Source organism: Amblyomma maculatum, chromosome 9 (genome assembly GCF_055883805.1).
Source record: "Amblyomma maculatum isolate TAMU_Amacu chromosome 9, ASM5588380v1, whole genome shotgun sequence".
NCBI classification, from domain to species: Eukaryota; Metazoa; Arthropoda; class Arachnida; order Ixodida; family Ixodidae; genus Amblyomma; species Amblyomma maculatum.
In genome coordinates this window covers 126,040,466-126,112,554 of record NC_139352.1, presented here as the reverse complement: position 1 = coordinate 126,112,554, position 72,089 = coordinate 126,040,466, and the positions used below count along the sequence as shown (strand labels likewise).

The 72,089-nt window shown below is 45.0% G+C and overlaps 2 protein-coding genes and 2 long non-coding RNA genes across 5 annotated transcripts; 3 read left to right on the top strand and 1 right to left on the bottom strand.

The window, feature by feature from the left end:
- Positions 1-33,580: 33,580 nt before the first annotated feature.
- On the top strand, positions 33,581-36,647 carry LOC146180337 (uncharacterized). 2 transcript variants are annotated; one of them, XR_014700970.1, is made up of 3 exons: positions 33,581-33,805; positions 33,887-33,966; positions 36,491-36,647. It is a non-coding gene; the product is annotated as an uncharacterized LOC146180337 (long non-coding RNA). The 2 variants fall into 2 exon arrangements; XR_014700971.1 differs by having other exon boundaries at positions 33,887-33,970.
- A 17,006-nt stretch (positions 36,648-53,653) lies between these two features.
- Positions 53,654-55,690, top strand: LOC146180336 (uncharacterized). Its single transcript, XR_014700988.1, has 3 exons — positions 53,654-53,740; positions 54,989-55,060; positions 55,574-55,690. It is a non-coding gene; the product is annotated as an uncharacterized LOC146180336 (long non-coding RNA).
- A 9,215-nt stretch (positions 55,691-64,905) lies between these two features.
- Positions 64,906-65,885, top strand: LOC146180335 (uncharacterized). The gene is made up of 3 exons (XM_084580370.1): positions 64,906-65,093; positions 65,150-65,298; positions 65,549-65,885. Exons 1-3 carry the CDS (start codon positions 64,906-64,908, stop codon positions 65,770-65,772), a joined length of 561 nt encoding a protein of 186 aa, XP_084436496.1. The 3' UTR covers positions 65,773-65,885.
- A 3,457-nt stretch (positions 65,886-69,342) lies between these two features.
- Positions 69,343-70,196, bottom strand: LOC146180334 (uncharacterized). Its single transcript, XM_084580369.1, has 3 exons — positions 70,024-70,196; positions 69,561-69,767; positions 69,343-69,499 (listed from the first exon to the last, which is right to left on the bottom strand). The coding sequence occupies exons 1-3, from the start codon at positions 70,194-70,196 to the stop codon at positions 69,343-69,345; spliced, it is 537 nt and encodes a 178-aa protein (XP_084436495.1).
- Between the last annotated feature and the right edge of the window lie 1,893 nt (positions 70,197-72,089).

The window sequence follows — 72,089 nt, the reverse complement described above, 5'->3', positions numbered from 1 at the left end:
CGCTGACAAGAGACAACAAATGCTGTTCCTTTTCTTTTTTTTTTTTCATTTCTCAATGCACCGGGTGTTGCAGCTAAAAATGACCTCCTGCAAAACTTTACGATGTTTCAGTTGTATATTTGAATAGGTTTATCAAAAGAAATCTTGCAAGTTCTGGCGACCCATTCCTTTATTGATGACAGAGTTATTATATATGTACCTATAGATTTCTTCGATTTCGCTGATTGCCATGAATAATATTATAAATATTATAGGAGTGCGCATTTATGCTGAGCTTGGATACTGCCTTGATATATAATCGTACCCATTTGTTGTTTCGTAGTACGCGCGGTGTTTGTACTGAGGCTGAGATAAGAAGGCGTTCCAACTCCGAACTGCTGCGAGAAGCCGCGACACTAAATGTGGAACATAAGAGACGGGGATTTTTTTTTTTATCAGGGGTGCTGAAGTAACAGTACATTTCTCAAGTAGTAGATTTGGAATTTCACTCCCTTCCATTCTGGAGCTACGCAAACGATACTTCGTTGCAAACAGTTAAGCGGGTAGCTTATCTCGCAAACCTAAGCCGATCAAAACGCAGAACAGGTGCTTGGCAAGCTTAAATCATATAAAGTATGTGGCTCATAATTTGAGCTAAGATCCATTATATAGACACAACCAGAAACAAAAATAAGTACGGCGTAGCAAACAAGGTTCGGGACAGTAAAGATTCGGACGGGCGGAAAATCTATTGGCTAGGCAGGCGAAGAAGTCAAAATGACTTCCGCACAGGTGAAGGAAAAGAAAGAAGTAATGGGTGAGGTGAGGAAAGGAGCAGAGGAGAAAACGGAGCAAAGAAAAGAGAGAAAAAAAAAGCAAACAGTAGGTGAATGGCGCGGCAAGAAAACGTCATGAATGGGAGGAGGTATAAGGAAAGAAACAAAGAAAAAGCATACCAATGGGGAAAAAAAATTCTAGAAAAGGCCGCAGTCTACCTGCCAGACAGAGAACCCCTTTTATGAAAGTTGTAACGAAACTGCTTATCAAGAGTAATATAAATAGAGTGTGCATTTACACTACGTTTTAGTACTCGCTGCTTATATTCGTACCCATTTGCTTCCGTGCTGTACGCGCGGCGCTTTGCAGTAAACTGTGGAGTTGCGTACAGGTACTGAAACTAAGAAGGCAATGCCTTTTAGCCCCAAAGCACAAAAGGCTAACAAAAATTGCCGATTTTATTTAATTTTGCAATATGCAGGACGGCACAGCTAACCTGGACTTCCGACAGATTTGAGTGAAATATTATTTCAGTCGGTGCCATTCTAACTTGATATTTAATGCTTGTATCAAAACCATATTGCCATGCTGTCGCGAACAATTCTTTTATTGATAGAATAGTTCATTATGCTTTCTGTGATTGTGCTGACTGAGAAGAATAATTTCGCTGATTGTGAAGAATAGTGTTATTGGAGTAAGCATAATTTTATGCGGTTTAATACACGGTTGCTATAATTATACTTCTTTAGTTTGGCGCAGTACGCGTGGTGTTTGTACCGTTACCGAAGCTGAGATGAAAACGCTTTCTAGCTCCAAACTGCTGCGAGAGCACGTGAGACAGCACGCTTTTTTTTTCCGTACAGACGTGGAGCACACGACTTCCACCGCTGCAGAGAAGGCAACCGCCCTCCGCATTTTTTTTTTTTTTGCAGGAGAGAAAAAAAACCGCTCTGACGTAGAGTCGCGTGTGAGCGGCGAGGCCCCGCCCAAACAAATTTGACGGCGTCCGGCGCCCCTTTCTGTTTGAACATCGCGCCGCTCCATCCGTCGTGCGGTGTCCCCCGCCGATGCCGCTGCGATGGAGAGGAGCACCGGCTGTGAGAATGAGGCCTTAGACGTCGCTCCATATTCACAGAATGAGATTTGTTCAGAACGGCGCTAAACAACTTCCTGCTCACAGCTACGGATCCACAGGAAGGTTCGCGCACAGCACTATAAGCACATTTCACTGGGTAGAGGAAAACAGACCACCTCCAGATCTGCACCTTTTTCGGCTATAGGCGGTTCGTCGCAGGGCGGAACTGGCCCTGATTAGAGAACCACTCTCTTTTAAACGCCGAGACACACTATACCGTCTAACCACAGCGGCACGCCGACATGAGGAGCGCCCTTCTCTTCAGTGAAAGCAGGACTGGTGCGCATCTCTAAGCTCAACATCTACGCAATCAACATGGCGCACCTTCCGCTTCATGGAATTTAGCAGGCGTTCAAAGGACTCTACAGGCAACGCCTCTCTAGCAACTAGAGATACGCGAAGCCAGTTTTCCTCAGTGGTGCCCAGAAATGTATTTCCGGATTTCGACGACATTCCATCTCCGTTCGACAGCCCGAATAATCTCCCGTCTGAAACGGGCTCACGTGCTAGCAGATAGGACCTCGAATATATTGAAAAACATTTCACAATTAACGAGTTTATGTTAGCTGTTGACCAAATGAAAACTCCCAAAGCTTCGGGGCAGGATAGATTGACATACAAAGTGTTTAAAAATATTGCTTAGTCAGCTTCAGAGTGCCTCTACGAGGCCTTGAACACAATTTGGACCTCTGGAGATGTCCCTATTCCTTGGTTAAATGCTGAGGTGGTTCCAATACCTAAGACAGAGAAGCTCTTACGGCCAAACTGTGCAAGCTACAAGAACGCATGTTATATATGCGCCTGTCATGGTGGCTTGAATGGTTACCACACAGCTAAGATTGGCTTTCGCCCTCACCTGGGCATGGTTTTATCACCTTTCAAGTATGTTGATATTAGGAGGAAAATCTTACAAAATCCGCACCATTGTAACAATACACGCCCACGAGGGGGCATGTATGTCAGTCGCTCAGTGATCCTAGCAATTCTACGCTGGCCTCGTTTCCCACCCAGAGTATGTAAATTTGTCAGATCATTCTTAGAAGATTGTTCCCCCTCCATACGCATCAGTAGAGAACGTGTTGACATTTCAGGGTAAAGAGGGGTGTGCCTCAAGGATCCGTGCTGGCACCAATCCTATAACGTGGCGCTTATACCTTTGCCCTGGCAACTGGCAAACATTGCAGACATATTTTATCTGATGTATGCAGATGACGTAACGGTATTGGCACTGCATACAGACCTAAGCTGCCATGAATTAGGCCTTCAGACGGCTCTTGACAAGGCATCTAAGTGGCGCATGAAGATTCGCCTGGTAAACTATGCAGAAAACACAAACTTTATGTCCATCACAAACCGATAGGATAGAGACAGACATTTACAAGCACCAATACGCTGTCGTTGAACGCGCATCTACTCACGACCACTCTCCCGATTCGAGTCCTTGGTGTCGAACTGGATAGGTTTTTGTCCTGAAGCGGCCAGTGTTGGATCAACCGGACTGAAGGCCGCCAATACCCTGCATCTATTTTGGCGCATTGCCCAGAAAACAGCCGGCGCTTGCTGCAGCATGGCTCGAACGTCAGTGTGTTCTGTATTACAACCTCGGCTTGTCTATCAAGCACAATTTCAACCTATCACAATAATAGATAGGGAGTCCACGCAAGAGTATGAGCCTAACGGCCTGTAGCTAGTACCCGAGACAAACATTTTTTTGCCCTATGCGTGTGCAATGGGCTCCCCACAGTAGGCACCGTCTGACAAAAAATGATGATGCGTGCTGTTCCCAGAGGGTAGCATACCAACTGCCTATGTTGGAGTTATCTCCAGGCGATGACATAGTGTCTGCAAAATAATTTCTCCGCCACTACACGCGTGCTTTTATTCCACCATGGGGATCAATCCTTCCTGGCGGTCTAACTCATCGTTAGGAGGGGGCGCTGAGGAGAATCAGCGTGGTCGCTGCGTTAAGGTCTGCTGTGAAATCGTGTTTGCTCATGGAGGCTGCTCTTGTGAACTGCCCTTTCTGCCCAGCTCCCACTACTGATGCGGCAATGAATTATTTCCTTCCAACCTGTCGTTGTCTTCGCGTGGCCCGCAAGGTACACCTTCGAGGTCACGCTTACCACCCTGCCTGGCCGCCTGATACAAGGGTAGGTACACATGGGTCCTACCACTGAGTGTTGTTGGCATTCATTGATGCCACAGGCCTGCATGGATATATTTAGACCCTTATGCCGAATGACATATTTGTACCTTAAAAAAATATTTGTACATAAACATTTGTCTTGCGAGTTGCTTTGGGACGAATAAAACACACTTCTGCTCCGTCATACAGCGACATTGCTGCATATCCAATCTAACACCTAATAGCAAAGGTGTGCACGAAGTAGAACTGGCTAATGGCCTAAATTGCCTATGTACGTAAATTACGTAAATCTCAAAATTTATATCAGCATATTCTACGACAAGTGGTAAATCCTTTTTTTCCGAGCCGGTCACAGTACAATGAGACATTTCAACATTCATGAATTTAAAAACGCAAGCAATAGGGATAGTGATGAAATTGGAATAACGCTAGTGAAATGTATTTAGAATGTCACAGAAGTTCTTATGTATATTTTAAATGTCTGAATTGTTCAGGTTTAGGAAGAACATGTCTGCCGATTTCGGTCTTCTTCACCGAGGAATAAATTTTAACGCAGTTTCAAATTATGGTCAGCCAATTCGTTTACTTTCCCAAAGCTATCGCCTTGATGAACCATAACGTTCTGATGTAAAAATTGGGTTTTTAAATCATATAAGTGTACTGTTCTCAGATATTGCAGTTATAATAATTATATCAATGCCAATCTGTTGAGATGAATTAATCTCTTACCGTATACATTATCATACATGGTACTGTAAATTTGGTTAGTGCTATGCTGTTCTGAACTGCAAAAAAGGAAATTTTTCTTATTACCAGTGTGTGCTGTCTGCAATCCATGTGCGCAGTAACTGGATCTTAGACATGGGTTAATTACTTGTATTGAAAATGTGCAAGGAGCTAGCATTTTTAGTTTACAGAAACCCGATAGTTAGAGGAAACGTCCTCATTCTGACTGGCAGCTACATTTAGAAAAATTATAAGAATATTATTGATATCTATTTTCTCTCGTTGCATAGCCTGCATAATATTCCTTTACACTACAATGTAATAAGGATATTTACTCGTATCTCTAGTACAATACACCATTTAGCTAGGATTATTGTTTGCCACTTTAAGGTGTTTCATAATTTCTCTACAAAAAATACGCTAAAAAACTCGCTTGATTTTACATACATCTGGTAGTTCAGATTGCTGTACCTTCCTTATTAGTTGATTCTAATAAAGCAGTGTTAATATATTGTATTGCAGATCAGAAAGTGTCCCTGTCGGGGTGGCGTAGCGGTTAGGGCGCGCAGCTACTGTCCCCATGGATGCGGATCTCATCCTTGCCTTGGCGGCCGCTTTTCTGTGCCAGAAAAAAGCTATAAGCCTATGTGCTGTGTGACGTAAGTACAGGTCAAAAAACACCAGGTGGCCAAATTTTCGGAGCCGTACATTTTGGCGCCTCATAGCCTGAGTCGCGTTGGGACGTTAAATAACATAAACTAAACCAGATGTGATCCCAAAGTGAGCCCCCGTGCTCATTCGACAGCCGCGGATAGGTACAGTGACAGTGTAGTACAGTTCACTATACAGTGCCCTGAATGCCAAACAAAACGGCATTTTCTAGTCAATAGGAAGAAGAAGAAAAAGTGCGACATTTGAACTTTCGCGCAGCAAAAAAATCGATCATTGAAAACAGAATTAGAAAATGACATATATTTACGAGTCTATAACAAGACCGCATTCAGTTGGAGAAAACGTGGGAGGAAGTCAGCCGCTTAAATTAACTAAAAATAAGTGAATTCCTCAAGGCAAACCTCACTGTGGTAACATATGGCAGCGCTGCGGAGGTTTGAAGGCAACTCAGCCAGACTATTGATCTTTTTACGAACAGTGACACAAATGGACTATCCACGCCCTTCTTTACTGGGGCATTATAGTTTGGCTTGGTCGAGCAAAGATATATAATGTGCCAAGACACTCATATATCTTCAAGTGTTATATTGTGAAAGCATTGCAGGAATTACTGCAGTTGTAAATGGGCTGAAAGTGCTACAGAAAGAATTTCTTTAGATCCGGTTGATATTGTTACGACGGGGGTAAGACGGAGCGCTGAACAAGACGATAGGGCAGGGAGCTCAGCTGGTCAACGGCAGCGGGTCCGGCACGAGAGCTTTTTCCAAGTTTCTTTCCTTCACTTGTGTTGTAAGCTTCGTCTTCTTCTGTACTGTTACATTTTCCCCCTGGAAGCCCCCCGGGCGATGTAGTATATTCGTTTCCACGAGAGTGACACGGCTTCATTCGGGCGACATGGCCAAATTTTGTTCTGACTGAGCGACGACAACTAGCTCTCATACGTGCTTTTTGGTAGTTCACTTCACTGACGCGCTCAAGCACAACGTAAGGACCAACATTTTCTGCGCTAAACCACGCTTTCTGAGGGGTCGCCAAAGCCGCACTAAGTCCCCAGGGGCGTAAGACACATGGTTATGCGGGCTGTTGTACCGAGCTTTTGAACGCTCTTGCGAAGCGAGAATTCGCAAACAGGCGAGACGGCGAGCTTCTTCGGCTCGACAAAGAGTGTCCGCGATGCACGGTTCGTCATGGACGGAGTAAGGAAGAATGGTGTCTAGACAATACCGAGGAGGACGGGCATATAGCAGGATGAATGGGCTGTAGCCAGTCGTCTCATGTGTTGCACTGTTTAATGCAAACGTCATAAACGGCCGTATAGTATCCCAATTCTTGTGGTCAGATGCGATGTACATAGATTGCATGTTTGTGAGTGTGCGGTTTGTGCGCTCCGTCAAGCCGTTGGTTTGAGGATGATATGGTGTGAAATGCCGAAAATGCGACGCACACAAACGGAGAAGCTCTTCTACATCTGCCATAAACTGGCGACCTCAATCACTATGATCACTCGCAGAGGTCCAGGCGGAGGATGACAGAACGAAGCAAGAACAGGGACACGTGGTGAGCGGTGGCTGAAGGAAGAGCTGCCGTTTCGCAGTAGCGGGTGAGATAGTCGGCACTAACCACGATCCAACGATTTCCGTCGGATGACTTCGGGAAGGGACCCATAAGGTCGATTCCAATTTTCTCAAATGCGCCACGTGGTGGAGCCACAGGATGCAGCAGGCCCTGTGGCGTGGACGTAGGACGTTTGTGTCGTTGGCACTCAGTGCAGCTCACCACATATTGCTCAGTCATCTGGCGTATCTGCGGCCAATAAAACCGGTCGCGGGCACGGTGGAGGGTTCGTGCAGAGCCCAGGTGATCGGAAGTGGGGGTCGTCGAGCATGGCACGCAGGATGCACGAGCGGTACCTCTCAAGAACCACAAGTAGAATATATATATATATATATATATATATATATATATATATATATATATATATATATATATATATATATATATATATATATAGTAGAGGGTCCCGTATTGATGTTCGGGGCTGCTCGGTAGTCTGCTGCATTCTTGTTGAAAAGGGTGGGAGACCAGCGAGGCGACGGCTCCGACGAAGCTCCAGCAGTTGTGGATGCTTCTTGAGGGTAGTCGTACCCAGCACCTGACCACCAATTTGTTACGACGGAGGTAAGACGTCGGAGCGCTGAACAACAAGACGATAGGGCAGAGAGCTCAGCTGGTCAAAGGCAGCGCGTCCGGCACGAGAGTGTTTTTCTAAGTCTTTTTCCTTCACTTGTGTTGTAAGCTTCGTCTTCTTCTGTACTGTTGCAATATTGATCTCTTAAAAATTGTGTGCTCGGGTAAGCGAATATCGTTTTTGTTCAGTGAGAGCCACTTATGGAGTAATAATATTGCCACCTGACGGTTCGAGGTAGCGCTTGAACGACGAAGTTGAAGACTCTCGCGCGCTTCGGCTAGCTAGGACTGTGGACTCTTGAGCTTGTGTCTTCGTGTTACAGTTTCCCGGGAACCTCTGTCTTGACTGTGTGTATCTGCCCCTGTTGCCGATACCCATAAATCCCTGTCTTCGTGACAGTTTTGGTGGAGGTGCTGGGTAATTGTCCTCTCAATGTCGCACACCCTCCGCGAACCAACGACACCGAGCTTTTGCCTGTGGACACGCCAGTTCATCGCGTCAGCCGGAGGAACCTGGGCCTTCCTCCCGAACACGGGCCTTTGGAGTCCACTTCAACAACGAGCCTCCGGCCAGCCACGCAAAGCACTACGTCGGTTATGCAAGGTACTCCTGTTTACTTTCAAAACCCCCGAGTGCCGAAATCGTTCCATGGCACTGCGCATGAAGACGTTGAGGATTGACTAACTCAGTTCGAACGAGTCGCATCCTTTAATCAGTGGGACGAAAACTTAAAGCTATGGAATGCCATTTTCGGCCTGGAAGACCATGCTTTGACATGGTATGAGAACCGAGAAGGCACAATAACATCATGGCCTCAGTTCCGCCGTCTTAACGTAGAGGCGTATGTCAGCCTGGATAGGCGCGAACGAGCAGAACGTGCACTACAATCTCGGAAACAGATGCCAAATTAGTCCGTCATGATTTATGTTGAGGACATGACGAAACTATTTCGACGTGCGGATCCCAACATGTCTGAACAGAGAAAGCTGCCCCACCTGATGCATGGGGTAAAGAACAGCTTTTTGCTGGTCTTGTACGTAGCCCACCAACTACAGTTACCTCATTTTTAACAGAAGCGGTCACCATGGAAAATATCCTACACCAGCGCCGCTCGGCGGTCTACGACAGCCCAATCCTCGCTACGACTGCTGCCGAGCCTCTTACAGCTGCTGTAAGCAATACTCAACCCCTACGAGATCTTATTCGTGCAATTGTACGCGAGGAACTGCAGAAGGTTTGTGGCACGTTCCAACCCAGGGGTGATTCTCTCGCACATATGATCCGCGAAGAGATTCAGCAAGTCACGCAGCCATCTCTGCATGTTGCTGAAGCTCAATGTACCCCTACGCCTGATTATTCTCGTCCGACTTACGCTGACATTCTCCGACGCCCAGTTCCCGTCCAAGCTCCGTTGTCTACGTTACCACTAACCCAGTGCATGCCCATCCAGCAGCCAACGCAATACATTCCTGTACAGCAGCCAACGCGGTACGTGCGGCCACCGCCGTCAAACATTGAACGAACGGACGTCTGGCGGGCCCCTCGGAGCCGCCGCCTTTGCTACCACTGTGGGGAACCTGGTCACATTTTCCTGTGGTGCCCTTATCGGGAACTCGGACCGGAAGGTTTATACACCAACGCACCTAGACGCACGTTCGGACAACTACCTCGTGACATTGGAGACAACCTCGCACAAGAGAGCCTCCGGATGGCGCGCCGATAATCCAGGTCTCATCCCCACGTCGGCAAACCCCTTCAACAACTGGTGACTTCCCGCGAGCACCGCCTAGTCGCTCGCCAAGCCCCCACCGGGAAAACTGAGTAGAGCGACCTCCGGGGGCAGGGCCGCTAAATGTCAGCTCAAAGAAGTCCCCCGAATGAGAACAGATATGGATTTTGGAGCAGAAACGACAGCATTTGGTTCACGAGACCGGCTATCGCTGGACATCCCTGTGTGCTTCGATGGTCATAATGCCAGCGCTTTAGTGGATACCGGAGAAGACTTTTCGATTTTGAGTGGGAAGCTGGCAGCGAACCATAGGAAGGTTATGACACCATGGTGTAGCACGCAAATACGCACGGCTGGGGGCATGTAATTACTCCTATTGGACAGTGCACGGCTAGAATCCAGATTCGTACGTCAACGTTCGTTGTCAGCTGCGTCGTTCTCCGGGAATGTTCTCGTGATTTGATTCTCGGTGTGGATTTCCTGCGGGAATATGGCGCCATCATTGATCTCCGACAGCGAACGGTCTCGTTCTCAACGGAGAAAGCGGCTGCCAGCCCCACCGATGGCCAATGTACGTGCGCCCTACGGGTTTCAGCCGAAAGTGTTTCAGTGCCTCCCCGCTCCAGCGTGTTTGTGAGTGTTGTGTGCGACGGGCTTCGTGACGGGCCGATAATAGCTGAAGGTAACCATTCGCTTTTATTTTCTCATGGCATCTGTGCAGCTCGAAGCCTAATTATTCTCAGCAATGGTCACTCTGAGCTTCTCGTCACGAACTTCACGAATGAATCGCGCCACCTCTATCGCTCTACTCCCATCGCTTTCGGCGAACTGTTAAAGGAAGTTTCTGAATGTTTTGCGTCTGACATCATTGATACTCCCAGTGTTCTAGACCACATCGATGTTAGCAGTGACCTTTGTGTCTGTCAACAAGGCGACCTGCGTGCCTTACTGCTGGAGTACGCCCCGTGCTTTGCCTCATCATCGAAAGTCCCGCAAACTTCTATCACCAAGCATCGCATCTTAACGTCTGACGATGCCCGACCTATTCGACAGCAGCCGTACCGTATTTCGGCCAAAGAACGTGAGGCAATTCGGACACAAGTCCCGGAAATGCTTAATGATGATGTTATTCAGCCGTCTAAAAGTCCGTGGTCATCGCCAGTCGTGTTGGTTAAGAAAAAGGATGGCACGCTGCGTTTTTGCGTTGATTACAGGAAACTGAATGACATCACAAAAAAAGATGTATATCCGTTGCCCCGTATCGACGATTCACTCGATCGACTTCGCAACGCCAAGTTCTTTTCCTCCATTGATTTAAAAAGTGGTTATTGGCAGATAGAAGTGGATGAGCGCGATCGGGAAAAGACTGCCTTTGTGACACCCGATGGCTTATATTAATTTAAAGTATTGCCTTTCGGTCTGTGTTCAGCGCCAGCGACGTTCCAGAGAATGCTGGACACCGTCCCTTACAAAAATGCATGTAGGGTTTCTATAGAAATTCGAAAGCGTTGTGTCAATACACGCTGTTGAAAGTCTGTCGATAATCGGCAACATCTTGGATGATGCAGTGTTGACCTCTTGTTGAGCGCTTATGAAATAGTGGCCCATGTGTTTCTTAAGAACGCTTTTGGAATTCGCGCAACTGAAATTTTGTTGATTTCAGGCTCAAATGCTTCAGAAACTCTGCAAGTGACGTTTTTTGATTTTATGCTACCTTTCCACTCCTGAACAACAGAAAATGGTACACGACCATCGGTTTGCCAGGAGCAGACTCGGGGTGATCTTCATTAATGCAAAAGTAGTACAGTACATCTCCTAGCTGCGATAAGTCACCACATTCTATGTTCTGCCCGACCAATCAACAATCCTGTCTGATCAGTGCTGGTTAATGATAAGCATAGTGAGGCATAAAAGAACAAAACAGATCTTGATCTTTTAAGCCCCATTATACTTACTCACTCATTAACCTACACTGAACTGACTAAATTGTTGATTGGTCGAGCAGAACATAGAATGTGTTGACTGACCGCACCAAGGATATGTGCTGTGCTACTTTTGCATTAATGTAAACCACCTCGTGCCTGCTCCTGGCTAACCGTTGATCACGCAGCATTTTCTGTTAATCCGCAGCGGAAAGGGAACACAGAATAAAAAATGCGCGTTAATGAGAAAGAAAAAATATGCATCTTTGGTGAACCCATAACATGAGCTGGGTTGTTTATTTGCTTTATTTCAATTCATGTGCAAGGTATGACGCAAGGCTGTTCTTTGCGTAAAACGCTGATACGTCCGGGAACTCCTCGCATGTGATGCTGAAATAAACAATATAAATAATAATTAGGTTCCGGTATATACTAATCTAAAAATAGAGCAAAGGCATTTGTGCGCGGCTCCACGTCATAGCTCAGGAAATTTCTTGTCTAAAATGAGTTGTCACTGTCTTTCACTTCTTAGACGGCATTGACCGCTGCCTCCACAGCTCGGCAGCACTACCACATCGTTCATTTCTCCCTGATAAACAATATATGCTGCCGTCAAAGATCCCATTGTGAATATAAATAGCAAAGCGCAAGTCACAAGCATTACTACCCAGAAAACTTGAAGCAAAATTACCAACTATAGGCACTAAAATGAGTGGAAAGAAAAACAAACACTGCAAAAATGGTGGAGCTGCACAGATTCAATAATCCACAATGTGTGACAGAGGCATATTACGATCTCAAAAATGTGTCCGTCTCAGCGCGAGTAACGTATCGAAAGAGTACAGCACTGTGCCGAACAATCCGTCAAAAACGGTCACCGGTTAAAAAAAAGAAAGAAAATGTCGCCATTCCAGCTGGCGTTCCATCGGCCCCAGCGTCCGCGTAGAGACAAGCCTCGTTCTCTCTCTCTCTCTCCCCCTCCTTTTTTTTCCGATGAGGCTGGTTTGCCTGCTAGAAATATTTACATGCGTGCTTCACCTCGTAGCACACACTGTACAAGACTGGCACTAACACGAATAGGAAAAACTAAAACACTCACCAAAGTGCAGACGCTCTCTCCGCCCGCGCCGGCTTTTCGCCTAGAATCCAAAACGCCTGCGACTGTTGAACTTCTTAAACACGTCCTCCTTGCGCAGAAGCTGCCACCAAAGAGCGGATTCCTCCGTAGACTTAAATGCGTACGTTCGCGCTCCAATTTGAACAAAACGATCTTCGTGATAATAACCAGCGAAAAACCTACATACGGTGCTTCGCTAACAGTGCAAGATGCGACCACGGTGGCGGGAAAACGCCAACTGAACTGGCACATCGCCGCACTCAGCGTACCCGCGTCTGCGTGCAAAGAAAACGGGGCGCAGAAGAACAGCTTCGGTGAAAAGGGGAAGACGCCGCCCCCGCTGCGCGACTCCAGCTATGCAGCAGCCAAGGTCATATCCGTGAAGACAAACCACGGAGAAGGCAGAGAGCAGAGACCCAGAGGGAGCCCCCCAGCCGACAGGAAGTAACACTCGACCCTCCGGACATGCTGGCGCCGTTCGCGGCACGGGGGAAAGATGGGTGTGGACAGGAGCAAGGCAGTGGCCGAATGCTTCTTTGAAAAGACGAGTCGCCGATAGAATACGCGTGCAATCCTGTTTTTTTTTTTTTATTTCATACTCGAATGTTTTTGCTATGCGTGTTAACTCTATAGTATGCGTGGGATCAATCCGTCATTATTAGAACCCCTCAATGTTTAAAGTGACTTCATTTTAGCATGGTGTCCACTTTAAGAAAGGAAGGAAAAGAAAAAAATAACAGTAAAATTCTCCAAAGACATACAGCGGTGGAGGATTCCAATACAGACTGCACCTCATTGTACGGCAAAAGCTACGGGCAAAAATACCTAGGCTTGGGCAGAATGTCAGACCCTGAAGCATATATATAGTGAACTTTGCAACTGGTTTAAAAAATCTCTGTCCTGCCCTACATGGTAGGTTCAATCTAGGATCCTGTTTGTTAGTATGATGACTCACTCAACTTATTTTATGATAAATATAAAATATGTCCTACCACTAAAGTTACCTTCTGCGACATACAGAAGCTGATTCATTACGGATTCCGATTGACATTAAACGATGTATTTGCATTATTAGTGGAGGCTTTGCCATCATGAAGTTTTTAGGGCATATTTTCACTGTGTTGCGAAGCTTGAGCTAAGTGTGCACCGTTAATATGTACTTTTATATAACATGAACGAGCACGCAACTGCATGCTGCTCTTATATTTCCCTTTACAGAATGTGGCCAATAGTTGATTACAAGTGAGACCAAAAATTCATAACGAAATTGTCACATCATGTTCTTATCATTTGTGCCTAAAACTACTTAAAAACATGGGTCAGCATGAACAGTACACGCTAATTGTTCGTGAACGTTTAAAACTGACAACAAAAAACACATAGAAAAAATAGCACAAAAAGTCTATTGGGTAGAACACAATGAAAATTCTGTTGGCCCTGTAAAGATTGCACTCAGCTGAGGTTGAATGTCTATCGAAATTCAATAAATTCAAAAGGCAGTCAATAGTCCAACAATAGAGTTTCAAAACTCATTTTTGTAAGGGCTTGCTGGTCTTAAATGGCAAACCTGTTTGGTTTATTTGGACGACGTCATCGTGTTTTCAGAAACGTTTGACCGACATCTTAAGCGGCTGCGAACGGTATTGGACGCTCTTCGCTCGGCCGATTTGACACTCAAACCGGAAAAATGTCAATTTGGATATCAGCAGCTAAAATTTCTCGGTCATGTGGTTAGCGCTGACGGTGTCCGGCCTAATCCTGATAAAACAGCCGCTGTAGCCAATTTTCCCATCCCTACCAAGGCGGATGTAAAATGGTGGCGAAGGCTGGGCCCAAAAACGGTCTAGCGCGAGAGCAGCACAGCCACTTTGGGGGGGGGGGGGGGGGGGGCGATACACTTAGATAATGAAATTCAAAAGCACAAATAAAAACGCTATAAAACAACTTAAAGCAATAAATATTTTAATGCCACGTTTTATAAAATGGGTAAACTATTTCAGCAAAGCATTACGCCGCATTTTTAATTTTTTTGCAACGTTCTTGTTACGCCCCCTGTTGAGTGTGCGGTGCATTCTTTGCAGGCCTTGTTTCGGCACCCGGCCACAGTGGCCGCGGGAGCTCACGAAGCGGTTTCTTATCGCCAGTCTCGAAATGCCCCTTTTGCGAAGTTTTCGTCGTCCTTGCGCGTCGCTTCTCTGTCACCGTTTTGTAAAATTTGCACCCCGCCGCACCGCTGCGGCAGTTTTCTCGGTTTTGTCGTTTCCTTCGACGCGCGGCCAGTGCGGAGTTTTTTTCAGTCTTCGCACGCTTCGCGCTGTTCTTTTGAAGCGCTTAGCGCTTTATTTCAAAATGAGCTTGCGGCGTGTGAAGAAACGATGCGCCGTGGCACATTGCGACAGCATGGACAGTGCCGTCGGTGTCAAGCTACACCACTTCCCGCTGGACTTTCACAGGTGAGCTCTTGTCAGTGTCGTCTGCTACAAGGCGTCTGCTCTAGGTATGTTCCCAATGCTTTCGTTGGGCTGTTCGCTTCTGTTTCTGTAACCAGTTCGTGCGCACGTGGCTTCATTTTTTCGGGAATATTTATGTGCTACACTACAGGGCACACAATTTAAGTGCTGAGCTGTGCGAAAGAGGACCACCATTTATCTGATTTATGGTGAGTTTCATGCAGCCGGCTATCACCAGCGTTCACTTGATAACGGGCTCTCAGCAGCAACCACGCGCATACCACTGACCGGAAGGCCAATTTAAAACCAATTGTGCTGCCTGACAAGTCTGAGTACAACACTGTTTAGTTTTCCAACACCGCGAAGCCAATTTGACCCTCGCAACTGGTAGTATCGAAATTCAGCCACGTGTAAATGCGCGGCCTTGAGGGTGCTTTAACTGAATTCACTCAGCAGGAGATACTGCCTATCTTGTTATTGCTATTCTGCATATGCATGACCGTTAGGGTAACTTTAAACGCACCTCATACTCGTGAATCTTAACCATAGAAAAGTATAGCTACCCGCATGGCATGGGGACGAGCGTACGTAACCGCACTCTTGGGCGCTGAGAGCTTGGGGCGAGCATTTACTACCATAGTTCAGATATAATGGAAGTATATTGTACTGCAGTTAGCATTGACAGGAATAATGACGCATTGGCGTTTGGGGTATGCAGTATTCCTTACGGCGCAATTGTGAATAACGTGCACGTTGCATCACGTCCAGGTGCCGAGCGTGGGTGCAGTTCTACCACAACGTCAGCCTGGAGAAGAAGACACCATGGCAGCTGCGAGACTTGCGGGTTTGTTCCGAGAACTTCGAACCGTCTGCGTATCTGTCGTCATAAAGGCTGCGACAAGTGTTGATGCGCCTGCTTATGTCATGTCATGTTTGCCTCAATTGAAGCTGTCTTAGCACTGTCTTTTATGCTTTTCAATTTCCTACCTGGCAACGTTCGTGGAACTGCAGGGCTTTTTCTATCCGAACTGTGCCCATTGAGATGAATAGCCAGCTTAAAGAAACTACTGCTTGAGCTGCCTGTGACGCGTATTTTTTGTTGGTGTGCTTTATCACTGTATTTGTTTGGTTGCTGTAATAAACCATGAATATGAAAACCATACTTGCCGTACACTGTATTGCAAACTGTGCACTTGAGCCTGTGCTTTGTGCAGCATACCTTGTACTCAAAAGTACTAGCATCAGTATTTCCGTCAAGGTTTCCACTACGAATCATGCATGATTGCATTCTTAGCCAGCGAAGGTAAGCCAGCGTCTGAAAGTGTTGCTGCCTTCTTTGCCAGTAACTTTCATTGGGTTCCGAATTGCACATTAGCAAGGCCATAACTAGCAGGAACTCGAGCACATTTGACTGGCAAAGGTTGGTGCGCACTGAAAGGCAACCTTCATGAGATACCGGCTTGAAAATGCGGGTTCTATAAAAAGACCACTTTAAAATTCGCGCTAAAAACATACGTATGCGTGACGTCATTCAACGTCACTCGTACGTAGTTGCCCCCCCCAATATGGCGGTGCCCATGAGCCGCCAGTTTTTGGTCCAATGGGCGTCTATGGAGCCTTCGCTACCATGTATATCTACCTTGTCCCAGCCACGAAGAAAGCAGTCCGACGTTTCTTGGGCCTGTGCGCCTACTATCGCCGTTTCATTGCCGATTTTGCCAAGGTTGCAGAACCTTTGACGCGCCTGACACGTGATGACGTCCCGTATGTCTGGTCTTCCAAGCAGCAGGAGGCATTCACCGAGCTGCGCCAACGGCTGCACAACCCTCCCGTTCTTGCACACTTTGATGAGGACGCTGCCACCGAAATTCACACCGACGCCAGCAATGTCGGTCTGGGTGCTGTTCAGGTCCAGCACCAGCAAGGCGAGGAAAAAGTGATCGCTTATGCCAGCCTCACCCTTTCTCGGGCAGAATCAAACTATTCAACTTCTGAAAAGGAGTGTCTCGCCGTCGTTTGGGCCACAATGAAATTCCGACCTTACCTCTACGGCCGTAAATTTAAAGTTGTGACAGACCATCATGCTTTGTGTTGGCTAGCTAGTCTTCGAGATCCATCAGGACGTCTTGCACGGTGGAGCCTTCGTATGCAGGAGTTTGATTACTCTATCATTTATAAATCCGCACGTAAACATGAAGATGCTGACACACTCTCTCGATCACCCGTGGAGTTGGCTCATGACAGTACGGATGAAGACGCCCATTTTCTTGGCATTATCAGTTCCTCTGATTTAAAGGCCCGCAACGGGCTGATCCAGACCTCAAAACTGTGATCGATCATCTGGAGGGTTTCGATTCTACAGTATCTCGACTGTTTGCTAAGAGCTTGTCATCCTTCTGTACGCGCGACGGAATCCTCTACAAGAAAAGCGCCGGCAACAGTGACCGAGCCTATCTTCTAGGCATCCCTGTAGATCTCCGCGATGAAATCCTTCATGCTTGCCATGATGAACCCACCGCTGGACACTTGGGCTTTGCACGCACTCTTACCAGAGTGCGCCAAGCCTACTACTGGCCCAAACTTGCCGCCACCGTTCATCGATATGTTAGAGGTTGCCGCGAGTACCAGCGACGCAAGACACCGCCATTGAAGCCAGCGGGTTTCCTGCAGCCTATTCCCCCACTGCTAGTACCATTCGACCAAATTGGTACGGACTTTCTTGGCCCTTTTCCTCTATCGTCAGCTGGCAATAAGTGGATTATCATGGCTACAGATTATCTGACACGTTACGCGGAAACTATAGCGGTGCCACGTGCAACATCCTCTAAAGTGGCACAATTTTTCATGACGCAGATTGTCCTTCGCCATGGTGCCCCTTCATACGTCATCACTGATCGTGGCAAGGAATTTACAGCGCGTCGTCTTGAAGAAGTTTTCCAACTAAGCCTCGGTGTCAAGCTACACCGCTTCCCGCTGGACTTTCACAGGTGAGCTCTTGTCAGTGTCGTCTGCTACAAGGCGTCTGCTCTAGGTATGCTCCGAATGCTTTCGTTGGGCTGTTCTCTTCTGTTTCTGTAACCAGTTCGTGCGCACGTGGCTTCATTTTTGCGGGGATATTTATGTACTACACTACAGGGCACACACTTTAAGTGCTGAGCTGTGCGAAAGAGGCCCACCATTTGTCTGATTTATGGTGAGTTTCATGCAGCCGGCTATCACCAGCGTTAACTTGATACCGGGCTCTCAGGAGCAACCACGCGCATGCCACTGACCGGAAGGCCAATTTAAAACCAATTGTGCTGCCTGACAAGTCTGAACACAACACTGTTTAGTTTTCCAACACCGCAAAGCCAATTTGACCCTCGCAACTGGTAGTATCAAAATTCAGCCACGTGTATATGCGCGGCCTTGAGGGTGCTTTAACTGAATTCACCCAGCAGGAGTTACTGCCTGTCTTCTTATTGCTATTCTGCATATGCATGACCGTTAGGGTAACTTTAAACGCACTTCATTCTCGTCAATCTTAACCATAGAAAAGTATAGCTACCCGCATGCCATGAGGACGAGCGTACATAACCGCACTCTTAGGCGCTGAGAGCTTGGGGCGAGCATTTACTACCGTAGTTCAGATATAATGGAAATATAATTACTGCAGTTAGCATTGACAGGGATAATGACGCATTGGCGTTTGCAGTATGCAGTATTCCTTACGGCGCAATTGTGAATAACGTGCACGTTGCATCACGTCCAGGTGCCGAGCGTGGGTGCAGTTCTACCACAACGTCAGCCTGGAGAAGAAGACACCATGGCAGCTGCGAGACTTGCGGGTTTGTTCCGAGAACTTCGAACCGTCTGCGTATCTGTCGTCATAAAGGCTGCGACAAGTGTTGATGCGCCTGCTTATGTCATGTCATGTTTGCCTCAATTGAAGCTGTCTTAGCACTGTCTTTTATGCTTTTCAATTTCCTACCTGGCAACGTTCGTGGAACTGCAGGGCTTTTTCTATCCGAACTGTGCCCATTGAGATGAATAGCCAGCTTAAAGAAACTACTGCTTGAGCTGCCTGTGACGTGTATTTTTTGTTGGTGTGCTTTATCACTGTATTTGTTTGGTTGCTGTAATAAACCATGAATATCAAAACCATACTTGCCGTACACTGTATTGCAAACTGTGCACTTGAGCCTGTGCTTTGTGCATCATACCTTGTACTCAAAAGTACTAGCACCAGTATTTCCACCAAGATTTTCACTACGAATCATGCATGATTGCATTCTTAGCCAGCCAAGGTAAGCCAGCGTCTGAAAGTGTTGCTGCCTTTCTATGCTGCCTTCTTTGCCAGTAACTTTCATTGGGTTCCGAATTACACATTAGCAAGGCCATAACTAGCAGGAACTCGAGCACATTTGACTGGCAAAGGTTGGTGCGCATTGAAAGGCAACCTTCATGAGATACCGGCTTGAAAAGGCGGGTTCTAAAAAAAGACCACTTTAAAATTCGCGCTAAAAACATACGTATGCGTGACGTCATTCAACGTCACTCATACGTAGTTGCCCCCCAATATGGCGGTGCCCATGAGCCGCCATTTTTTGGACCAATGGGCGTCGATGGAACCTTCGCTACCATTGTATATCTACCTTGCGGTAACAGCCTAGGCGTATTCGTGTGAGTGGTCACGCGAGGAGCAATGTTTCTTGTGCCGCCGTTTGCACTTTGGCCCTATTGCTCGTTTTATTCACTCCGCTGTGTGTTTTGTTTCGCCGCGGTAAGGCCCTGACATTCTTCCCTCCTTCCGTTGGAATTCGATTGTCGCGCGCATAAATAGCCTGTTCTCAGCGCAGTAGCACCTTATGTTTCTTTGTTTTGCTTTTTTGTTTATCCGGAATAAACCGGTGTTAATAAGAGACGGGATTTGTCGCTCGTCGGGCGGAACCATGGCTCGCGGACCCGTTTTTTTGAAGGCGAGGCCTTCAAAGTATAAAGAATGAGTGCCTAATTTGTTGACTGCAAAGCTCAAAAGTTGAAATCGGTCACTTAATGTAATAATAAAACTCTAGATTAAAAGAAACATTACAGACTAAGAATAATTAGGATAATCACACGTGTGTCGGGATCTATATTCTTGAAACCGGTCATTGCCGAGGAAGTGCACATGTTGATGAAGAAGATAAAGAATACTGCTGCACCAGGAGTGGATGAAATTATGCCTATCCCGGTCAAATACATTGGAGCCGAAATCAGCGATGTGTTGGCTTATCTTATTAACCTAGTGATTTCAACTGCAACATTCCCCGCTAAACTAAAACTTGTACGCATAACGCCGGTGTACAAAGGCGGAGGTGCCGAAGATATTGCAAACTATAGACCAATTTCAGTCTTGACAGTATTTTTAAAGATCTTTGAGGACGCAATTTGTCAGGCTGGACAACTTTTATGAAGAATAAAATAATAGCAGCGTGTCAGTACGGATTGCAAAAAAATAAATCTACAGAACAAGCCTTGTTACATATCAAAGCTAAAATAATTGCGAACGTTGAAGAGAGAAAATATACATTAGGTTTGTTTATGGACCTACAGAAGGCATTTGACTCGATTGATCACGCGATTTTATTGAATAACTTATCTACGGACTACGAGGAAAGGCTAATGAATTATTGAGAAGCTACCTGTCTCACAGACATGTTGGAATGCAAGCGGTTTCCTTTGATACTCTAATGATGCAACAAGGTGCCCCACAAGGGTTTAAGTTAGGTCCACTGCTTTTCGTCATTTACGTAAATGATATAATGAACATCCCAACATCCCCAGACCTCATCATGTACGCAGAAGACACCAATGCATTCTTTTCCTCACACAATATTGCTCAACTTCACAATGATGCAAAAGCCTATTTAAAATCGTTGTCAGTATGGCTGAAAGCGAACAGACGGCAGCTAAATGTGGGAAAGGCGAAATATATTGTTTTCTGCCCAATTAATAAACCAACAGGTCCCGAGATGCACCTCATGTACAATAATGACCCTATAAGCCAAGTGAGGGAACAGCAGCTCTTAGGGGTATGGTTCAACGAATATCTGAATTGGAACACTCATGTTAATTACCTTACGGCGGAGCTGTCAAAAACAGGGGGGTTTTCTATAGAATAATGCATCTAATTCCATTGTGGTTAAAGAAGAAGCTCTATTACGTACTTTTTTACAGTAAACTTGCTTATGCTGCTTTAGTATGGGGCACAACGACAAATAATTACAGGAAACTGGTCCTCTTACAGACGAAAGTTCTCCGCATTTTCTCAAATTTTCATGGCCATAATGTTAGCTTGCGAACAGCTCCACTTTTCAGTCAGTAGGACATACTAAGAGCGGACCAAGTATATTATTTGAAATTGCTGCGTTCCTTACAAGACAACAGGATAACAGGATAGTGGAAAAAATAAAACACTTCACTCTAAGCCACTGCCTCGGGCCAAAAGCAATATGTACACCTAGGGTACGACCCAATTACGGAAAACAAACATTTTATTTCCAAGCAATACAAATAATGAATCTAGTGGAAGAATTAGTAGATTTCAACTGCTCAAAACGCAAATTTAAAAAGCAGATCAAGGAAATGTTAATACGGAAAAATCTGTATTTCGGAACTGAATAACTACTCAGATTTCACAATTACTTATGTGCGCTTTCGGGCAATGCAGAACGCGGCTTGCAGAATACAACCAGCCTATCTTGTTGTCTTAAGCACGTATTTTTCTTAGTGTGTACAGCCATCTCAGTAGGTTGTTATTCATAAGTTATAGGAACTGTTCATGTGTATTCATATCAGTTTTATTTTCTTAAATTGTTCCATGTAGATGAAAATGTTTTGTGCGAAATGTATGATTTTGAGATGAACATTTTTCTTGTGTAATTAGTATATGGTAGAAGTAACTGTAACCATTTTTCACTGTCGGTAATATGTGCGTTTTTATTCTAACAGTGTGTGAACTGACAAACTGTTACTGATACATGTTTTTTAATTTTGAATGCCAGAATCTGTGTGGAGGGCAGGGACTCTGTCAGGCTTTCACATAGCCTTTAGTCCCTGCCTCCTCTCGCATGTACGAGGAATCAAACCAATTTCAATTCCCATTCCAAGTTCGAATATGACTTGTTAGGTGGCCACCTTCTCAGGGGTTGGGGCATTTTTGGATGCTTAATACAGCCAGCTTTGAAAGAGCAGCGGCATGGACCACCTGTCAAATTCCTGTTTTAAGATCGCCCACTGTATCTTCACAGCTAAATGGCATTGGAGGCCTTTGGCTGCCTCTGTAGCCACTGCCATTCCTCTGCAGGAATGCAGCCGCCCTTATTGAAGTGAACCTGCGTGGGAGAGGAAAAACCAGTACCCCCTCAATATGTGACGAAAATCTATGCGCATTGAAGTTTCCTTCATGCTACAGGCATAATTCAACAACGCGTGCAATATTTTGCTTTCCAATTATCTTTCAGTGTTAAAATGAACATTAAGTTCATTCCAGGCTGCACACACCTGAATGCTGCTTTTGCTTGTTGCTCTAAAATATCTATCAAATTCTTAGTTGCTTTTAATTCATATATCGAAAGCAACCAGTCTTATTGCCTATTCGTAACAAATTGGCCTGTCATGAGACATTTCTTTCTAATGTGCACACTAGGGAAAAGAGGTGCGAGCAAAAATTTACAAAATTGGGCCTGGTAATGAAGTCGTGAGCTCTACTGTGTAGGGCCACCCATGATAGACAGGTCACGGCAGAGAGTTCTGACAAAAGATGATTCACTGGAGAAGGTAATGGCAACCCACTCCAGTATTTCCTGCCAAGAAAACCCTATGGCCAGTCACAATAGCATTAATGATATGACGCCGGAAGATGAGCCCCCCAGGTTGGAAGGCGTCCCACATGTTACTGGGGATGAACAAAGGGCGATTCCTAGTAGCTCTAGGACGAATGATGCAGCTGGGCTAAAGCCAAAAGGACACTCAGTTGTGGACGTGTCGGGAAGCGACCGGAAAGTCCGATGTTCAAGGAGATATATCACGTAGCAACATGGAGTGTAAGATCTATGATGCAAGGCAAACTGGATGTCGTCAAGCGAGAAATGGACATATTGAACATTGATATCTTGGGTATCAGCGAGCTCAAGTGGACCGGAATGGGATAATTTAACTACGACGACCTCTACAGTGGGCACGAATTTAAGAGAAGGAATGGGGTCGCTCTCATAGTAAATAGAAGAATGGGCAGAGCAGTGCTAGGGTAAAACCCCAACAACGACCGAATGATTTCACTTCGGATCCAAGGACACCCTTTCAACATAACAGTTATCCAAGTCTATGCATCAGCACTACTGCTGAAAAAGCTGACGTTGAGAGATTTTATGCGGACCTGATATGCCTTTTAGACCACACTCCATCATCAGACGTCAGAAAACAACCTGACCATAGCGAATACTCATTTTCAACAGCCCAAGAGGCGCCTGTACACATGGACTTCAGCGCTATACAAGCAGTAAAAACAAGGCCTGGGGCCGATTGTGGCCCCGATCATCAGCTTCTTGTTGCCAAAATTAAGCCTCGATTGAGGAAAACGCAGAAAACTAGAAGGCCTTTCAGGTATGATCTGGATCAAATTCCATCAGAATATGCTGTGGAAGTGAGGAATCGATTTCAAGAATTAGATCTAGAAGACAGAGAGCCTGAAGAGATGCGGACTGATCTTCGTGATATAATACAAGAAGTTGCTACTAAGGTAGTTCCAAAGCAAAAGAAATGCAAGAAAGCAAACTGGTTATCTGAAGAGGCTTTGCAAATAACTGAAGAAAGGAGGATGGCAAAGGTTATGGGGAAAGAGAAAGATACAAGGTTCTCAATGCGGATTTTCAGAAAATAGCAAGGAGAGATAAGAATGCCTTCCTGAACATACAGTGCCAAGCAGTTGAGGACAACAGCCAATTAAGGAACACAAGAGCTCTGTATAAGACAATCAAAGATATCAAAGAATGCTTCTGTGCTAAGCTGGGCGTGATAAAGGGCAAACAAGGCAAGGACCTCACTGAAGCCTCACAGATAAAGAAGAGGTGGCAGGAATACACAGAAGAACTGTACAAGAACGACCCGGATGTGCAAACCCAACATATGACGGTTGTGATTACTGATCTCGAGCCGGGCATCCTGAAGAGTGAAGTTGAATGGGCCTTAGCCAGCTTTGCTAAGAACAAAGCTAGCGGAATTGATGGTATTCCAGCTGAGTTGCTTCAAAACCTCAACCACGCCCAGTCGAAAAAGACGACAGAAGTGTCTGTAGTACTACAGAAATTTCTCTCGCGCTACACAAACGTTTGAAGTTACTACAGATATTTCTGTCACGACAACAGAAGTTTTGTTGTTACGTCAGAACTTTGTGTCGTTACGACAGAACATTGTGTTGTAACAACAGAACGTTGTGGTTTTACGTCAGAGCATTTTGTTGTTGCGACAGAACGTTGCGTTGTTACGTCAGAACTTTGTGTTGTCGCAACAGACAACGCAAAGTTTCGACGTAACGACACAACGTTCTGTCTGTTGCGACAACAACACTTTGGGATGTCGCCGCAGACAACACTATGTTTTGACGTACCATCACAATGTTCTGTAGCAACAACAAAATGTTCTAACGTAACACAACCTTCTGACGTAATTGTCGCGACAACCCAAGGTATGTAGGTAATAGCGGGGTCAGGTAGCGAGGTCACAAGAAAAAATCTATAATGTGTTCTGCAGTGGCAAGCAATTTTTTTTTCGCGCATATAGAACAGCCCATATTTTTCTTGTCCCAAATAAAACATTAGGTTTTCTTTGTTGCGTATCAACATGTTTATTTCAGTTCAAAAAACAAAATTCGTAAAAAAACACTGAACAGTGTTACAGACAGTTCCATGTAGAGGCTAATTTTTTACCAGCCGTATTTTTTTTTTCTGCGCGACTACCTCTCTGCCCTCAGCCGCCTTCGAACAACCTTAAAATCAACTCATTGTGCCAAAACAGAGCGCGCCTTGAGTGTCTATCTGCTGCCGTGCATGCATACCGCTAATTGCGCCATTCGCGCGCACGTCAAGTAGCATCACCGGCGATTGCCGGCGCAGTCGCGACCGCAACACTCATGTTTCGTTCCATGCAGGGTTTAGCTTCTCGATGAGTGCGAATGAGTTTCACAGGAACAATCGCAAAGCTACTTCTGTTTTATCTCAATCCTTCAGACAACCGGATGAATAAATCTTCCTCACCTGTGAAATCTGCTTCCAAATTTGTAGCGATCTCTTCAAATGATCTATCCTTGTTCTCACGTCGATGATACATTCCATCCTTTATGCACTACAAAAGATTTTACTCTCGTGGAGCAACCTGATATCACACGTTCTTGGCCAAAAACGAGGACGGCATATGCTTGCACAAGCAACTTCCCCGCACGTCTCCAGCACTCGTGGTCCCGCCTTGCTGGCTCGCGCCCAGCTCGGCGGGACCGACGCCACAGACACGGCAGATGCACGGGCAGTCTCAGGGGAAAAACGGGCTTTCTTTATATTTTAGTGCGGTAGAAGGACACGCTAATTTCAGTACGATAATGGTACAGCGTTTGAAGGGAATTGATTTTCCACTGTAGCGTGCCCACCTACACGCATTAGCTCGCTACAAGGCACCCATTCCTCCGCGGTGGACAACGGGACGAAGAGACAAGTTTTGCCACGGCCGGTCTCGAGGGAGAGAGCGCTTCTCTTCTCTTACGGCCTCTCCAATGGGGTCTGTTTCCACCGCCCGCCGCGCCTCGGTGGGGTCGCCACCGCCCCACTGCTGCTCCTCCGCCACAGCCGTTCACGCGCTTGGGAAACACGCGCTCGCTTTTAGCTTCGCCCGCGTCAGTTGCAACCGGCAGGTCCTGACATTTCGCCCCTTATGGTTTATACAAAGTCCGTAATCAACATAGAACATTTATCGTGTACGAGGAATAAAATACAGTCAACAATCCGCTCAAGCGCGCGCTCCTTTGTCAGTGCGGCCGTGCACGGTCGATTGAAGCTTCGGGTACACTTCAACATTTTTTACCCCTAAGTTTTGTACAAAAATAAATTTACCAGGCTATGCAATGTGCCTTTGAATCTTTTAAGCAGGTGTAGCGCGACCTGACGTGAGTGCATTGTGAACTGCTGGGTGGAAATTCTGTCAACCGCTACCGTTTTCGTTTAGATCAGAAGAGGCACCAGCAAAAATTCATGGCGCGTCTCAGATTCAGTGTAAAGAACAAAAATTTACTCATATAGTAAAAAGTTCACTTGTCTAGTGGAGCGGGCTGTTCTAGCTTCGTTCAAAACCTATCAGTCGGTTGAAAGACCGAATATGTATATGTAGCCTCACGACTACTTTTAATCAAGGAAATGGGCATAAACAGTTAAGCAGAATCGAAAAGAGCGGCAAACAATAAAAAATTTGTCCTTCAATTACACATTGCAGTATATACTCATCGTTTCATCAAAATGCGACCTGCGTCTAGAAAATTCAGTCTCAAAATCTTCCTGCACGGCTTGTGCACATAAGGAGTTGGCCCCTCGGTCTTTTCTGTAACTTTACAAGGTGTAATTATTTGAGAAGAAGAATTCTGAGAAATTTTTCAAATATCAAAGAAGCGGACCTAATAACATAGCTGTTGTCAATTCCTTTCGGGCAACTCAGTGTTCAATTCTGAAATGCTGACTGAATCAGGATCTTAAGTACTTCCTGAACATTTGTGTGTAGTAGGTGCACGGCAGCTTTTTCGAAAAAAAAAAACCTGTCCAATAGGGCAACAAGCTCTGGTTTCGGGTAATGCAGTCCACTAGAATATTGTCCTCGTAGAAGAGCGTACTACATGGGGCTGCTTCTTTCGCTAGTTTCAAGAAGAATAGCGCAAGCGTCACACCCGAAGTTGATTAACTAAACGATATATCCAGCGACGTAAGGTAAACCGGAATATGTGACAGTGGGAAATGGGATGTTAGGAGATGCCATCACTTCCTTCAGTGCCTTGATTTTGCTCTCAGATGAAACGTCCGTCTTGACAATGTTCACGTGCCGCTAGCTGTTACGGCCCCCGCATCTAGCATATGTCATTCCCTTCCGCACATTAACCTTACTTTCCCGAAGAGAGCCTCAATGGGTCGCTATATAAGGCTTGAAATGAGTCTTGAGTGAGAGTGTCCTTCTTTAACGCTTCAGAAGTCTCTTGCATACTTTCGATATAGCAGGTGAACTCATTTGTAAGTCACTGCATCGAGTATCACCTTCATCATTTATTGGCCTCTTTTTACCACTTCGAGCACAAGTGGTGTCCTGAATATAAAACCATTTTTTATTGTTTTCATAATAAGCTTAATATCATGTAAAAATTTATTAAAACAATGTTTATTTGCAAAATTAAAATAATGCTTATAATACCACACATTGGCTAATATATGAATTATAATAACATTTAAAACTCAACCCTACAACGTTTACTTTGACTGTTAGACAAATATTTTATATCATGCAAGCATTTTGCAATTTACATTACATTTTTATGAAATTAATTTCATCTTCGGTGCTACATGAATGGTTTCGCATCTAGCGCTGAAAGACGATTTTGCTGTTTGCAGACGAGTTGCTGTCATGTTAGCCTTGAAGCAGCTTCGATGTGATCACTGCTCATTCAGTTTTTTTTTTGTTCCTATTCTTGTGCAGGCTTGGGAAAAATTCGGATTAAAAGGGACGAAAGTAGCTACCATGCCGTAATGTATGTCCTATGCTTGTGGAACGTTTGCTGAGCGACAATGTAAATATAATAGACTCCGTTCACATGTGACGACATGCCGCTGCAGCATCTACCTTCTGTGTTCTTTCATTCCGGGGCTGCACACACCACGAAACAAGCGAACGACCGCGCGAAACCATGCAAAAGCCACCCGCTGCCGCTGAAGCAGATGCGGAGCGAACAGTGAGCAGGTCGCGCCCCTTGCGGTGGCGGAGAGCGTGACTCAAGGAGAAAAGTTCCCATTCTTCACGCGGCGATTGAGAAGGCCGTAAGAAAGAGCGCGCGCTCTCCCTCGAGACCGGCCGTGGTTTTGCAAACTACGTTGTTTGGGAGTGCCTGCAGGCAAACCTCCTATCTGGAGGATCGGATTCGGGAACTGGCCAGCAACCGGTTTCCGCCCCTCTCACGCGCACGCCTCCCCCCACTTCCCCTTCCGACCAGATGGCTGGATAGGGCTCTTCGCTGCTAGGAGAGAGGGTGCGTCTTCGCTCCGGCAGAGTGTTCCTTGTATGCGGCAGCCTGTGTGGCGCTTGTGGCGGTGCTGTGCCGCCATTTGATACCTATCCGTATTGGCAAGCTTTGATAAGTTGAGATAATGGGCGGCGGGCATCATGGTATTGTACACTTTCCACGTGACTGACTGATTTTATACCATTATAACCTGCCGTGTCCTTTCTTTCGTATGTCCCTTCTTTTATTTCCAATCCCTGTCTTCTCGCTGTCCTTTCTATTCCTTACTGCAGCTCGGGCGCCGCTGCAATTGATGGCAGATACCGCGGCTGGCAAAAGTCGATTTGTTTTTGTACTATTTAATAGTTAACTACATCCTCGCGACAGGCAGTGCGTGTGATGGTTACATGCGGCGCTGTGGAAACGTTGAACCGCTTGCTCCTTCACCTTACCGTGTTCGTCGAACCAGTTTGTTAAAATTATGACAGTTTGGCTCGAATTTACTGTCTGGACCCTTCTCTGTCTGTTTCGTCTTAAAATGATTCGATATTGCATCTTTATATCGGTTCAGAGCCTCAGATTTGATTGGACTTCGCCACTGCGCTGTCAGACACTTTCTTTATGGCCAAATAATAAAACGATGTATTGGTATGAAGAAGTCAATTAGGATTAAGGTGTAATGAATGATCGTCGAAGATTTGAGCACTCGGCGAAAGCGAACCATGATCGATAGGGCAGCAGAAACGGCACTACATTTGACTAACATCATCATCCGCCACGCAACGAGACGCTGCCGGTTTAGCTAGCAGACCTCGGCATTCTAAAAGAAAAAATTAAATTACTCGCTGCGAGAAACGACCAGCATGAGAAGACAGCATGCAAGGAAGATAGACCACTCATAGGCAGCGCCAAGCACCACATATCTCGTAAAGAAATTACATCCCTAAACAGCACGAAGCACAAATTACACTATGGATTCGTACTAAATTAGCGTCAAGTGCACGTACGCGATGCATTTCACCCTTACCCACACGGCGTGAAAATGAAACACTCAGTCGAGTCTTAATCGCTTTATCTCTATCTGCGAGTCATCCCTAACTCTCATACGCGCTCACGTCCAAAGGCAATTTGCGACATTTGCGAACAATGCTAGGCGAACTCATAGAAGCGCGCGTTTAGCCTCCTGTCAGAAACCGTTCGGCGGCACAGCTCAATGGATCCATGAACCATTAATCTCAAGGACCACAACTGCCTGCAGTACACGTGACGCGGTGGCTGTGTGCGCACCCATCGCTGCACCCCTCGCGCGTTTACGATATTTGCTTAAAAGAGGCAGCTCAAATAGGAAAAAAAAAAATAAGCCACCGGCATTCCAAGCCACGTTTACTGCTGACAGGAAGGTACGAGACAGGACTGCAAGACAGCAAGGCGACATGGTCGTCTGCGGGGCACTCCGAAGAAAATAAGGACCTTTTCAGCGGTGCATCAAAGTAAAAAAAGAAAAAAAGTCAGCTTGTTCAAACGAAGCAATCAGGAGAAGACCCAAAATGCGCTGACTAAAACCTGATCGCTTATTTCGCATAAAGCAAAATTTGAAAAATAAAAGGTGGCTGAAAAGAGCAAAAAAGTAGAAAAACTTTAAAAAGAGCCAGATGGCCAAAGGCCTGTACAGACAGGGTGATCAATGGCACAATATACCCGCCTGCTCAAAACGAGCGTCGACGGCAGCACTAAGCAAAAGACGCTGCCGGCCGAGTGCAGGCTGGGGAAAAGGACAAACGAGGTAGGGACATGGAAGGGGACTGATGGCCCCAGAAAGGAAAGGAAAAGGATAGTTGCGGTTTGGCAGACAAAGCTGTTTTCTGCTGTGTATTTTCTTTACCTGGGCGCCCACACAAAGGTGAGTGGGGTTAAACGACAAGAAGCGTTACTGGTAAAGTGGGCAGTAGAAAAACTGGCCGGAGCTCGAGCGAACTAGACTGAGAATAAAAAAAAGCGAAATAAAGATGGAAGAAGAGAAAACGAGATTTATAACTAAGGCATGGAAGAAATCAAATTTCCAGATATATAATGTCGCTGTGAGCAAGGTTGATGAAATGGTCGCTACACTATGTAGAAGTTCTGCTGTGCCTTCATCATGGTCGCTCAGAGAATTGATCTTGGGACACGCGTAGCCCATGCGAAAATAAATATTGTTGAGCAAACGATCGCCCAATAAGGTCAGGGCAACGTGTGATGAAAATTCAGCCTCAGGCAATAACTTAACTTATTGCTTTTCTCGGGTACCCTTGGGCAAAATAGATCGCCCACGTACCTCCTGATACAGCTCTCCCATTATAAGATTGCCATAGCTTACAGTTATCCTGTTGATCACATTGAGGCCACAGTTAGTCAAAGGGCTCTGATGCGTCGGGGGCAGTGATCTAGCGGAATTTGATATAAATTTACCTTCCTGTAAAGACCTTTGTGACACTCCTGCCTCAGGAGGAGAATTATCACTCCGGTTGGTTGCTTGAGTCACTGGCATAGCCCACAAAAGTAGGAATGGTGCGGCTTCCGAAGTATTGCAGAATCTAGTGTTGCAAAAAAGAGGGTTTTAATGAATAGACATGACAGCGGAAAAAGCAGACTGTACAAGAATTATGACCTTTTTTAACAAAAAAAGTAAATTACAAAATATAAAATACAAACTCTTTCGATGACGCACTTCACGCGAAAGGAGCGCAGTTTCACAACACTTCGCTGGCGCAGTGCACACTTTCAACTAGTTATTAAGGTCACACTATCGCCACTGTAGACGCTACGCGCGAACGCTCAAAAACAAAACACCACACGCTAAAAAAAAAGAAAAAAAAAACCTAAACGGCGCCGGGTACAGAGGGAGGGAGTCCGATTCCTCTGGACGCGCACATGCTCAAGGCTGGCGGATGGTCTCAGACGAACATCGCGATCGAGATCTAATGTCGAGATAACCGATGCGCGTGATAAAAGGATGGCTGCTGCTAGGCGGGAACTAGAGCCGAAATTAAATAAGACGGAAGCTAAGTCATAGTCTTAACGAATTTTTTTTCGGTCTCAGTCACATTACAAATAATAACGCGATAGCATTTGTTTTCCACATTCCCAGTCGTCAATTTAAACTTAGGTGGATTTAATTGCAGCATGACCTAAAGGGGGAATTCCTAAGCACAGCAATACTGAGACCCTTTTTGACAATTTAAGAGTTAGCAGAAAGAAAGAAAGAAAGCAATAAAAAGCCTCTTCCTTTTCGATTTCAATGAGGTAATAAGCTTATAATATTGCATACCAGCATCTTGTAGGTACTGCGGAGGCAGGATAAAGTAGGCGGTAAAAAATCGATTTCCTTGAATTTACAGATGAAACGATTCGCTTCCTTAAGATTAGCATCTAAAAATTATTACGCCGGAAATCACTAAGAGTCCTGGCAGGCTGTGGTGGTCAATGACCTCCTGTCGTTAAAGGTCAGCACTAAATCATTGCTGACTTGATCGATACAGAAGCCGATGCATACGCATTCGCTTCTATGCACACTCCCCTAGGCTAATTCCCTCACTGTAGACCATAGGTAAATGATGCAAAGATCGATTTTTGTAACCGTTGAGACTGTTTTCATCCCGGCGTTGTGTAGACTTAATTTCGTCCGTGTTGTTGAATGCAATTCTTGTGCACTGCGATGTGTTTCGGTGAGCAGGTTTTTTCCTTTTTTTTCCACGCATGTTGAATTCTGTTGTGACTCTTTTTTGGAAATTGTTCTGAGCTCCCGTGAATGTAGGTTCCAACCACTTTTGAATCATAACTGGGTGCTTCCTCCGGTTCATCTTGCTGTCTCGTCAAATTTGTTTGCCTCTACATCACGGTGTTATACGCTGAATTCGGATTGTTTTATATTGTTAAAAACGCACACCACGAAGTTTTACCTCAAAATCTTTGTCAAAGAAAACCACCCGGCCCCTTTTACCAAAATGTTAAATTAAGGAAACTTCCCACATAAAAATATTGATGGAAGCGTCGGTACGTTGGAAGTACGATACCATATAGAATGGTGAGTAGCAGCTTTCGCCAGTTATGAGATGAAAGTGTGCATCACGAATTGTGAGAAAAATGTTGAAGACGAATGTGCGCTAGCACCACAGGCGATAACATAACGTTTGCGTACAAAGTGCTGCAAAGGCATGGCTGAATTTCATTTATATCTGAGCTGTGCACCTGTCATTCCGAAGGTTTAGTGACGCGCCCTCACAGCAATACCAGCGGCAGAATTTACAAGCTCCTGATAGTAGATACGTGCTGCCCAAAAAGTGAAACTGGCCTCCGAAAATTTAGTCGTGTAACGGAGGCCACTGCTAAACACGAGAAGAAAACGTGACAGTGCAGCATGTAGTTATCTGTGGTGCTTCGCGTACATAATGACGCAGCATCGAATTTGGTCTTTACATATGCGTTATGCCCCTGCTCTTCAGCGGCTGTGTGTATATGGATGTTACGCGAACAAAAATAGACCTCGTCTGGAAAAGACAGAATTCCCTCAAATGTACGCGCAGTAAAATGGACAGTAGTTAGAAAAATCACGTGAATAAATACAGGTATCAAGTGAGCCAAGCGAAATGACCGCAGGAATTTGTGCTTTATAAAAAGATGGCTGAGCATGCACGGCTCAATGATTTAAGGCAACACAGGTGTATGTTACCGACAAACATCAATTTTTACTTTCTCATTTTGCTTGCATAACTATTTTCAACTGCCTAAAATATGTTGATTTGTTTACTTGGCGATGTATTATTATTGCAATATTAAAAAGAAGCTCAATTAAGACCTTCCAAATAGGGCTCGTTCACGATGTAATATTTCAAGACCCCGATAAAAGTGCATTGCGTATTCAAAAGCGAAGCTTGGCCTTGTCCACAATTCTTTCGTGCTCCTTACGATAATTAGAGTACAACAATTTTACCTCCATTCGCGCCGGAAGGAAATATTCTCGAATGTGTCACAGTTCACCAGCGCTAGCTAAGTTTGTATGGGCCGCCAGTAGAGCCGCCGCCGCCGCCGCTCTCGAATCCGACCATGACGTCCGTTGCGCCTGTTGCGCCCGTGCCGGGCTCCCATTGTCACAAGCCCGGGGGAGGCTTCCCTGTCTTCTTCTGTTGCTGGGAATGTAAGGCGGCCATTTCCCCTTCACCCTTCATAGTTCTCTCTCCCTCTCCACGAAAAACCAGTTGGCCAAGAAGAATGTCGCGTTTGCGGCAGCGGGACGCAAGCGACCATCTGCATTCTCTTCTTTCCTCCCCTCTTCCTTCTCCCAATATCCGCACGCTTACAGTGTCGGTGTCACTTCCGCCGGCAGTCCACAGCCCCCCCCCCCCCCCCCTTTTTTTTCTGTTTCTTTCTCCGCTTCCTCCTCGTCCACTCAAGTAAGCAAGATGCCGCGTTGTTCGTCTCGCAGATCACGGCAGTGCTGCCCGTGCAGTCGTCTTTCTCCTTCGGTGACTTTATGCTGATCTGCGACGTTTCTGTTCGTACTCATTTAACACGAGAACGAGCACAAGTGCTATATCATCTGAGAAGACACAGTGCGAAAGTCCTCACCGCGGGACATTGGAAACTTCGACAGCACGATGTTGAAGATTTTGGGAAGGCGAAGAAAATCCGCGTGGGCCCACCACATTGCACCTATATTTCATATTACAGGTAAGCGTGTCTTTGCTACGATGTGTTTTGAATTGTATTCTGAAGAGAGAAATGGATCGTAATGCTGACACTTAACCGCAGACGAAGAAATGGAAGGATGGAGCAGAGAGCTTAGCAGGCTGAACCGGAAACGCCATGACGAGCCTGATGCGCGGAAGAAGGTACGTAATGTGATGCTTGTCTTTGTTTTCTACTTTTAGTAGCTACGACGATGGGTGAAGATTCTCTATGGTTTAGAAGGGTCAAGAATAGTCGTGGGCAGGGGAATAATAGTGGCAGGCCTAAGATGAATGACGCAATAGGCGAGGGTGTTCCTGAGCTTACATCGCACAGTTAGCACATTAGCGTAGTGAATTTCACTTTGAGATATGACTTCTTCGGTCGAATGAAGTTTACGCGTCACAGATCGGATTACGCGGAGCACTGAGGCGCATATTTCCGATATGCTGGCCGCAACCCTCCCCTTACCGGCATAATCGGATAACATACCAGAACTAAGCATAAACTGCCTCCACCTCGCTCCCAATCTCCATTGCGTGCTTATTCTAATTTTCTTTATTAAAATAAGCTTTTGTAAGCATTTTTTTTTCGCTTTTGTTCTGTGCCAACCCAAGAGCTTTCCCTTTCGTTTCTAGGTGTCTTTTATCTATTCCTTGATATTTTTTAATGCTACAATCTTCCTTACTCATTCAAGCCAATAATAAATTAGGCACTCTGCTTCTATTCTTCCCCCCTAAAAAAATTGACTGAAGTTCTGCTTGCATCAGAAACACACTTGCCAATCCTCTTCCTCTCTGTTTGGTCATCCTCAAACAAAAATATGAATACTTTGCCTCTTCCCTCCCCTGCTCACGTTACTTTTCCGTTATTTCTTTTATAATATTTTTATTTTTCGCCTATTGTCTTTTTGCTGCCATTCTTTTTTTTTTTGATAATGCATTTCTTTGTGCTGTCCCGGCGCTTGTGTTTTTGATCACACCCTCATAATTTTCTAGGCATATTTTGCTGGTTTTGTGTTTACTTTATTTTTTCTCATTATACGCCGCTTCGCATATGTTCGGTTCTTTCTCGGCGCCTACCTCCTAATTCGTTTTCTAAATTCGTATTTTTTGCGTCGTCTTCGTCGTGCTAGTAATGCACCCTCAGTTTCACTGTGAATAGCTGCTCTTGACATCATGTCTTTTTTTTCTTTTTTTTTGCGGAATGCTTTCATTTTTTATCTGCTTTCAGCGTTTGTCCCTTTAGTTTGAAATCCGCTTTAGGCATGGCAGGTAATAGTGGTCCAGGCATACTCTCCCGTTACATTTTTTTTTTAGAGAGCTATTACAGCTGGGCGGTGGCCGACTATAGCTCATGTAAAAATGTGCGGATTCAATGTTATTGACCGTAACCTCAATAATGATTCTGTTGTAGCCATAGTTTGGTGAACGTCATTTTATTGTCTATGTCGCGTCATGATTAAGGTTGTTCGAAAAAGGGAGAGGGCGCACTATATGACTGGCTGACCCCTTTTGTGTGCTTCGCGCTCTGGGTCGCAAGATATGTGACAGCACGTGGCGCCACTTTAACGACGCAAATAAAGCTACCGTAATGCGGCATATATGTAAACGGCAATGCATTAGGTCATGAGATATTGCTCTGGGAAAGGAGATACCCATATGTGGCATTGACCTCAGTGCGACTAGGTACAGGTTATATGAGCTGAGGTGGACACACTGCAAATTATAAAAAAAGAAAAGATGAATGCGTTCTTTCCAAACAAAATCAATTGAATTTGCGGTTAGATGTTAAGTAAGACACCGGCTATATAACTTGATCCGTATATTTGATTAATTAGCCAACTATATTTATTTGACCTTATAAATCGCTCAATTGCTCAGGTCTGAATAAAGAGCGGCTTCAAGGTCCCACGAGGTGCTTCCTCTCAGGTAGCCTTAGCGTGGCCCTTTTTATTCCGCACAAATGAAATCTAGCGAAATTTAAAAATACTACGTGACAGCTTTCTGTACGTGACCGAATTGTCCGTGATTACAGTGCTGTCATCCACAGCTTGATAAAGCGCGGCCAGATCCGCGCCTTCAGCGATACCTACAACAGTGCATATGTTTCTGCTGGCTCGGAGATAACCTCCAGCCGCTGCAGCCGAGACAACGTAAAGGCGCTATGTCAGCAGCTATTCACACTTACCTCTAACCAGCAGAAAAGCGAAGCTCTGTGCTCAGCAGCGCAGAAAGCTCAAATCTGGCAGCGCTTTGCCAACTGGCGGATAAAAGCATTACGATCACGTCACAGTTGGTCAGCTTAACAATCTTTCATTATCTTGGCTTTATAATACATATACTGCTGATGCCCATTCTTGATTCAACTACATTTCCTGCATTTGCATTTTTGCTTTGACCAGCTCCTCTGTTTCTGCCAACAAAGGTGAACCTATGGTTTTCTTTTCCATATAGTTTGCTATATTGTCCTCAATTTGTGATCACACTATAAAATCACATAGGTTAGCCTTACTGATTAAAGTATATTCTAAATAACTTGCACTTGGTTGCTTCCAACTTTATTCAGTCAGGCGCTTTTGTCTCTTCAGCAACTATAACAAAATGTGTGCTTCTTTTGAATGATGCATAGTCTTATTTATCTAAAGAATCAGCCACATTAATTACATTTACCTTTGTGTTTTTACAGGTCCACCTTGGCCATGGAAATTGTATGAACCAATTCAGTCTCCGATCAGATTCCGACTTCTGCAAGCTGATGTCCGTTTACCTCGGGGGGACTGAAGTACAAGGAGCGTGACAAGAAGCCTTTGTAGCAGAGCCATCTCAAGAGTGTTCCCTCCACCTTACCCTCTTGGAGTGGCATCAGTTGTCAGGTAAACGAAAACATCTTTCCATGAACTACAGAAGAGATTTCATTTGGTTTTGTGGTGGCTGTATACAATATAATTGTATTGTTTTTGGTATTTCGGAAACTGAAGCTGGTGATGGTTTAAGTGTGGCTATCAACAAGCTGCAAACCATGCTGCTTAAGGAGCATGGCTGCTGTTTGAAATACAGTGCAGGGGAAGGCTGATGAGATCCCACAAAACGGTTTTAACATTATCAGTGGATGACTGGCTCAATGTGCGTTTTGGTTGTTAGGCACCAACAATTATGCTAGCAGTTTTGAGTCGCTTTCATAGCTGAACTGGGCTAGCATGAAAAAAAAAAGCCATATTTGCTGCAAAATTTAACAACACTAAACAACATGTGTTGCTCGTTTGGAAATGTATACACCAGTTGCTTGACCACGGTCAGAGCAGTAGTTGTATTTCAGCATGCTAACCCTCGCAATGTTCTATTTTATGCTAAACAGTATTTCAGTGGTAAATCAATGCTTCCAGTTGAGCAATAATTTTCTAGAAAATATGAAAAGTTTTCAAACAAATTGTGATTTTGTCGTTTTTGCAAAATCGAATGAATAATTGATTAGGAAATAATTAATGATTTTATTTGTGCAGACACCTAGCTGTTGCTGAAGGAGGTGAGTTGCAGCGAAGATGTGGTGAAGCGCTACAAGATGATGCCGCAATACCTGGCACAGAAATGTCTGCACCTTTTTCTCTAGGGTAATATTTACAGTGTATTCCTTCTGGTGGGTGACAGAGTAATGCATGCACGTGATTTTTTTTTTTTTGCAGCGGCGATATGCTTGCTTTCAAGGTGTAGCTAATCAGCGGGTGTCACAGGTTGCTCAGTTCTTACATAAAAGCTTATAGGCTTATAGTAGGCAATAAATTCTATTGCAATTTCAGGAGATTTTCCTAGCAGAGAAAGATTTGCATGGGCCGCAGTTATAAGAGCATTACATACTGGCTGTCTTGAGGATATCTGTGTGCAATAATGGTTAGGCTAAACAAGTATAATCTTTCAGTCATTTTCAATGAGCTTTGTTAAACTCTATAAACATTTATTTATTGCTCGATATGAAGGCTTACTACTTTGACATTCTACCACTTACGTCAGAGTTGTGGGATTTATGTAGGAGAGACGGGCTACGATTTGATGAAATGGTAATACAAAAATGGCCTAGTGCTGTCCATTTCTAGTCCACATAATGAGCACAATGAGGTTTAAAATATTCTTGTGCCTGCCACTACAACATTCTCCATTGCCAATGTCTATGGAAAACCACAAAATAATTCTTTCATTTTTCAGTTACCTTCAAAATAACCAACATCAATTTTTCTTCATCGAAACCATTTTTTTTGTTTAAAAATGCATTTTAAAACGTGTTTAATTGAAATCTGCATCTTTTTGTCATTAAGGTGTTCCCATTCAAGCGCCTTTTGGAGATACAGCTTCATGGATTCCAAATAAAGGCGGCTTCTCACAGGTGTTGTTTTTCATGTCTTCGGCATGCATGCACACTTTTTTGTGCAGAGCTGCCAGGTCTACATGCCTGCAAAATATCCCAATTAATGACTATGATCGCATGAGACTAAGTTTTCCCACTTGGCTGTGGTAGCATTTTGCACGTCGGAATATTCTCACAATATAGAGAGAAGAAAGTCACAACAGTATATGAAATGAACATGCGCCCTCGGACTACAGAACATCAGAGTACAGAATGTCAGATTGCAGGACATCATAATGCATGCCGTCACAATAGAGAACAATAGACTACAAAACGTCAAAATACATAACTATAGACAATGAACGTCAAAGTACGGAACTACAGACAATGAACGTCACAATATAGAACTACAAACAATGAATGTCACAATATAGAACTACAGACAATGAACGTCACAATACAGAACTACAGACAATGAACGTCACAATACAAAACTACAAACAATGAACGTCAGACTACAGGTCAAAATTACGACAAGACTACAGACCATCAAAAATTTTCTGTAGTTTTTTTCGACTGGGCGACGCTGTTAACATTCTGCATACATTATGTCAGAAGATTTGGACAACCCTGCAGTGGCCACAGGTTTGGAGGAGGTCGGTTGACATCCCCATTCTAAAGAAAGGTAGTGCCAAAGATTGTTCCAACTACCGCACGATCGCGCTTGTTTCGCATGCTAGCAAGGTGATGTTGAAAATCCTCTAAGGTAGGCTGCAGCAGTATGTGGATCGGGAGCTTCCGGACGTGCAAGCTGGGTTTTGCAAGGGCAGAGGAACTAGAGACCAAATTGCCAACCTTCGCTGGATCATGGAAAAAGCAAGAGTTCCAGAAACCCATCTACTTCTGCTTTATTGATTATGCGAAAGCGTTTGACTGCGTAGATCACTGCAGATTGTGGCAAGCTCTCCAAGAGATGGGAGTTCCAATTCACCTCATCTGTTTCCTCAGGAACCTGTTTGAAGGACAAGAGGCCACAGTAAGAACTGGGCATGGTCTTACTGATTGGTTTCCGATTGAGAAAGGAGTGAGGCAAGGCTGCATACTGTCGCCCTGCCTATTTAACCTATATGCAGAGTGCATCATGAGGAAGGCCGGTCTGGACGAGTCTTCAGCTGGAGTGAAGATTGTTGGAAAACGTATCAACAACCTTAGGTATGCGGATGATACCACTTTAATGGGAGAAATTGAAGTGGAACTCAAGAGACTTCTGATGCGCGTACAAGGAGAGAATGAGAAGTTTGGGCTTAAACTGAACATTAAAAAGACAAAGGTCATGGCGTCTTTCCCTATCAAGTCCTGGAGCATCAAGGGACAAGAAGTGGAAGCTGTGACAGATTTTCTCTTCTTGGGCTCCGAGATTACCCCGGAAGGAGACTGCAGCCATGAAATTAGGAGACGCCTGCTTCTGGGAAAGAGAGCCATGGTTAACCTTGACCGCCTGGTAAAGAGCAGAGACATTAGTCTGTCAACCAAGATCCGTATAACTCGCGCTATGGTCTATCCAGGTGTGATGTATGGATGCGAGAGTTGGACTGTGAAGAAGGCTGACCGCCCAAGAATTGACGCGTTTGAATTGTGGTGCTGGCGAAGACTCTTGAGAGTTTCTTGGACTGCCAGAAGATCAAATCAGTCGATATTGTCGACCATAAACCCTGACTGCTCATTGGAGGGTCAAATGCTAAAGTTAAAGCTCAGATACTTTGGTCATTTGATGAGGAGAGGAGTCGCTGGAGAAAGATTTGATGTTGGGAAAGGTTGAGGGTCGCCGGAGAAGGGGTAGGCAGCGACCGCGATGGTTAGATGGCATCCTCGAGGCGCTGCAGATGAAGTTATGTGATGTTAGGAAGATAGTGAGAGACCGGAAAGCGTGGCGTGACACGGTCTATAGGGTCACGAAGAGTCGGACAGGACTGAACGACTTAACTGAACTGATAGTATCCTCGGCTGCAACACCGATTGTACAAGACGTCTTGCCATCTCCGCTAGAGCTCCTTCTCCCCTAGACGAAATTCATTTTATCAAATTTAAGAAAGTCGCAGCTACTTTTTTCACCTTATGAAGCCATTGTACAATTGCGCCCTTGCATCCCGCACGCCATACCTCCACACCACGCACCGAGACGGTCCATGTTGAACGCCTAAAGCCGCACTACACGGACCCTGGTTTGGAAGCTAGTACGCACCGGGACGGTGCTTTTCAGCCGGCGGGGTAGTGTTACGTTAGGCGGTGCATGCACTGATATGCGCATAAGAAGAAAAAAGAATTTCGGGAGTTTTGGCGAAGACGACGACAACATTCGAGCAGTGTCGGCTGGTGCCTGCAGGAAAGGCCTGTTGTGTGAAAACCTTGTCTCCCGTTTCCGCTCTCTGCAACCTCAAGCTGAACTACCCCGTAACAATATGTATGTATGTGTACATATACATGTTTATTTATTTATTGTTTTGTGTGTGTCTGTGCCACTATGTACATTTAAATGTTTATGAGTAATATACATATATCTGTATTTTGTTAATAATTGATCATGCTCTATGCAAATTGTATAAAAAGCGGGCGTTTTTAATCTAAGCTTGTAATCATTTACTGTAAATAACCCTATTGTATTTTAGCATTACTTCAATGATGTATTTAATGCTGAAGTTGCTACCTGGGGCAGGAGGCTCTGTTGGGCCTTGTGCCTTTATCTTCTGCTCCACTTTCACTGTAGAAAGGAATCGAATAAAGAAAGAAAAGAAAGACAACTTGATACAGGCTCCAGGCTTCCTTTCGTCTTTCTCCAAGTCTCGCTTGATCTGCTGTCGTTCCGATCGACAACAATTGAATGATATCTAAAACATCTTTTCGTTCTTTATATAGACAAAGTATAATAAAGTATTCACATCCTTTTCGGTAATGACGATCTATATAATATTTCTAGACTAAAATATATATACTGTTTTATTTCGTATTGACTAAAGTCTATCGCATCCTTACAATACAAAGGAATACAATTGTTACTGTGCAATTAAATATACAAAATAAGATAAAAGCCCTGCCGAAGCCTCAAAAAGCTTGACTGGCAGGACAGGAGGCTATTAACAAAATATATATATATATATTTTATGCACTTGAAACACTTATTCATTATTTAATCTCATATTTTTTGTTGGCATCTAGTATGGCTGCCTGTAGTTTGATAAATATATCTGGAACATAATACTGACACGTTTTTTTCATATTTGGTGGCAGGTTTAGGCATAACATATGGTTTTTTGGGTCGGAATCAACGGGCTGGTGCACACAATATTTTATAATCGTCATTCTAAAAGTGCTTTATTACAATAGTTTTGTCTATTGGAGAGGTTAAGTTCGGTAAATTCATCAGCTTGAAAATGTTTCTGCTATTTTGTCTGTCTATTTATTGACTAAAATCTCGAAGGCTCCTCGTTTAATCACAGACTACATCTATAGCAGCACTCTCATTTCGTCATAGTCTACCTGTAGGCCGAAATTTAACATTTAATTTTCAGTCATGAGTCTGAGGGAAACAGATCATCTTGAGGGTTGCGCGCATAATGACTGTGAAATGAGAGATGTGTGCCGTGTGCGCTACGACTGGATTGGGAAATTATACGCTAGCAGTAATAGGCGCGCTGTCAGATCTATAAGCAACAAACGTTTAGCATTTTACAGTTTGTAAACCTGCTGTCTTAGGTTGCGCGCTCATTGTTTCCTTATTTTTGAATACAGTATGTTCAGTTCTCGCTTTTTTGTATAATACTATATTGATGCAACTAAACCACACATTGCTCTGTACTTCAAATGTGATCATAATCTTTTCAAGCCCCATTCTACACACAGATAATGTTTCGCTTCCGAGAGGTAAACGTTGCGAGTGCTCAGCCGATCATGTTCCAAGTTGTACCTATGGAAATATCAGCTTTCGTTAAGCCAATGGCTAAATATATTTAAACGATATACTGTCATGCGTAAACATACCCAGCCATGTTAGCAGTATTAGCCTGGCTGTTTAGCTACTGCAGAATGTGAACTTTTGTAGGGACACCTATCGCTTGGAAAACTTTTGTAGTGTCTTTACAACGGTTTTTACAGAAGCTTGAAAGGTTCCGCCTAATGTTTCAGCGGATCACAGAAACTGTGAAGGGAGACCACACCTGTGGCTTCAGACGGCATTGTCCGACTGCCGACCAATGATCGACCACTGGAAGCTATTCGGCAACTGACCTGGCCGGCCAAGGGTGCTCGGCCGAATGAAGGACAAGGGTTGGCCATGTATCAGGTAGGGCAGAGGTGGGACATCGACCAAGGCCCAAGCTACTGCGGCGAAATGAACGCCGACCAACTCTGCCAAGGTTGTTTTGCCATTGGGCGGCCAAGGCGGGCCACGTAGTTGGTTGGACAGAAGTTAACTGTTGCCCGTGGACCGAGCTCTTAAACCCGACTGAATGCCGACCAGTTTGGCAGCGGTTGCTTAGGCATCTGGCGGCCCGCGGTCGGTGACGTACCAGGCTGGTCACTAGCCAGTCAGCCTCCTCGGTTTAAACTTCGCAGTATTAGAGGCCATTTACAACCACAAAGTAAGTTAGGATTGCTTTAAGCACGATTTGGGCTGACGATGCAGGCCAGCTTTCAAAAAACGTAAAGAAATTGAAACTGAGAATAATTATCATCATTCAGAGTTAAGTTTATTCATTTTCTCGTACGCAGGTACGCCCCAAAACTTCCCATTTTGTTGCTTGACAAACCTGTGCGAAGATAAATATGCTGTTTAACTACAAAGAAGATTGAATAAGTTGCTAGTATTTGGTAAAATTGGTCTCAGTATTCCATAGCATATTTTATGGAACAATCACATGTGGTGGGGAAAAACGTTGAAAGATATGGTACTAAATCTCCGTTCTCTATATCAGCAGAATTTAGCCACACCTGAGGTAATTTTGTGGCTGCAGGAATTTTCTCGCGGTTAATTTCTACATGAGCCTGACTGAAATTGTCTAGTGGCATTTTCGCATTTGTAGAGTCTTAGCAGCGATTTGGAAATAATGTTACTGGAAATAATGAATGTGAATAAGAGTTGATAGGTGCCTAGCACATGCTGTACGGGAACGGTCTGTAACGCGGCCCGCAGAGTATGAAAGGCTCCTACTGCTGATAGCTCTCAACGAGCGCTCGCAAGATGGTCCATCGCATTTTTGTAAGAATGACACTCATACTTGGCTAATAAAAACAAGCAACCACTTCATCCTCATTATTATCTTCCTCAGCCTGACTATACCCACTGCAGGGCGAAGGCCTCTCTCATATTCCTGCGCTTCTGTCTCGGGAAAAAAGAATCCGAACGACGAAGAAAATTTTGCAAATTTTCTCAGTCGCTCGCATTTTTTTTTTCCGGGCTTTGTGCGTGAGCACGCACAAAGCCCGCAAGAGAAGGATGACAGAAATGTGTGTTGAATAAACGCCTGCCGCAACAAAAGTTGTGCTGGTAGACGGAAACCCTACCTGGTTCATTGCAGCTACCCACAGACCGGCTCATTAGGTCCACTTCAAACGAATGAAATGAAATCGGAGTCATTTGTTTCAGTCCAGCCTGTGATACAGCGGTGACGGAGTCGGCGCTTGCTGGGCATTATCATTGAAATGAACGTCTGTATAACAAGGTAGAAACCCGTCAGGAGCCAATGTCGTCGAATCAAGGAATTTGCCCATATGTTAAAAAAAATTTTGGAGATCGATTAAGCTTCGCCTTAACAATGAAACGCGGTAGCACCTTTGTGTTTTCTGCCTCATTAAACGATATAGTGCATTGCTCATGCACATGCTTGTGTGCTGCACTGATCAAAACACATTTTTTAGGAGCTTCTCTACCAGGCTTGAACCAATGAGTATTTGTAGTACGTGCAGCGTGCTCATTCCTCATGCAGCAGGCTGGAATAACAATACAAGAAATTACACTAATTACATTATACAATTATGTTCAGCCGTTTCGGCAACATGCTCTTCTAATCGTACCCTCCGTAATTTGGTGGCTCCTCTTTGAAAATTTTAAAGCATTTTCTCCGACGTACTCCGAACACCGCCAGATTTTTTTGCCACGAGCTCCTTAACGCTTTGGCGTCCATAAATAAAACATATTTGGGCACATAAGAGAACCGAAACCCGCCTAAAATATAACACATCAACGGTTATTCGTAATAATTCTTCATCGCTGATGGACGAACATTATGCACCGGACAGCGTCGCGCACACACGCTAAAAGGACGTGTTTTGTTGAAATCTAGAACATCCACCTTGCGCATAGGTTTTTCTAATTCCAACACTAACAGTGTGATAGTTTTGAAATATACGTTTTATACTAATGTTACTGAGTGGTATTCGCTGGTCGGGCTGAGGATAAAGAAGTGCGACCGACTTCCAGAAAAAGACGACGCAGACGAGTGCTCAGATCTGTGCTGTGTTCATCCTCAGTGGTGCGGACAGCTGTCCTACTGTGAATTTTCCCCATAACATCTCTTGGTCAAGGTGCGGGGGGTGGTTGGTGCACGGCGCGAGTCACCATTGGTGGTCATCATGCCCCAGTGTTGTTCACCGTCCTACAAGAATGCCCCCACGACGTTATCCTTGGCATTGACTTTTTAACAGCCCACTCTGCCCTCATTGACTGCTCTACCAGCCTACTTCGCTTGGACCTTTCGCTTTGCTATGAAGACCCCTCCTGCTCACACCGCCTTCGATCAGCACAGTTCTGCCGCCTTCATGCTGGAACCGCCGTTTATGTCCCTGTCTCCATTCTCACCCGTCCCAGACGGCGATCTCTCGTGTCTCATTACTGATGACACCCTGCAGCGGCACATCACCCTTCCTCATCTCATTGTGCATATCTCCCATAACCATACCTCACTCCTGGTCCTTAATTTCCCTTACGGAAATGCCATATCTGAACTTATAAAAAAAAATCCAGATCAGTTATATCAGGAATTGGGCAGATATGGTATATTAGGACAGATCTAGGCCAGATAAGGCATATCTGCCCAATTCCTGATTTCGAGTACCAGATAAGGCATATCTGGTTGTATATGCCTGATCTGCCGAATTACTGATTTCGAGTACCAGATAAGGCATATCTGGTAAGATATGCCTTATCTACCCAATTCTTGATTTAAAGATCTAGCCCGCATGGCATGTAGGTTTTCAACTACAGATCTATATATCTGCATATCAACATAACACTTTATTACAACACACACAAGACAATTTCACTATTCCAGCTAAACGCACGCTAAATCAAGTTTGCCAAGGGAAACCTGAATTTCCCATTTTATTTCAAACCTTACAGGAAAATAGCTTTGAAACCACAGGTTTTCTTTTTTCCCTGCCTATATAGAATAGCTCAAAGACGGGCCTGAATTACGTGTGCATACCGAGGATCAAAGACATGCTCATCCGTTAGTAAATATTGAGATTCTACTGATTTAGGCGCGATACTGACAAACTAATGGAATATCTGAACAGAATAATATCTACACGAGAAGCTAAAGTGAGACATTAACCTATTAATTTAGATATTACATTTTTAATCTACTCTTTTACACACAGAGCTTTAACCAGTAAATGCTTTTAGTTTGAGCTGGTTTACTTGCGAAGCTAAATAAAATAAACGGCTAATAATCGAACTAGACTACTGAAAGGAAATTTAAATGTTTGTCGATACCCGGAAAAGGTACCGCTAAACCGCAGGGCGATAAAACACACACTGCTGGGACTGCTGATAATACCTAAACCTTAGCAAAGTATATATAGGCTGTCAGGAAGTACCGGTGTTACCTTAAGCAGAGACTGCAGTGCAAAATGAGCGAACGCACCTAACTCGTGGTTGCTTTTGAAATTAAGAGAGAAAAAAAAAGAAAAAAGCATGTCCGATGGCATTTGTCATGACACCAACAGCTCTGCCGCTAAACCAAATCAAGCATGAAGCTACTTAGGTAGTGCAAATAATAATATTATTAAACAACGAAGGACCCTATCCACCCACTGAAATTTGTTAAAATTGCTGGAGCGAAAGACAAATTAGCAACGAAATGTACGGAAAAATATCACATACTGGCAATTACCATCCAATTTACTGATTGGAAAATTTTTCCATCAAAATAATAAGGCGAACAATATCCTGAGGCTGACAAGTGCTAGTTCCCGACAGGAAGTCTCACGCTCACGGTTTTGGTGATCGGGCGTGAAGATGAGGCGGCACGATGAGGGTGCAATCCGACGCAATGGTGAAGATTTGGCCGGGCCACCCAGAGCAGAAGCCTCAAAATGCTCAATCGACCATCAGGTTCGCTGCCAAGGCTGGGGAGGCAGCTTCCACCCGCCGTGGGACACAATAATTTCCTCTGTGCCGACAGTCAGACTAAAGGTCTTGTAGGTTTGCTGTCGCATTTTTGTTACATGCACACCGCTAATAGCGAACAGGCGCTGGCACACACACACCAGCATACGCAACATGCAGCACGCCCGCCAGCCGCACCGAACTCCTATGTCTGCCACCACGAAAGGAACGAGACAAGTGCTTAGGCGCACGGAGTTGAAAGGGGGAGGGGAAAGAAGCAAGCACACACAAAACGAAGAGCTCGCGGCCTACGCGGTATAGAGCGTGGCAGCGAGGAGGAGAGATGAAATGCGAGCCAGCGACGCAGCCGCCGCTGTTTAAGAGGGAAGAGGGGAGCGCGGGAGAGGAGGAGTCACTGTCTAGCCAGTGCGGCCCTCCACGCAGCCACCGCCAGCTGTCTCTGAGGGTGAGTCACCGTCTAGACAGCTCGGAGGGGGCCGTATACTGAACTGCCATCATTTTCTTGATATTTTGAATCGCTCAACTTAACCGACTATGCGTTTGTGCACCGTACTGCCGCCGCATTTTAAATGAAAACGCGAGTTAGTAGACGGAAAGAGGAGCATATAGCCATAACCCAGCACTCTCCTGCATTAAGGAACACATGGCCTAATAATTACAGTGCAGCGAAATCTGCATATTTGAAATATTAGGAGTAGTAGCTATTTTCTAAATTGGATACAATTAACACTAAGCATGCAGGCCATGTTGAGTGTAGAAAAATTGAAGGTCGACCATATGATGCGAATATTGAATATTTGCAGAAAGTAGACGAAAGCCATATATTGCTAATTTACACTCACTATGGCGCCTACATAATTAAGGCCCCGATGAGGTTGTATAAAGTCCTGTTGATGCCACACATATGGCCCTGATCTGTCTATATAAGGTCATGACGATGCCATATATGCCCTTTATCAGGCCACATCAGGTCGCGAGCATACCATATATGCCCCTGATCAAGCAATATAAGGTCCCGTTACCCGTTCAGATATGGATTATATGTTGCATGATATGGCCAAATCTGAGCCATATAAGGGCAACATATTGCGCATATATGACCTTATCTGGCCCAGATAAGGTCTTATTTCCTGCCTTATATATTTGTATCTGGCAGCATATGTTCCATATCTGAAGCAGATATGGGATTTCCGTAAGGGTTTAGCTTGTCAACTCAAGCTCTGCTCGAGGGAATTTCACTAGCAGCGTTGTCCCGGATGACCGAATGCGCCATGTCAGCTCTGACCACAGATAATCCAAATTCCGTCCTTGCAACGTCTCCGTCGTCCTTTACATTGCGCCCTGATCCTGTTAACAGCATCATTGCAGCCGATCTCCAGCCTGAATTCTCCGCAGAGTTAAAAAAGCTTTTGCTCAGCCACAGTGACCTTTTTGACTTCGCTACCCGCCCATTGTCAGCCACCGCAATGACACCGGTGACGCCAGTCCTATTCGCATCATCATCATCATCAGCCTGACTATACCCACTGCAGGGCGAACGCCTCTTCCATATTTCTCCTCTTAACCGGTTCTGTGCTAGCTGCATCCACTTGGCCCCTGCGAACGTCTTAATCTCATCCGCCCACCTAACTTTCTGCCCCCCCTGCTACGCTTTTCTTCCCTTTAAATCCAGTTTGTTACCCTAAGCGACCATCAGTTATCCTCTATTCGCACTACATGTCCTGCCCATGTCCATTTCTTCTTAATTTCCACTAGAATGTCGGTAACTTGAGTTATTTCTCTGAACCACTCTGCACGCTTCCTATCTCTTATTGTTATCCCTACCATTTTTCGTTACTATTCACAGGCAGCCCTAGCGAGCGACGAGTCATCCAAACAGAGGTCGAGAAATTGTTGGCGAGCAACATAATTGAGCCTTTCAGTAGCCCCTGGGCATAACCTGTTGTGTTGGTCAAAAAGAAAGATAACAGTTGGAGATTCTGCGTTCACTACCGTCATTAGAAAAAGATAACCAAAAAGATGTCTATCCTCTTCGGCGTATTGACGACGCGCCTGATACCTTGCACGGAGCCAGCTACTTTTCGCCCATCGACCTTCGTTCCGGCTACTGGCAGATCTCTTTCGACGAGAGAGACTTTGAAAAAACACCGTTCGTCACCCCTGACGGCCTCTATCAATTCCATGTCATGCCTTTTGGCTTTTGCAATGCCCCAGCAACCTTCGAATGCATGATGGACTCTTTTCTCCGAGGCTTCAAGTGGATGTCACATGTAAGAGACAGAATACAGAGGCCACGAAAGCCGGAGGAGGGCCATGGCGAAGACTTTAGGCAAAAAGTATCAAGGGGATGATAGTGCCATGTATGTTGATGCGGCAAAATACAACATTACAGGAAGGAGGCTTTCACTGTGAGCGCGGTGAGCTTCTCCTGCAAGGTAGCAGCTATGGTGGTCACGGACTCTAGGAATTGTTCAAAACGGAACCAGCACCATTTTCAGTGATTCTCAAACGGCCCTTCGCACCTTCGCCAGGGGTCGTATCTCTGCCACTGCATTCAAAATTCTTAGCGCGTTGTCAAAAGATAGGAACGTAGTGGATCTCATGTGCGTCCCGGCTCACTAGGGCGTACCGGGGAGCGAGGCCGCTCACCAATATGTTCATGTTCGAGGTTTGTCAGCCGAGCTGGTGAGGGTATATCTGACGCTCGTGCCCGACGGGGTGAGTCACTGAATACGTACCAGGCCATTACCACTTATTACAAGGAGCTCAGGGCGAGCCTACCTCTTCCGCACGCTCCGCTCAGCCGACAACAGGCTACCACGTGGCGTTGGCTGCAAACGCGGTCGCAGCCAAACCCCCTGGACGAATGCCAAAATCTTCCCCGACATAGTAAATCCGTACTGTCAACTGTGCGCCGAGCCTGCCACCTTAGACCATATAATCTGGGACTGCGCGGAGGATCTGCCTCCGGCAGATCTAGTACCATCTCCCTCGTTGGAACACTGGGAAACTGTTCTCGCCAGCCGGGACCCAGACGTTCACTCCCGGGCCTCGGCAAGAGCGCAAAAGAACGCTGACAGACTTGGACTGCCGGCCACCTGGAGCAGCTGAATGCACCCAAGGCAGAAAAACACCTTAATCATCGCTTACAAATAATATATGCTCCCTCTTCCTCTCTCTTGCGAAATGAAAAAAGACGACGACGGCGAAAATGATTACGTGTACTAGCGAAGGATTAAGAAGATGAAGAAGAAGTAGTTGGTGACATAGAAAGCGCTGATTGGTGAACAGAAGACGATGAAGACCACGATGAGGCTGACGTGTATGAAAGCGGAGGTTATAAAAAAGCGCGATATGAAGAGGCAAGAGTCGGGAAGCCAGAGAAGTAGAGGCTCCAGGCGATGAGGGACGCCTTGTTTCTTTTTCACGGATATCCGGAGAACGCTCAGGCCGAAAACATGAACTAGACGCCAGCCGTACCCATATGGACGCACATTTAATACACAAAAACCGACACTAACTCGCAAACACAATTAACAAAAAACTAACACAACCAACAAAGACTATTGATAGAAGCGATGTTTCACATTAAAGGACAGCGTTCCATTTTTGAGCTTACAGTTCGAAGCGGGCGACGCGTTTCGTGTGTCCACGCAATGGCGTCAGCGTCGTAGTAGCGTTAGGCTTGCAATTAGCTGTCCTTGTTGGCCGCAACAGAGGACGTCCCGTTGAAGCGTCGTTATCATCATCAGCCTGATTATACCCACTAAAGAGCGATGGCCTCTTTCATATTTCTCCAATTAATCCGGTTCTGTGCTAGCTGCATCCAATTGATCCCTCATCATCATCATCATCAGCCTGACTACACCCACTGCAGGGCGAAGGCCTCTCCCATATTTCTCCCTTTTAACCCGGTAATGTGCTAGCTGCATCTATTTGTCCCCTGCGAACTTACACTCATCCGCCTACCTAATTTTCTGCCGCTCCCTGCTACGCTTTCCTTACCTTGGAATCCAGTTTGTTACCCTAAGCGACCATCGGTCATCCTCTCTTCGCACTACATGTCCAGCCCATGTCCATTTCTTCTTAATTTCCGCTAGAATGTCGGTAACTTGAGTCATTTCTGTGACCTATTTTGCACGCTTCCTATCTCTTAATGTTACCCCTACCATTTTTCGTTCCATAGCCCTCTGGGTTGTCCTCAACTTAAGTAGAACCCTCCTGGATAGACCCCACGTTTCAGCCCCATAGGTGAGTACAGGTAAGATGCAACTGTTGTATACTGTTCTCTTGAGCGTTACCGGTTAGCTGCTAGTCATAATCTGCGGGTGCTTGCCAAATGCGTTCCATCCCAATCGTATTCTTGTTATTTCCTTTTCATGGTCCGGATCTGCGGTTACTACCTATCCTAAGTAGACATATTCGCCAACTACCTTCAGTACTTCGCTACCTAATGTAAACTGCTGTTCCTTCCATTCCTGAACATTACCTTACTCTTCTGTATAATAATTTTCTAGCCTACCTTTCTACTTTTCCTGTCTAGGTCATCAATCATTATTTGCAGTTCATCCCCCGAGTTGCTTAGCAGGGCAATGTCATCAGCAAATCACAGATTACTGAGGTATTCTTCATCTATCCTTATCCCTAGCTGCTCCCATTCCAGGTTTCTGAATACTTCCTCTAAGCAAATTGTTAATAACAGGGGAGATTGTCTCTCCTTGCCTAACTCCTTTCTTTATGAGAAGTTTGTTACTTTATTTATGCAGAACTATAGTTACTGTGCAGCAACTATATATATATATCTTTCAGCACTTTCACGTACGGCTTGTCTACCCCCTGATTTCGCAGTGCTGCATCACCGCGGAGGTTTCAACTGAGTCAAATACTTTTTCGTAACCAATGAATGCTATGTATAAGGGCTGGTTACATTCCTACCATTTTTATATGACCTGGTTGATGGTATGGATATGATCGATAATAGAGTAGCGTTTCCGAAAACCTGCTTGATCCTTTGCTTTATTGCAGTCTAAGGTTTTCCTGATTCTATTAGCGATTATCTTAGTAAATATCTTATACGTAACAGACAGTAAGCTGATTGGTCAGTAATTTTTAAGGTCCATAGAGTCCCCTTTCTTATGAATGAGGATAATGTTTGCATTCTTCTATGGTTCCGGTACCGTCGTTTACGTACCAGGCACTGCGTATACAGGTTGGCCCGTTTTCTAGCACGATATCATCCCCGTCCTTCAAAATAACTGTAGTTATCTGATCCTCTCCAGCTGATTTCCCCCTTTTCATAGTTTCTAATGCTTTCTTGTCCTCGTCCTTCGTCACTGGTGGAGCGTCTGACTGTTTTTCCCTACCGCCAATCTCATTACGGTCCTGACTACTTTCGCTACTGTAGAGATCTGTATAGACTCCTCGGCTACTTTCGGGGACTATTTTTGTCCATATTCGTGATGACGTTGCCCACCTTGTCGCTTATCGCATACATCTGGTTTTTGCCTATGCCCAATTTCTTCTTTACCGCTTTAAGGCTTCCCCCGTTCTTTACAGCATGCTCAATTTTCTCCATGTTATACTTCATCATATCGGCCACCTTGCGCTTATTGATTAGCTTTGATATCTCGGCCAATTCTGTCTGGTCTGTTGGGTTGGAAGCTCTCATACTATGTCGTTTCTTAATCAAATATTTTGTCTCCATAGAGAGCTTACCGTTATCTGCTATAACTATCCTACCGCCTATATCTACAGCGCACTCAGTGATGATATCTCTGAAATATTTGTGCATTGCTTCTAGGGTAATGTCGCCATCCTCGGTTAAAGCTGAATATCTATTCTGTAGCGAGAGCCTGAACTCTTCTGCCCTCCCCTTCACAACTAATTCGTTGATGGATTTCTTTCTTACTAATCTGTGGCGTACCTCCTTCACATTTAGGCTAATTCGGTGCCTCACCATCCTGTGGTCACTGCATCGCACTTTCCCGGTTACCTCTACATCTTGCTTAATGGCGGGGTTCAACACAGTATGAAGTCAATTTCATTAGTCACCCCGTTAGGACTTTTCCATGTCAATTTCCGGTTCTTCCTTTTTCTGACGAAGGTAGTCATGATTCTTACGTTATTGCGCTCTGCAAACTAAACTACCAACTGCCACCTGCTATAAATAGAACCAATGCCATAGTCAGCTACTACCTGGCCTCCTGCCGGCTTTTTCCCTACCTTGGCATTGATGTCGCCCATTAGTAAAGTATACTGCGTCTTTACTTTTCGCATTGCCGATTCTACATCTTCGTAGAACCTCTAAACAATACTGTCATCATAACTACATGTCGGTGCATAGGCCTGTACAACCTTAAAGGTCCACGGAAACGGCCCCCAAGAAGACACTGATAAACGCGTTCAATGTGTAGAACGAATTCTTTTGAGCATTAAACCAAAGTATAACTCCTTAGAACAAAGCCAGTGATTTATTATTAATTTTTAAAAACAGCGTTTTTTGAAATTCGCGGGCACAGAGGATGTCGTTTTGCGGTGTCGCATGGAACTATTTCCCAAGACCGTGACGTCACGGTCATGTTGACTGGCAAGCAAGCCAGAAGCTGCCATTCGCTGCGGCCACTGCAGCCATGACGTCACGGACACACTTCCGGTAGCTGCGAAAGTCGTCTGCTCGTGCGCTGCGCGAACTCCTCAGGCGCCTCAGGCGTGTGCGAGCGAGGTAAGTGCCTCTACGCACACTGCACACATGGTAACGATTTACTCGTGCGCTGCGCGAACTCCTCAGGTGCCTCAGGCGTGTGCGAGCGAAGACAATGCCTTCACACACATGGCACACATGGTTCCAATTTACCGCTTCCGCATCTATCTGCCGGTGGCTCCGTAGCCATTCGCTTTTTCTTCCGCGTCAGTCCAAGGTGAAAACGCCTTGCTGTGTCGTCGGCTGCAAAGCCAAAGACTGGCGAAGCGTTGAACTTCGGCATACTCTGCCCAAAGATGCGCGTCGACGGGCTGCTTGGATGGAACGCGTCGGACTGCAAGCGTCGGACGCCCGCCAAAGTTTCCGAGTTTGCGGTCGTCATTTCGCACCCGATGCGTACTTCTATCATCCGGCAATTGTGCGGCAGTCGGGTATGGATATCAAGCACATGAGGCTTCGACCGAAGTCCATGCCGACACTCTTCCTTCCTACCAGGAAGGTAAGTTTCCCGGCTAAGATGAATAATTTTCTTCACGCGCGTGAATGGAAATAGGATTCATTTGCGTTAGGCGCAAGTCAAAATGTGTAACGCTTGAAAAGGGCCGTGTCGTGGTTCGGCTGCTACGTAGGTGCGGAGCGGAGTAAATGCTGTTGTCTTCTAACAGTTATGATCGACGCACATTGGCCGCTGTGGTTCAGAAAGGTAGCAGATACTATAGTGCGCTTTCTCGTGGACAGGTTATGTTTCTGTATGTCCCATAGGTAAGGCGTAATTGCAGTTGGAACGGCGCGTGCCGCGCCTTCGTCTGTGGTTCGGGATGCGCGCGGGTTCGATGCTAACCTTGGCTTGTAAACACATCGAGATGGGCATCAAAAGGGATCGTATTTTGTGCGATAATTCAGTGTACACGCGAGAAATGGTGGTTTAAATATTATCGCTGCAACGATATACCTTTGCTTCGAAGGGGAATGCGTGAAGTACCCTGCCAGCTAAACCGCAGAACAGCGGAGACAGTACGAGAAAGACACATGCGGACATGTGCTGCATCCAAATTGCGCCGCCGTTCCATAGGAAAAGCACCCACGCGATCGTCCAACAGTCCGTTATTTTCTGCCAGTTAAGGAACGATTGTTCTTTGAGCAAAGATTTGATAATTGCAGTGTCGTTCCAAGTCTAAAGAACTATAAACAAAATGAAGGGGGGTGGGGGGGTTGAAATAGTTATAAAACTCTGTAACCACATCTGTGCGTCTATTATAAGTGTGCGTGATTGACAGTGAGACATATAATTTTGATCTCTGCGCTGCTTTCGGAGTGAAAGCAGCTGTGCCTGTGAATTTTTGTTTGCTTTCTATTTTTAATTTTCAACTCATTGAATAGAACATTCCAATGCAGTTAATTTCTGTTCACTGGTACATTCATCAAATAAGTTTTTAGTATTAAGTGAACTGAAAACTATTCTTTGCATTGCAGTAGTGTGCAGAAAGCTAAACAACATTGCAAAGTTACTTTCATATGCAACAAGCGAATAGTGTTGGCTCTTTATAATAAAAGAAATAAATGAGCATTTGTTGTTGCGCGCCTCTGTGTTCATTTTCCTGGCGTGTTCTATGCCTCCTGCTTTATGCTCTGCTGTTTACTACACAATACAAGTTAGGCAGCCCAGCTTTGTTCGATATACACAGTAGACTAAGTGATGTGCTTTTTTTATAATTTCAATAAGAGTTGCCAATTTAATTGGTTTCAGCCTGAAGCCCAACCACAGACTGCGGCAGAACACTGTGGAGCCACTGCATCTACTAGCCAGCCAAGAAATGCAGTAAGTAGTATCAAAAGTTGACTTCCACAAGACACGAGCTGTATATAAACTGGTTATTAAGGAACTCAGCAGTTATGCAACACCTTCACTTACATGAAGCCAGAACTACCTTTCAGTACAACTTTCAGTGTTCCTGTGCTGTGGAGAGTTGTTTCACGGTGTAAGGCAAAAGCAGGGTAGACCCATCGATATGCTGCCCAGAAACTAACTCTATCCATGCTATTCCCTTGCTTCCTACTACAATCTATAACAAGCAGATGGTGTTCATAAAACTTTGTTGTATCATAGCCAAGAACTGAGAGCACTGCTTGTTTTTGGCGATTGTCAGTTGTAGTAAATCACAATAAATCCCTCCCTTTCTTCAAAAGAAACTGTCACAAACATGCATAGGAAAATGGTAAAATCATTCCTCTTTTTTTTTTGTTACACGGTGTTCTTTTTCAGTAATTCTGGTCTATTCAACATGTCCTAGCTACTCAACTTTCAGACGGATGCATCTGCCTTTTTTTTTAGGAGTCAGTTCGGAGCTGCACATGCTCTGCTGCACGGCACAGTGCAGCAACACAGACCCAAGAGCAATGGCCCGATGCACCCAACTGCACACCGCAGCATCGGTCTTGTTGTAAGTAGGATGCATTGCACAACAGGGTAGCAGTTGCCAGAGTTACATGTGTAAGCCTGCATATATGTTTTGGGGGGGAGCCTCAGTTTGCAAGCCAACAAGGTTGACGACTGGGAGAGTTGGTAACGGCTCATTTTAAACCAACCAAAGGATGAGACACAGGGAAGAAGAGAAAGGACAAGAGAACGAGTCTTCGTTGTTTTCTTTCGTTCAATAAACATTCAGTTGGTAGCCCAGCCTTGTCCTGTTCTCTTCTTCCCTGTGTCTCGTCCTTTGGCTGGTTGAAAATTGCAAGTCAACTTTTTGACAAGTGGACTTGTCTTCGTCTGGGCAGCATGGTCGTCAGGCGTCACTAGTTGGGGTGACCGTGCTGTCCAGACGAAGACTGAAGCTCCCTCTCAAGCATGAAGACTAATCAGCCAAGAAGATGCACACAGGAAAAAACAGACGCAGAAAGAAAGAGACTGGTTCATTCTTTCTGCCTCTCTGTTGTTTCCTGTGTGCGTCTTCTAGGCTGGTTAGTCTTTCTTCATGCAATGCACCAACTAGCCCAACCAACGTGTTTTACTCCCGCTCAACCCTTGCTTAGTTTCTTTTCACTTCGTGCATGCATCTTACCTCATTCTACCCTGGAATATCTGCATGTTGTAACAAGAGCAAAAAATTGTGGCAGCTACGCAGGTCAACCTGAACCTGAGAGTCCTTGTTGCGGCCAGGACTCAAACTGAACTGCCTGCTGCCCCACTATCACCCATACCAAAATGCTTTAGAGCACAGGGTGCATCAACCCGACAGCCACGGGAACTACCATCTCATACAGTACAGCCAGAAGCAGAGAGTTTGGTTTTCGACGATGGCTTGGACTGGGATGAAGAGAGAGAGCCAGCTGCAGAGCATGACACCACATATATGCCATCATTTGAGACAAGTTTTGGCAGGTGTGTGAAGTGTACGATTAATACTAATATAATGGTTAAATGAGTATGTACACTACAGTAGGCTCATGGTCACTGCTCAGCTCAAGAGTGAGCAAATAACTCTTACCGATAGTGTGCACAGTTTAATGCATGAAAAATGCAAAGCAGTGACTGATGAGTGTGCATACTTAAAAGCCCTCCACTGTAGTGCCTCTTTCTTTCCCTTTTTTTCACTCCTTCCTTAATGCTACAAATAAGTTACTCTTTGAAAGCGATATGCCAACTGCGCATTTATTTTTGCATACGGATAATTTATGTGTATATTCTACAGTGCTCCCTAAGTAAATGTTGATAACGTTTGAGGGCGAGTTTGCATGTCAGTTCAGTAGGTACTGGAGTATTAATAATTTGAGCATCACCTCCACACACACCTACGAAACATGTAAATCGGCATAACTGTTTACTTTGATGACACTCATTTTACAGTACAGGGATGCAGTTGTGCAAACCTCAGACCAGGGTAGCGCTGTGAAAGGCCCAACCTTTTGTATTGCTAGAAAGGAGTTTCAAATGAGCCCATGACAACTCTAATGCAATGGAATGCTTTTTATTTGCAGTTCACATTCGGAGATACCTCTGCAAAATGAACAAAAGTTCATTGTATTTGAGGGGTGTCTGAGAGAGCTGGTAGGCACCTGCCGCACCTGCTCCCAACCCTTCCGCAGTCACTTTACTGTGGAAGGCACGCTGCTTACAGTGCGTGCTTCATGTGCACTCGGCCACGAGTTTACCTGGCGGAGCCAGCCACAAGTGGGCAACAACGCAGCTGGCAATCTTCTGTTGGCTGCAGCCATACTTTTCTCCGGTTGTCCAGTGGCTGCAACGCTTCGTTGCTTGAAGGCCATCAATGTGCAGACCATCTGCGAGCGGACATACTACAATTATCAGCGAGCCTACCTGCTGCCTGCTATAAAGACGGTATGACTGCATGAACTACAAAGCTCTCTGAAGCTTCAAAAGCCTGGCAGAAGCCTCATTTTCATTCATAAGATAAACCAGAACGGCAAATCTGTCAGTAATAATTTAGGCATATATGAAAGAAATTTGATGCAAATTTACATTTTTTGGATTCAGTGCAGTGCATTAACATATTTCAGCTGTCCGTATCATAAAGCACTAAGGATGCATGGCTATGTACAGTAGCAAGTGAAGCGTTCCATGGCCAGAGACCTAGTGGAAACTGGGCCTCTTCAAGAGAGCTGAAACATACATTCGACACTTTTAATTTCAATGAAAATAATGTAATAATGTATGCTCACCCGGAACAACATATCAGAGTTTGATTTTTAAAAAAATTTTGAAGCGCTATAAAAAATTTCTTGCAGCTAGCTGTCCAGCTATTTTTCTGTCAACACTCCACGTACAGCCCAATGAGGCCATAGCTGTGATCTTTTCTCCCAGGATAGCTATCGTGTAAAAAATAATTATACGCGGCAACCTTTAAAAAAAATGCTCAAATTGTGGAGGGGCATAGCTCCCAAAATATGAAACCCAAAAACCAGCAACTTTGGGATATGATTATGCATTTTGTTGACAACATCCATACTGATTTTAGAAGGCCTGCTAAGTATCCTTCATGTTTGCAAATGTGTGCAATTGCAGTCAAGACATTTGTGTTGCCAAATTCAGAAAATGATTTACCATAAAAAGAGCCATATTAAATTTCATTCCAACCAAAACAAATGATGCTTCAGAACATGCCCAATCATATGCATGTTCTGTGGCATTATTAATGTACTTCTAGATTTCAAAAGGTAGAGAATATAACCCTGTTGGCACGTTCATTGCGTTGACTAAAGCTGTGGATTAGAAGGATTGAGTCCCAACTTTAGGTGACTGAGTGGTCAAGGAACAGAGAAGAACTGTGAATTACTCTTTCAGTGACAGGTTTTTAGTGAAGTATTGGGCTAAAAAGGTCTAGCATTCTTTAATTATATTTATTTTGGCTTCGTGCTTACTTGCTCAACCCTATGTGCTCGCTCTTTTATGCCTACCCGTGCAATGCTTGCCTCCTCTAAGGATGCGCATCCTGCACCAAGCCACATAAACAGAACATGTAGTAAGCTGAAATTGTTGAAGCATTGACTTCACCCATGAGCGAAAGCAGTGCATCAAGCAGAAGAGTCGAGTGGCACAAAACATTTGCCGGCTCCAAGTCTCAGCAGGCACCACTGGGGATTCCCGCCAACCAACTTTTGCAGAAACCTCTCATGAGTGCACAGATGCGCTTACCTTCCTGCCAACATTCTGTTTGGAATATCACAATCTTTCGCTCCTTTCCATAAAAAAAAAAGAACATTGAGGGAAAGCAGCAAAAATGCAGCTGCCAATTCCATCATTCAGAAAGGCACTAAGGCCACCTACGTCAGTGATGCATTGAGTTCACAGGTGCCAGAACAGTCTGTGGCTCAAGACAAGCTGTGCAAGCAACTCGTTAGATTATTTCTTTTTATCAGGGTGTGCACACTTGCGTGTGTTTCGGCTGCAGCCTTTAGCGGCATTTCTCAAGAACCTTAGCCCCTACTGCACTTAAATGGGAATGCCCTCATACTCAAAGTACTCGAGTAACTCTCAGCCACACATGCGACCCCATCGATAGCGTGCCAGGGCGCCCAATACACACACTTTCTGGAGCAGAGCTGGACCTTTCAAGGCATCCGTTGCTGCTGTTATTGTTCTTACTTTATTGGTCCGAACAGCCACCTGTAAGTATTTTAGCGGTCATAGCAAGAACACGGCCTACTGTAACTTAGCAGCAACCTAAAGGATAGATATCAAACCTAATTTCATTTTTTAGAGTATATTTTGGAGTGCCTGTCCCAATGCAGAATAATCGGTTTGGTTTGGTTTGTGGGACTTAACGTCCCAAAGCACCTCAGGATGAGAGGTGGCGTAATGGAAAGCTCCGGAAATTTCGACCACCTGGGGTTCTTAAACTTGCACTCTCTCTTTTTGCCATTGGTACCTGCTGGTACCACTGGTCCACGTTAAGGAGCTCTCAGCAGTGGCTTTTTCAGGGACGGAAAGTCTCTTCTGGTCCCAATTACTCCAACAATTCCATGATCGGCTCATTCAAGCAACAAAAACATTTTCCCCACACAAAGTCTGCTTGTCCGAAGGGAAGAGATGCATAAGGCAGACTTATTCTCAGCAAACCAATGTCTCGATTCATAATACCGTGAAAGTTCCTCCAATATAAAGTTCATTTTTTTATGTCTTCTGAAATAATCTGCACAGTACATGCGCTTTCAGTTGTATTTCTCAGCCATCAAAGCATGTGAATGCACGATATGTTAGTGAACTACAGCTGGCTAAGATCATGGGCAGCTGATCACAGCTAGGGGACTCACCCAACAAGGTTCATATTATCAGAGCCAAACATGTCCCTTTAAGCAGCGAGAGATAAACAGTAAAAGAGCAAACTTTTTCAGCCACTCACTTTGGCACTAAATTTAGAAAATTGTTTTTAACACTTCATGCAACTACCTTTTCAAGCCTTATTTAACAGCATGTGTGTGCTAAGTAAGATTGTAAAAGCCTAAAATAGAGTTCATATTTTATATCAGGCGCTTAAATATAGAAGGTATCGATCTTATGTAGGCACAACAAGTGAAAACATGCTGTCCTGCATGCAGTTTTTTCAGGAGCAGCAGGCACTTCTGGCAGCTGACCTTCAAGGTATGCAGCTTGACCTTGCTGGCGATGGTCGGTGCGACTCACCTGGGTACAGTGCCAAGTACTTAACCTACAGCCTGCTTGCCACGAAACTTGGCAAAATTATCTGCACTGAGCAGGTTGTGGTTAAAGAGGTGAGTTTTCATTACCTGCAAACAAGGAGCAATGCAATGATGGCGCAACAACATTATGTAGGTGATTTACCTGGCTTGTGTGTACAGGCCCTCGGTTGACGTCCCAGTGCCACCGCAATTTTGTGCCAGCAAAGAAAAAAGAAAAAAAAAGGAGTGTTGACAAATCAGAATGAGGTTACATAAGTAAAATGCATTAAATTGAAATCAAATGTCATCAGTCGTGCGAGTTGTATACAAACACAGAAGAGGACTACAGACTACATAGTGAAGGTCAGAGGTGCAGCCAGGGGGAGGGCTTATGGGGCTTTAGCCCCCCCCCCCCCGAAATTGTTTTGTACTGTCATACACCGCAGACCAAAACAACCACTAGAGCCGGAAATCAATCTAGACTTTGTCTCCAGTATGTCTTTTTCACACTCAAAAAGAGATTTCTGCGGGAATAAAAAAAGCGAAAGGTGCATTTAGTTTTCTGAAATCGTTCATTGGACCATACAAAGGAGACAAGCCATACTATCAGACAAGCTGACAAAGCACGCAGAGATGGAATGCATGCAGAAATTAAAAAAAAAAAACTTAGAAAGGAGCGTGACATCACATGCACAGCCTCCACAGGCCAAATTCGATCTTCTGACGCCGCGCTGTCTTCTCCCTCTCGGGCCTCTTGTTCGCACTGAATCTCTGAGTTTTTGTGTCGAAGTGGTCTACTGAGAGTCCTCGTCTGTTCGTAACACTCTAGTTTGTTAGAGTGCAGATGCTGCAATATAATCAAAGCTATAAGCACACTAGAGAGTGCAGGCAATCATTCCATCTGCAGGTCCGTCAGGAAGACTACGTAGTCAAGATAATGTTAATTGTATGGCTGAAAAACTGCCTATGATGTATTTTCAGTTCTGCATTTGCTAAATTAAAAGAATGATTTTAGTCTGAAACAATTCATGCGCAGGATACTCGATGGAACGAAAGTCCCGGATGGTACTATTTTTCCGCGCAATCTTTGCATCCCGGCATGCAGAATTTATGGCGGTTAATAGGTTGGAGACAGGTATCTCAATACGGAGGTGGCTAAGCAGCAACTTCAGCCCCCCTCGAAAAAAAGTTCTGGCTATGCCACTGGTGAAGGTACTTTTTACAGAAAATGTTCAAATGGTAATCAGGAGCGGGTTCATACAAAGTGATATAATGCTTTCACAACTCACGGCATGTCCTCATAAGAAATGAAATCCTGTTATAAAAGTTTGCACCACACTAGCAACTTTTGATCTGCTGATGACGGACATCTGAGTAATTTAGGGGAGGAACTGTAATGCACACAAGAGGACCTGAATGTGTATAGGGTGATAATAGGACTGAAAAGTGACATCAAGTAAACTGAAGTAAGTTAACGAGGTACGAGTAATAGAAAATTCACTTGTCTATGTTAAGTAGCATTGCTCATTAGGAACCAAAGAAGGAAGTTACCAGTGGAATAAGGAGCAACTGAGGGGCAGCTTAAAAGCCCCTTCAAGTGAATAGCCGCACCATAATATTGCTATGAGGAAGCCGAGGATACGTAACATGGAAGACAGATAACTGAAAGTCACTTCACATAACAAACAAGATTCCAAACAAAGGCAAATGCACCAGGGTGGAACGGAGTAAAGTAAGCTGGCGAGATGTGGAAATTCAAAAGCCACAGCTGGTGCTGGAGATAATTAGAAGTGAATGAGTGTGGAAGCTAATAACTGTAATGAAAGAAAAAAGTGGCTTCATAAGTTATTTCATATTGTGCTTTTTTGTTTCATTCACAGTCATATGCAGTGCCTAACAGCGTAGCAATGGAGAAAGAAGGACTGAGAAAGTGCCTGGAGGGCCTTGAGGATGCAGGAGTCACAGTATGCTCTTTGACAACAGGTAATTTCAGGCTTCTGTACTTCGCTATAACATGAAAAGGCAATCTCTTATGTAGTCCAAGGTTGAAAAAAAAGCTTGTCTTACGAGGAAAAGGCATGATTTTGAAACAAATATCAGCTGAAGGAAAAGACAGGAAATTAATGATTTCAAGGCTCGTATGGGTCCTTTGTTCAGATATAGAAATGAAAACCAGTTCGGCCATGTTTATACATGCGATGACCACCGCAATAAGCATGTGTAAGCTTCTGGCATGGGCTAATGTGTCCGGTTAAGTGTGTGCAGAGTTCATTGGTTGTGGAAGGACTCTAGGAATAGGTGCAATGATAATGTTGATTCTCTGGCAGTGATTGTGGCAGAGTTTTGCGCAACACTGTGATCTATTTTTGAGATCATCTGCCAAGGCATTCTACTTGCTGCAACTATTAGCGAACCTCCTCAGGGTACCAAAGAAAGAGTTCAAGCAGGTCACCATTCCTCATGCAGCAGACGTAAGCAAAACAATGGAAGTTTTTTCACTAGCTACGATGTTCAAGTATGCTATGTGCCTACTAGCAAGATGCGGCAGCAAATTGTGTGTGGAGCAGTTTATAAAGCCTCACGTAAAGATTGCGACGCAGTAATTGAAATCTTGATGCTGCTCTGTAGATTCTATGGTCATCGGAGCCGCTCATAAGGGCTCCGTGCAGAAACCCATGGATGGATGAATTGAAACGGGGTGGTAGCAGTAGCTATCATGCTCATTTTTCTCCCTATATCTTAATTATTATATTTAGATTGGTTAACTAAACCATCATTCTATTTATTAAATTTTTGTTTCTACATTACTAACATTATGTCACTTCTCTGCTTTTAAGCCACCAATCTTCCAGTCGCTTTTTGCTAGTTTCCACCGCCGGTTTATTCACCCGGCCACTGGTATCTCTAAACCCCAGAGCTTCAGGAACAGTCACTGCGCCTGCATCAATTTCCGGATGGATACCATTACATTCGAGTATAATATGGTCAACTGTTTCACTGGAGTTACCACATACAGCACATGCGTCATCTTTATTGTTAAATTTCTTTTTGTAGATGCGTGTTATAAGGCACCCTGATCTGGCTGGGCGTTCATTTCTAGGCTGGAAACTTGAGAAACGGAAGACCACAGGAGGAGAAACACGTGCAGTTGGGAAAGGCCGAGCAAAAAACGGAGGGGGGGGGGGAATAAAAGAACAAATTTTTCTTTGTTTTGCATAACAAAAGCAATGAAAGCTGGGGCAGAGCATCGACACCTGACGAAGGACCCCGTATAAGATTGGAGCTCACGCAAGGTATCGTAGACAGGCAAATGTAGACCACAGGAGAGCTTAAGTGAAAATTATGCAATGATCAACTGTATCCACAAGAGCGGCCCACTGGGCGTGCATGGCGGTCCCAGTAGATGTGCATTCCATTTGTTGGGCATGCCAAATGACACTATGCAGATAGTGCAGATGCCTAGGAGTTGCCCATTATTTTTTTTTTTTTTAGAATTGAGAAAGACTGCTAACGCAGGTGAAGGTAGTGTGTCCTCTTTTGGGAAAAACGCTTCATGCAAAATCTAGGCGCGGCAAATCCAGGCATGATCGCCAGCTCACTGCTCATTGGATAGAAGCGATTCGTAAAGCTTATTTGGGGACGTGAAATATATATAATCAAGCCAGTGAAAATCGGTACAACCCAGCAACACAGCGACTGCAACTTAGAAATTCATTTGTGTCCATAGAAAGAATGAACGGCGAATGCGACCCACGCGCAGCAGATCCACTGTGTTTCCACGGTGCGGCCGGGCACACCAGCACTACAAAAAACTCCTTTTCGCCGTGAGGGGCGCTCGCACTGCGGAGCGAGCTACTCCTGCACGGTGCTCATAGAAGCATTCATTTGACCTTTGGGTTGGCGGGCCATTTGTCCAAGAGCTTTCAGAATGCCAGTGCAATGAGTTATAAGTCATGATGGTCCACTGCTTCTGTAAACAAATATTTTTTCTCAGTAATTACAGTGTCTTGCTTGTCCTCGCTGTCTATTTTCAGATAGGCATCCTGGTGTCAGGCGTTTCTGCCGAGTAGAAAAGCCAGGTATTAAACACTGGTTTGATGTATGGCACGTTGCCAAAGGTAAGTAAATATGGCACTGTGTTGTTACTACAAGAGACTCAAGGTTATGCTTTGCAAGAATAACAATTTCTTGTTTTGTTCTAGGCCTCAAGAAAAAACTGCAGTTGTGTAGCCGCAAACACCCCATAATACAGGAATGGGTCGAAAGCATAATTGATCATCTTTACTGGGTGGCCGCTATGGGCCGAGGGAATGGAGACCTCGTGGTCAGCATGTGGAACAGCTTGCTTAACCATGTTTGCGACAAGCACGATGGCCACGAGGGACCCTATGAAAAATGCGTGCATGCCCCTCTTGGAAAACGCCAGTGGTTTAAACAAAGTAAGTACTGTTGTAGAATGCTGTTAGTACTATATTTACTCCATTTTGAATTTTAGTCCGCAGTAATAGAATCAAAACTGGACTTGACCAAATGCGATTTCTTTCAGATTCCAAGGCCTTCCAGCATCTGAAGGAAATTGTTACCAATCGTTTGTTCCTGCGTGACATCCGTCAACTGTCTCCCGACGTGCAGACCTTTTCATTGGAGTCCTTCCACAGCCTGCTAATCCAGTTTGCTCCCAAGGCAAATGCCTTCTCAGAGGAAGGGATGCAAGCAAGGTATGTATGTTTTGACATGTGGCATGCAAGCAAATCAACAATTTCCCTTGACATAGGACCAGGCTGGCTGTGATGCACTTCAATGAAAATGCCCTGCGAATGCAAGCGGAGACAGGAGACGGAGAGCAGCGATGGAAGATTCGAACGTCTAAAGCGAGGAAGGGACACTTCACTGTCTGTCCAATTAAAGAGGAGCCAACATACAGTAAGCAATTAATGTACACCTAACAAACACCTGTACATAGAAGCATTTTTAAATAATTACAGCCTTGTCACAAGGTCACCAGACTTTCAGTATTACTAAAAGTCTTACTAGTCTATCATTCAAAGACAATAGATATACCAAATTATTATCATCTTAACGTGGATCGTGCAAACTTGTACAAATATTTAGTCTAATTCTGCTGTTGTACAGTCAAACCATACCTAACTTGGTGCTTTTTTTTTTCCCACAGGCTATGTTGACAGCCTCTTGGCCAGTGTTCTGGAAAGTTGCGAGGGCTCTTCCTACAAGGAAAGCTTCCTAAGGAATCGGCCGCCAACTCCGCACCACCTGACGAGCCACTACAACAGGCCTGAAAAGCAGGACCTCATCACTGCCAGGCATTCAAGGTTTTCAAAACCACCACCACCTCCACTATTGCTGCCTGCGCTACCATCAACATCAACAGGTTCATGAATCACACATCGCAGTGGAGGGCTACACAGAAATTTCAACCACCTGGGTTTCTGTAACGTGCACTGACAGACATCGCACAGTACATGGGCGCCTTGCTTTTAGCCTCAATTGATAAGCGGCAGCTGCGGCCAAGATTTGGTACCACATCCTTGGGTTCGGCAGTCGAGCACCCTAACCACCGGGCCACTCTGGCGGGGCAAAAGAAAAGTTATTGATCATTCATCATTTAATATATTAGCACCATTCACAATTCTCTGTGTTTGGACACTACCTGTACTATGTTAGAACTTCTTCATCGACAGAGGAAGATTGCAAGTTGCAAGGACCATTGCAAGTTCAAGTGGTATACAGTCTAAGCTTCATTGCTTCCTTTCGCGGCCGCCTCGGTCCACTCTATTTAGACAATCCACGCAGCAACAGGAATCCCAGGAATCTCACAGGACAAAGCCACCCACAGTGACACAAGGCGCGGTACTAGTAAAGAAGACAGGTGAAGCTTGCAACGTTGGCGGAGAGGTCTCTTGCTGGAAGCATGAAACGCTACCTGGAACCACAACAAAATCTCCGCACCCATCTTGATGGTATCCCTGCCGAAGTGGAGGAAGAGCCGAGACGGGAACCAGAATTCACCGATCTCAAGGTCAATGTTCTGCTAGACAGAACTGAAGCATTGTATCATCAGATAAAGAACATGGAAGAGAACTTTTTCGAGGAGACTAGACAAATTGATCAAAGGAAAGTCCTCAGATGCTGCTACATACGACAAGGTAGTAAAAACTACTTTGAGACTCGTCTCAGGCTCCGGACCCAAAGATCTACCCAGATGGCGCACCAACAAGGCTTCGTGGGGAGCGACTTCAAGTCTTTGCTGCTATTTTGAAGAGCCATTTCTGCTCCGTTGACTCACTACCTAATCTTGCCCACATGAGCTGCCACAATCCACATCATCACAATGACCCATTAGGGTTTCTTTCGCTACGTTTGGTATGAGCGAAGACCTTTTACAAGACTTCTAGAAAGCCGACCTTGATTGGGATGAGATACTGCTGCACCTTTGGAGAAAATCTGATGCTCATGAATGGAATATAGAAGCAGCCACTTTACAACTTCAGCATTGCTAGGTTTCTGGGTGCGGGAAAGCAAGGTAACATGGACTTACATAATTCTGACTGCCCCTCGATTAATTTATTAGAGAATGTTCAGCTTCACATTCCTGCACAGAAGCTGCCGAGCAGTTCACACGTCGTGAATATGACCTCTCGACCAAAGCCTCCTATTAACATTTTTTTTTTATTGAAGTTTTTGAAAAAAAAAAGTTTTGTAGCGAGACTGAAGCGAAAGGTGACGTACAAAGATGACTGAGATATTCAGCTCCCTTACTAGGCTTTTAAGAGCAAATGCGTAGATTTTCCACTACATTAACAACTTGAAGAACAAGGAAAAGGCGACTGGACCATTTTCGGCAGAAGAAGTTTAAAAAGCAGAACGTCACATTGTTCATAACGAAAAGCAGCGCCTTGAAGCCGTAAAACTCCTGCACATGGGGCATTTGAGGTATAAATAAAAAGATTGCGTGAAAAAGAAAGCCCCACTTTTTATGAAGTTGAGTATGGCAGCTTTGGTTGCATTTTGACAACGATGGACTGCTATGAGTCCTAGGTGTCTGCGAATCAAAGATGACGTGTATGGAGCATGGAATCTCATCATTTTGCCGAAGAACTCCCATTTTTCCCGGCTAATCATCCTGGAGACACACGAGCAGGTTTATCACACTTGCTTTCAAGACACCTTAACACAGGTGTGCAAAAAGTACTAGAATCCTCATGCGTGGCAGCCAGTTAAAAAGGTGATCCGAGGGTATTTCATCTGTAGAATGCCAAGCCGTTTCAACACGTAACATCTCCACTACACGTCGACTGCATCAACAAGTCATCCCCCTTCGTTGTGACAGGATTCTACTTCGCTGAACCTTCGCTTCACCCAGCAGCAACGGATATGCAAGCAATGGATATGCAAGCAACAGATATGCAGGCAGCAAGAAGCAAAGGGACTGCAGGGCCATCATGGATAGATCCAGCCGCTGCAGCCAGGCTAGCTTGCGTAGCGGAGCAAGTTGGCGTTCAGACAGGTGACTGGCGATGCTTGTTATAAGAACCAATACACATGCTGACAAGAAGAGTGGAAACACTACCAAGTAAAGAGAGAAAGAGAAAATAATTTAATGAAAAGGAAGGCAAAGAGGTCGGCGGGCACATGTCACCCTGGCCTGCTACTACTAAGTAATTTACTAAGCGAGTATATCTGCAGCAAAGTAGGCGAACTTGAAGGTCAACCAGTTTTACATTATAATAGTAAGCATTACCGAAGGCATTGTGAGCACTGAGGAAATCTGAAAGTGCAGAATAGAGAATAAAAAAAAAGAAAAAGAGGAACACTTGAAAAAGACAAAGGAAGTGCCGTGAAAAAAAATATACTGAACGAGTAAATGGCGGTAAGCAGAAAGACACTATATTTGCCTAGGAGGAGAGTAATGCAAGCTTATTCTGGCATGAGCGGGCACACAATGTGTGCTTCCAAGTAAGGGCATTGCTTGTGCCACTTCTCATAACTGGGCTGTTGATAGCTATAATAAAAAGAGATGGCTACGAGCAACTGGGCTTCTTGTGTACATAACATTATTTATACGCTGGCAGATGATAACTGCTCCCTGCTGTGATTCTCTTTTTCTAGCGTGTACCACTGACTTGCTAACCTTTGACAGCGTGAAATTTTTTTTCGTCTGCTCAGTTTAGCACCATTTGCACTTGTGTGGCTTCCCGAGCAACTAGTCTTGGCAGCTAGTGACACTGGGTGCGATGAAGAACCGCAACGATATCTGTCACCCCAAAGTGCCGAACAGTATGGAACAATATAGCAATGAAGAAATTTGCCTTAAAAAAAAGGTTAAATATTGAAGCACGGAATGACATTTTGGTGTAAGAACTGAACGGCATTAAAAATGCTGCCCTTGATCATGACTTTGTTCTCTTTCATTGTGAACCAATAGTAAACTGACGCGACGGCCAGACAGCGTCTGTAATGCACAAACTTGTAAAAATTGATGACAAAGTCAAAATAGGAATGAAAAGAGTAGACGTAAATAAAAGATGCCTGCTGTAAACTTTCTCAATAAAAAGAGCTATTCACGGCTTCCGTACATCTCATTTCTACACATGTGGTAGGCAACACATTTGCCATTGACAATTCACTTTCTCGTGACCTCCACACTACACTGAATGTTGTTCACAGGTAAGGACAAGTTGTACTCTGTCTTGCAACAAGCGTTAGTGAGAACACTTAAATGGGCTGCACACACAGCGACATGCACACAAGGTAAAATGCACTAAGAACACGTACCGTGGGCCCTGAGAAGGGCCGGTGAAATCTTGCTGCTGTCCTGCAAAAGCCATGCTGGTCCCCTGCCAACAGTATTAAAACAGTTCGCGAGAGAAATGGGCTTATAGCAGCACTAAGCAAATATGCAGCTAACGGGAAAAGTGTATCATGACATGGGTGGGCCATTACCTGCACTTAGAGGCCAGGGTACCGAAAGCCCACATAGCTGGCTGATGGAAAGTGGCGCCGGATGCGGGAGACAACGCATGCCGGCAGCACAACCCTGTTGCCTCTCCCGAGCCTCCTCCATACCCAGCGCGTGAACGAGCGGTAGGCGAGGAAACGATAGGCGCTGAAAAAAAAAAACAGGGGTTGAAGCATATAAGTTCAATTGCGAGACACTTCGAGATTACCTGTGCAGCTCCCCGTCCACCTCCAGGTCGACGCCGTTCTCCCTCATCTCCCAATAGACGACCCTGAGCACTTCAGGGGTGCAGCAAACGCTCTCAAATACCGGATGCATGGTAATACAGCCCTCCGGATTCTCCGCAACCACCGCCGGAACGTCGCGGCAACACACTTGCTCCAGTTGTGTGGGCATTGTTTCGCAGAAGCCGCAACTACACCTGCGTTAGCCTTAAATGTGCATCTGCATATTTTGTATGACTTATACAACTAAGCATATGCAGACGATCATAATTTGACGTAAGTTCAATGCGCGAAAACACGCAAGAAACGTAACGGCCGGGACGCGTCCCGTTACCTTTCTGGTGTCCGTGTGTGTTTTCGCGCCTTGAAATTACGATGAACTATCACCAATTAGCTCAACAAAACGTTCTTTTGATCATAATTCGATTCCTCAGGTTCATCACTTACCCCTCAACACCATCGCCACCGCCGTCGTCAGGGGAGCCCGGTGAGCCGGCCGACGAGTCGCTTTCACCGTCGTCGGGATTTAGCGCCGGGTTGACAAGTGGTGTGTTCTGGTAGGGCTCGAAGCCCATCTCCGCTGACATCCGCAAAAGTCGCTGCTCAAGCTCGGGGTCCATGACGGGACGACAAAGGGCGCAAAGATGTGGCGAAGACAGGCAAGCGCTAGAAATCTATGCGACGCAAGTTGACGGGTTGACGCGAGCACGCGAGTACGGTACGCCAGCGAGCGCGCGGCAACCGGAAGTTTGTCTGGGTGACGTATCTCTGGGCGGAGCTTTGAACTAGCTTGTATTCTTTATTTTTTTATGACTCCCTTCGGCGTACGAGTTGAGAGGGAAAATTGGACGGGTCATTTTTAATCGCCGATATCTCTGGTTTGGCAGAAGCTAGATCAAAAATTTTTGTGGGAGAATGATGGGTGGTTCAATATCTATCAGTGTTATGGCGTTGTTTACCCTTCTTGATGACCCCTTTCTGGGGACCTTTAAGTTTATACCGCTTATTAAGCCTAACTACGATGCCTGCCACCCTCTCATTAAGACTATAGAATTCATCTATATTACCCGCTATATTCTTATTCACAAGGAAACCTACTCCTAGTTGTTGCCTCTCAGGTCATCATCATCATCAGCCTGACTATACCCACTGCAGGGCGAAGACCTCTCCTATATTTCTCAACTTAACGCGGTTCTGTGCTAGCTGCATGCACTCGACCCCTGCGAACGTCTTGACCTCATCCGCCTCTCAGGTAAACCTCGATAAGACAGTACGTGCCCATCTTCCAGTACAGCATATACCTCATTCGGCCTCCTAACCTCACTCAGCCCTATAACATCCCTTTTTCATTCCATCTAGTTCCTCTAACAGCACTGCTAAACTAGCTTCACTAGCTAGGGTTCTAGCGTTAAACATTGCCAGGGTCAGACAGTTTCCGATAGGTGGCCTGTCCAGCGGAGCCAGGAATTCTTAGCACCCCCTGCTGCGCCAAAGGTCTGACCGCCGCCATGGTCAGTTGTTCCGCAGCCGCTGGCGACTGAGGGCCGGGGTTTTATAGGACTAATCATGGGAGGTTGCGGCCAGTTACTGCACCAGGGTGTCCAAATCGTGTTCTGGTGAGGAAGTACGTTGCCGGAGGTGTTCCCCGGCATCAAGTCGCACCCCAAACCTGTTTATGCGATTCCATCGACACGTGGATTTAGAATATGCATATATATATATATATATATATATATATATATATATATATATATATATATATATATATATATATATATATATATATATATATATATATATATATAATATGGTGTAGAATTGCGCGGCAATGGGATTCGAATTCCGGTCCTTTTACATGCGAGGTGGATGTTCTACCGCTACGCCACCGCTGCACCTGCACATGCGTTCAAGCGTGGAAGCAACGTTGACGTCCGGGGCGACATTGAGGTGAACCTCTTGATCGATGCAGGTGAAAGGTGGTACGAGCTTTGGCGGTGCCCCTTCGACGTAGCAGGTAGCTGAGTGGTCGCTCAATCCCCGGAAACGGTTCGAGAACAGCAGGGAGTATACAGTACAGTGCCGTAGAACATGAGGACACCGGTACAGCAGCAGGCATTGCTCACTCCCAGCCAAGGCTTCCCTCACCTCCCAGAGCCTCCGCTTCTCTGGCTTCCACCCCCTTGCCTCTTCATATCGCGCCTTTTTATAACCTCCGCGTTCATACACGTCAGCCTTATCGTCGTCTTCATCTTCGTCTTCATCGTCTTCTGTTCACCAATAAGCGCTTTCCATGTCACCGACTACTTCATCTCCTTAATCCTTTAAGAAGTACTTTGCTTTGGGCTAGTTGGTTCATGGTTGAAGTGGATTATGAAGACAGCGCGAAAGGGACGAGGACAAGGAAGGAACACCAAAATAACAGGACAGGCGCCAACTTTCAACTGATGTTTATTCGCGCAAACCCTTTCATTTTCATGAAGCACCAAAACCGTATCACAAATGCCTATCACATA

Coding starts and splice junctions, on each gene's coding strand:
- LOC146180334 (XM_084580369.1), bottom strand. CDS start 70,196: ATGGACCCCGAGCTTGAGCAGCGACTTTTGCGGATGTCAGCGGAGATG. Junction 69,768..70,023: donor GGTGGCGATGGTGTTGAGGG/GTAAGTGATGAA, acceptor ACGCAGGTGTAG/TTGCGGCTTCTGCGAAACAA. Junction 69,500..69,560: donor GTGGACGGGGAGCTGCACAG/GTAATCTCGAAG, acceptor TTTTTTTTTCAG/CGCCTATCGTTTCCTCGCCT.
- LOC146180335 (XM_084580370.1), top strand. CDS start 64,906: ATGCGATTTCTTTCAGATTCCAAGGCCTTCCAGCATCTGAAGGAAATT. Junction 65,094..65,149: donor GAGGAAGGGATGCAAGCAAG/GTATGTATGTTT, acceptor CCCTTGACATAG/GACCAGGCTGGCTGTGATGC. Junction 65,299..65,548: donor TAAAGAGGAGCCAACATACA/GTAAGCAATTAA, acceptor TTTTTCCCACAG/GCTATGTTGACAGCCTCTTG.